Source organism: Vigna umbellata, chromosome 1 (assembly GCF_029865625.1).
Source record: "Vigna umbellata cultivar VRB3 chromosome 1, Vumbellata_1.0, whole genome shotgun sequence".
NCBI classification, from domain to species: domain Eukaryota; kingdom Viridiplantae; phylum Streptophyta; class Magnoliopsida; order Fabales; family Fabaceae; genus Vigna; species Vigna umbellata.
The window spans coordinates 20363220-20435308 of NC_142165.1; the positions used below are offsets into that span (position 1 = coordinate 20363220).

The following is a 72089-nucleotide window of genomic DNA, read 5'->3' on the forward strand; positions in this document are numbered from 1 at the left end:
GATAATTTGGACGTGTTTGTATTGATGTAGAAATAGAAATAGGTGTGAAGAAGAAAAGAGAATCTGTGATTGTGTGCGCCTTTAGTGCAGACAGACAGAGTGTCCAATCACAGACGCATATGTGGCCATTGATTGAAGATATTTCAAGTGTTCGACACATCCAAACAAATCTGAACCGTTGATGTCAATCAGACGGAGAACCCTCCTCAACCCTTCGATCTTGAAGTGACTCACTCATCCACTCATAAGACAAATGGATTGCTCCAGAGACAATGATTGGTTCCGTATTAATTTAACTATTTCTTTTATCTTTTCCTTTATCTTTCATCACTCTCATGCCAAATATTTAAAAATACTTTTCTCATTCAAAATATCTTTACTTTATTTATATTATTTATTTTGTTAATATCATACACTGATTTTTTAAACCCTGTAGATTCGCTCTATTAGATTGGGAGAATTTCCAGGCTGCTCCAAATTTGTGGACTATGCTGCTTCACACGGAAAAGTAACTAATTAAAAAAGTTATTTTAATTTGGTATAATTTAGTTAGATAGAAGTTAACTTAACCATTTCTTAAAAATTGAATACTTTTTCATTTATATATTCTTGCAAGCTAAATAAAAACTTAAACGAGATAATTTAATATGTAACTCCAACTTTCAAATATAAGTTTTACAAATCCAACTCTCTTTGAATTTGAATATGAATTTTACAGAGTAGAAAAGAATGAAAATGAGATAACAAGGAGAGAATAATGAAGAGATTAAGAAAAAAAGAGTGGATCGTGAAGAGAAATGAAGGAGAAAAAATTATTTATTGAGTGATTTGACATACAGATAAAAAAATATTTTAATCAATAAAATTGTAAGATTTTAATTCTACTTTAATTTAAACCAAAATTTAATTAGTTTAAATGAATTTAAAATAAAATATGGGTTATTATTTAAAATAAAAAATAATTGATGAAATTAATTTAAAATAAAATATAATTAATTAAAATTAAATTTAAATAGAATATGAGTAATCAGTTCAAAAAAAATATTTTAATTTATAAAATTGTTTTATTTAATTATTAAATTGTAATATTAGTATTATATTATATTTTATTATTTATATTATATATATATATATATATAATCAACACATAATAATGTAATTATTATAAAAATAAATTAAAGTACTTTGTGATATTGAAAATGATTTTACTTTGTAAGTGTATAATTTCAAAGCCGAAGGACTTTATAGTTTTTGTATTAGAAAAAAGTTACATCTATATTTTTTAAGAAACTGTAAAACAAATTTTATCTCACATTCAAATACATTAATGTAACAATTAACTCACCTTCATCACAGTGAAACTATAAATGTAATTACCTATAAAATAATTTAAGAATAGAATTTGTATATCTAAGATGAAATATGAATATTTTAATATTAAAGTTTTTAATATTAAAGTTAAAAACTTATAAATAGAAAAAATCTGACTATTCAAACTTTAATTTAGAAAATCTATCATCTTTCTAAGTTTTTTTCTATTTTGTTTCCCTGACTTTTCTCATTTTGAACATAGTCCATCATTAGAATCTTTTTTATCAAAATTTTCTTTAGTAAGTTTTTCCTTGTCTTTTTTTTTTAGTTAATTTTGGAGAGTTTTTCACGCATGGAAAAGAGAGGTTTTCATGTGACTCTTCTAGGGATATAAAAAAAATCTGTGTTTGAATTTTGTATTAGAGTTCTCTGGACAAGTTTGAATGAGTCATAATTCTTGAATATCTAACTTGAGCCAAAAAGTTTGAATGAGGTAAAGGAAACTTATTTGTTTCTAATACTAGAAGATTTAAAAATGGAGGTGATGTGGTCACCATATTTGACTATGTGCAGGTTTTTTTTATGTTGTTTGAACTTTGGGTATTCAGTGATTGTTTTGAATATTAGATGAGAGCGTTATCATTGTAGTGTGCTTTAGAATATTTTTTGTATGAGCAGTGGACAATCAAAATATATAAAATGAGTTGAATTGATGAATGTATGGTCATGTGGTACAATTATTGTAACAATTATCTCACCTTCATTATAAATGTAATTATCTAAAAAATAATTTAAGAATAGAATTTGTATATCTAAGATGAAATATGAACATTCTAATATTAAAGTTAAAAACTTATAAATAGAAAAATCTGATTATTCAATTTTTAATTTAGAAAACTATCTTCCTTCTAAACTTTTTTCTATTTTTTTTCTCTAACATTTCTCATTTTGAACATACTCCATCCTTGGGATCACGATGTAATACAAAACAACTCTTTTTAATCAAAATTTTCTTTTGAGTAAGTTTTTCTTTGTCTTTTTTTTAGTTAATTTTGAAGAGTTTTTCATGTAGGGGAAAGGACTGGGTATTCATTTGACTCTTCTAGAGGCATAAAAAAATCTGTTAGTCAAGAACCGTAAGGGTATGTCTGAATATGTTATCAGAGTTTTATGTGTACAACTGTAATTTATTTGAGATTGAGTGGTAGTTTTTAGAGATCTAACTTGACCCAAAAAGTTTAATCAGGTAAAGGAAGCCAATTTACTTCCAATAGTACTAGAAGATTTGAAAATGGAGGTGATGTGGTCACCATATTTGTCTATGTGCATGTTTTTTGATATTGTTTGAATTATGTATTTGGTGAATATTTTGAATGTTAAATGAGAACATTATCATTGTTATATGCTTAAGAGTATTTTGTAGTGACCAGCGGACAATCAAAATATATCAAATGAGTTGAATTGATTTAGTTTGATATTATTTTAGAACAAAATCTATTAGATTAGGCATACAAACTGAAGAGAAAAATCGATCTAAACCAATTTGATCACTTGATCTATCCAATTTATTTTCTAAAATACGAAAAAATTTTGGACAAGTCAATCTCTCGTTAGACGATAATTGTTTTATTTAAAAATTCAAGAGCTTAAAGAATATTGGGAGCCAAAATCTCATTGAGCGAGCCTTTAACTAAGACTTTGTTTGGGTCATTAGGTGAGTCATTCTCTCACTAGATGAAATTCATTTAAGTAAAAACCTAGGAGTTTTTGTCCTAAAGTGAGGAATTCACAACTCTGAGAAGTTGTTTGTAAAATCTTTTAATGGTTAGTTGTTTGATGAACATAATTTTTGTTGGGTGAGTAAAAATTAACTTGTTGTGTTGATGCTTTTATCAGATTTGTGTGTGTGTGCGTGTGCATGTGGGTGTGTGTGTGTGTGTAATGATGTGTGTGTAACGATGTACATGACAAGTAAGCAAAATCCAATAACAATCATTCATCTCATGTGCTACCCTTATTCACATAATCATTTGTATACCATGATCATCGTTAACATTTTCATTAACTAATAATTTCCAAACACAATCACCACGAATCAGCATCACATGCACCTCCATCAGAATTAACCTCATCATGAATAACACCATGAGCCTTCACAATACCATAACTCCATAATGAAAAGAATCAGTCACACTCTTGTACCTTACCTCATAAACCTGTAGCCTCCCTTACAAGTCCCGTGTAGCCTCCCCTACATGTCTACTCGAGTAGTCCCACCATCCTGGCTAAGGAACATGTTTCCACACAAGGATAAGGCAAACACTATCACCCTCATACAAAGAAGGCTCAATACTCGAGCACCCCCTTTTCGCACACAAGGCCAAAGAGATTCGTTATCTCGTATCAGACGATCGATAGTCTCAGACTTTACTAGGTACAACAATTGGACCTATTTCCCACTCTTATACTCATCAACCACACACTCAAGTGCAACTCCAACACTCACTTATTCCAATCATCCGTCAAAGTTCATGATATAATTAAATACAACAATTATTCTCATTCTTTGTCTCACGTTATTCATTTATCATTATCTAAATTCTCATTCAAAACCAATGTACTCAACATTAACTCCTCATGGGTTCCACTCCAACAATAAATTACAAAAATAAATAAATATCATTTAATAACAAATCAAAAATATTAAATCCTTTGTAAAATTTATTTAAACTGTAGATTTGAATTATATAAAGAATTTTTGTAAGAATTGATAAGTAAAAATTTGTGTAGAAGCATATGATTAGATTATGGATGAAAAAGTATGATTGGAGTAATTATTGAGACGGAGAGAAAACTGATGTGGGTCACAGTGTTGTCTGCTTTATTTGTTCTGGTCTTTGAATGCATCTTCTTCACTTAGCATTAAGCAAGGGATACAGAAATATAAAATTGATAAAAGAAAATAGTATGAAAAAGAAGATAGACAGTAAGATGTCGGTGCTGTGAAAGTCACTTGGCACAGACCCATTAAAAACGTTAATGTCACTTCGCAAGTTGCTATTTCCCACTTGTCTTGATTCCTCATGCCATGGCATCACTGCATTATCACCAAGTCAACAATGAAAAGTCTTGTCTGCAATGAGGACAACTCAGCACTCAACAATAACCCTTTCAGCTACAATTCCACCATTAATTAATTTCAATTTCATTCAAATAATTGTTACACTCAATAATACATTTGATATTATCTATTTTCAACAAATATATAATACTGTCTCACTAAAATCGAATAATGTTTTTAATTATAAATAATATAGAAAATATTTAAAATTGAAAAAATATACGTCTCTCTCGTTAATTTATCTTAGATTCATCATAATTATTTTCAACATACTTTTTATTTGTAAATTTTTAATGTTCTTACTTTGTCAACTTTGTGATATTGGATTATTATACTTTTCTTGTTGTTGTTCCACTACTAGCTATTGTCAAATTGAACTCACCACTTAACTTCAACCCCACTGAGAAGACTTTTAAATGTGTGTCTTACACCATTTTATAATTAGTTTCATCGAGCTTTTTTAATTTTGACTTGTCAAAAGACACCCATTTTAATAATATTGTTGGAGAAATTGAATCTTGTTCAAGCATAACAATGATATTACAAAATTTTATTCATGATTTTTTTTAAAACAAATATTATTGATGGATTTTATTATTATAAATTTTGAAATTTTAATTATTAATCAAAATATTTATTGGTAATATATTCCGTAAATTTGTTTATAATATAAATTAGAAGTTTTATTATCCACAAAAATATTTGTCAAATGGATTAGTTAATAATATTTGTTTTGTAAAATTTATTGTTACTTTATTATGTTTATTACTAATAAATATTTTTATTGATAAATTTCATCAATAAAATGGATGTTGAAGTACTCGCTTTGGACTTTGATATGTTAGAAATTTCTTTGATAATATATTTTATTTTAAAATTCATCAAAAAACTTGTTTGAACTTTTTGAAAATGCATTGGTAAATTTTTTGTTATTTAATTTGTTTTAAAATCTATTGATAAATTCATTGTTAATTCTATCGATAAAATGATTATCAAATTTTTTACCAAATTTGATGAAATATTTGTTATAATTAATTAGAAATGAGTGAGAAGGAGAAGAAAGAAAAAGGAGGATGAGAAGGAGGAAGAAGGAAAAAGAAGGAGGATGAGACCGGAGGAAGAAGAAAAGGAGGTGATGATAACGACAATGGTGACAATAACAACGATGATAGCTACAGAGGCAGAGTCGGTGGCAATGCAAGAGGAGGGGGAAAAGGAGAAGGAGAAAGAGGAGGTGGAGGTGGAAGAGGAGACAATGACAACAACAATGACAATTATGGTAGTAGCAATGATGGCAGTTGTAGAAACAAAGTTGGTGGAGATGCAAGAGGAGAAGGAAGAGGAGAAGGAGTCAAAGGCGATAATGATGACAAACGTGACAATGGTGACGATGGAGGAGGAGGAAAAAAGAAGGAGAAAGAAGAAAAAGAAAAAAGGATAAGGAGGAGGAAGATGAAGTTGTGATATTTACCGGTGAATATTTACCGGTGAATATTTACCAATGACCAAATTAAGGATATTTAATTATCCTTCTTTTATTTCCAATTTATGTGATTTTTCTTTGATGGTTAATGAGGATGAGGATATGTCTAATTGTATTCTAGATAATATGGGTGTACTTTCTCAAAAAGTTACTAAAAACTTTTACTATTATAACATGAAATATATGGATAAGGTGAATTTGATTTGGTTGAATGTTGTACTACTACCTCAAACTTTAGTGCTTTGAAAGTTGTTATATGATCGTTTACTAATTGATTTGCATGTTCCAAAAGGGGTGTGATTTTGTACTCTATGTGTTCTTTGTGTGTAAACAATGTTGAATTTTTCTCTCATTTATTCTTTCAATGTTCTATTACTATACAATTGTAAGAATGATTGAAGTTTTTTTTAAAATTTATAGTTTTTCTCTTTGGATTTGATTGATTAGGTTATGTACTTCGCATGTAATTCTTTATTTAAAGTGATTGTCATTACTGCGATTATATGAATGATTTGGAAAATAAGAAACTATAATAAATTTTAAATTCTAATTACTTTTATTTTTTCTATTTTTCAATTTAAGAAGTTGATACATATAATTAAAAATAAATCTAAGAAATTTATAAGTAATATTCTTTCTCAATTTCTTTTATTGAAATTTTTTAATATTCAAATCAGAGATTATATAATAGTTTTATTTATATGGATGAAATATGTCATATGTGGTTTGAGATGAATACTAGTAATGCATTTAGGGTTGTAATTTTGGTTTAACTATTAGTACTTTTTAAATATTTATGTTTTTTTATTAATTTTAAAATGTATGTTTGTGTCTCTTAAATCAAATTATTTTTATTTAAAAAAATATATATTCATTCTGATTCTTATTTACTTGTCTTCTTCTTCATCTGCTTTGTCATCCACCCATTTCTTCTCCATTTGATGCTTTGAGGATATGCAAAGCACATCAAATCCTCACAAATTCATGTCTTGGCTTTCTTATCCACACAGAAAGCCGAATCCAAAATTATTATCCTTCATAGATACTTCTTCACTCATTTTTAGCTGAAAGAATGCATCAGAGTAAAATGATAGAGTTGCTTATTCTGTAGGATGGATGAAGCAAAAGGTGGTCAAAGTGAAGGATTTTGGTGATTTTGTGCGAAAGATTTGGTGGCAGAGAACGATAAATGAAATGACGGTTTGAAATTGACGTGTTTATGTCTTATTTGGGAATAAGAAGATGAAGATTGAATGCAGAGAGACACAGTAAGAATGTGAGATCGGAGAGAGTAAATTTCTACAGTCTTCCAATCGTACGGCCAAATCAGCTCTGCCCTATATTTATCAGTGGGGACCTACCTAACCCTACCTTCTTTCCTCCATAACGGTCATGTCAAATCATTTCTTTTTTTCCATACTTTTTCTCAGTACATTTAAACCTTTTATTAACAACTAAACAATTCAAAATAATATAAAACTGCATTAGAAAATAACATCACATATTTTTCTGCATTTTTATCAAAAGATTTTTCTTTAAACACTCGTATAATGAAACTAAACTTTATTGTTTGTAGGCTTATACTAAAAATTATACCTTTTATTTTAAAAATATGAAAATGGTTTACTTTTTTTATCAGGTTTTTATACAAAAATTACGGACGTTAATAGTATAAAATAAATAATCTCTTATAAAATGGTACGTGACAGAATGTAAATGAGAGTATCTAAGATTTTTTAATATTTAATTAAATATATTTTTTTTATAAGGATAATGTACTTATTTTATAATTTTATGATTAAGAAGTATTATTTTACTCTATCATATCAATTAAATTTTAATTTATTTTTAAAATTTAAATTAAGTCATTTTTCACTTTTTTTTCTTTCTTGATTTTTTTTAATAAATAACATTTTTTCCAATAACAAAGTTCAATTGTACAAATATAGTTTTCACAGTTTAATAACATTCTTTTTTCTTTGCCAATAATAAGTTTTAGTTATATATGTTTGGATGAGCCATGTTTAGAGAAACACGCACACCATAATAAGTTTCACAACTTAATTTAGAATTTTCAAGAAAATAAAATGTTTAAAAAAAATTGAAATAATTTGTTTTATTACCCTAGGACCGTGTACCCCTTCTTAAAAATCTATTTTCTGTTAATCATCATTATCACGTGCCAAAAAGCAAATTGATTACAGACCAAAATCAATTACCAAAAATTAAATCATTAGAAGAGTTTTACTTATTTTTGACAGAATATTAATGATGATGTATATTCCGTTTATAAATTCTAATTTATCAATAAATGTTACTAATATATTTTATATTTAAATTTTTCTTCAAAAGAAAGTTTGTTGGTGGTGATATGATTGTCCGGTACTATCTAAAAAAGGAAATGAAACAAAAAGATAAAGGATGAGAAAGAAAAAACCCTATCATATATTTTATCGACCGATTTGAAACGGTCAATAATTACTAAAAGATATTTATATCCTTCGACAATCTTTATCAACAACTTATTTTCAACAAATATTTATTTATCAATAAATACAATTTATCAATATAAATATATGTTATTGCAGTAAAATGAAAAATTCAATTAAAAAAATTAACAAATAGACATGGAAGAAATGAATTAAAATACTAAGGAATGAATCAGTATCATATAACTTATCCAGGTTGAGACCTAATAGTCATACTAATTTAATTTGGTAGTTATGATCATAAGATTTACATAACCATTCTAACACCGCATAAAACTATATACCTAATCTATTTTATTCAAAACATTTATTATTTTTATAGAAATTTGTGTACATAAAAATAAACAAAATATCTACAAATTAAAACATAAAATCTATCTCTTACAATCAAACATAATATATAAGTTTTAAACTTGATCCAAAACCAAAATTATAAAACATACTAAATAAATCTTTAATTCATCAACCCTTCGGTCCTTCCGAACAACTCTCATAATAGAAGAACTCATAATATCAAATGTTAATTAAAACAACAAGTCAAAATAGTTTTATCCATTTTTTTCAACTAAATATAAAAGTTTTTTATTGACTATATAAATCAATCTAATACCCACCAACAACACAACATGAAGTAATCTTTAACCATACAATATCCTTGCATTAAATATAAATATTGTGATCAAATCACAACCAAACATTAAGATATTCCACCTTAAAGTTCTACAAAAAATTTAACAAGTTATTTCTACACTCTAACAAGCCTTGTTTAATATTAGAAGCTCAAATATACTTATAGAAAATCCTAAAAATTATAAAAAAGATACCACTACTATCCTAAATTAGTAGAAATTTATTTTTACCTAAGAAATATCATACAAATTAGAAAACATCTGCATGCAAAACCATGAAACGAGTAAAGAAAAAAGACAAAGAAAAACTTACTCTAAATATTATCTTAAAATTTAAAGTATAAAAAACCTAAAAATTAATTGAATGGTGTCAAACTAACCAAATAGTTCAACCACTTACTCCTTTGTGACTGTTTGATATCAACATATCAAAATTAATTCCACTTTTCTTTGATAAATTACCTAAGAAACTTATGGTTGAACGAAATTATAAACAATCACTCACATTATTATTTAAGGAAACACGTTTCTCTTTTATTTTATCTTTTTAAGGGTGGTTATATATTTTGACACTCACTAAACAAAAAATGCCAACTTAATAATTCTAAATAATTATATTTTAATTATATTTATTTTATATTTAACTTAAAATTTTAACATACAATTATATTATTAAAGTGGATTGAGAAATAGGTATTTTTTTTTGGAGGGGTGTCGTAATATCATTTTCCATCTTCCTAAATCAGATTACAAACAGATATAGCTAAATAAAAAAACCATGACCAGCCTTCTATAATGTATGATTTCTTATTGTAAAACCCTAGTGGAGTTACTAATAATATCTGTCCTACGATAAGGGCAAAACAAGTTTACCACCATATATTTATTGTATTTTAGACATGGACTGACTTAAAGATTCAATTAAAAAATTCAAAATCTCAAACCCATGTGTTTGTTAAACGAGATTCTTTGTGATTGATAATTTTTTTAAATCAATATAGTCAAAGATATCCAATACTTTTTGAGATTAGTGTACCATATTGCGTATCAAAATATGAGCTAAGCTTTTGACCAATGCACCTTAGCATGCTTTTACAGAATTGTATTTAAAATATTTTTTGGTCCACTGACCATTTAAATTTTTCGACAACATACTGACAAAAATGTGAAACAACAGTTAATTAGCTAGACTTAATAAAATTATGTGTATTTAAATGTTGTTTTGTTTAGACTATAAATATCTTTTATGAGCTGTAAAAAATGTATAGTTGAGTATGAAACATCCATTTGAAGTTGCTGCCTAAGGAGAATTAAGCATGTACAATTTAAACTAATCACCTATTAGTATCTTTAAATATGTATATTGACATAAAATAAAAATAATTCTGAAAATCTATATTATATTTAAGTTTGGAATCATTACCAAATGAAAGAAATGAATATCCAGAACATTTTCTGATAAGCATGTAGCAACTAACATGTAAGAGAGCACTCCAATTTCTTCTCTTCTTCAAGGTTTCAACTTAGAATCATGTCTACATGTTCTGTTTCCTATGGCATATGCTGTGTAGTACAGTTCTTTTCATACTAATAGATTGCCCTTGAACACAATCCTTGTTCTATTATTATCACAATTGTTCATCTATGATACACATTTTGGAGAATATGTTCATCTATTATCAGAAACTATTTTGTACAACTAATATTTTTTTTGCAAGGAATTAAGTTGGCACACAATTTCTTTTTTTTTGGTGTATTCTAAATATGAAGGAAAATGACTGGGCGAATAAAGTATGGTACGTTTGTAATGTTTTAAAAGACTGTATTTAAAAGATGAATTTTAATTTGGAGGGGATGAAAATAGTGGATTTTTTTATTTATTTTTAATATTGTTTTATTTTGGTAATATTTTTACTTATCAAGTACCATTTAAATAATTTAATTCGTTTTTATGAAAGTTATAATCAGCTCAATTTAAAATGAAAACTTATTTTCGTTCCTTCTAAACATTAAGTTGTTTCTAACAAAATTAAAAAAAGTACTTTAATACGAAATTCTATCACTAGGACCCCATGACTCCATTTTAGGTACTATCATTGCTTAGTTTGATACTGCTTCAATATGAGCTTGAGTTTACTTGCCTAAAATTAAAAGCACTTCGATGAATCCTCTCACTTTAACTGACACAATATTAACATTTTTTTTTTGTATCTTATACAAAAGTTCCTTTTATTTTTATTTTTATCTTAGAAGTCCTTATAGAGAAACTCATTTAAAAAGACAAAGTATATTTGCTAATTTCCGACTAACAACATACTGCATAATTTCAGAAAACTCCAGGATAAAGCAGGCTATATAGCAAAGGCAGGAAAGCACAGATAAATACACAACCTATGTATATGCAAGTGGTGAAAGGTGAATGAACATAAGACTATAAAAGAAATCATTAACTAATGCTTCTTAAATATAAGGGAGATTGTTATACATCACTTTTCTTTATATCCAACCTGATGAAAGAGATGTAGAAAATTATAATGCGCAAATATTAGAATCCTAAATAAAAACAGAACGGTTCTTGATTATTTGGAGCACCCCCGGTCTACTACTACAAACTCTTTCCAACTTTAATGCATTGCTATCTAACAAATTTTAAAATTGGAAACAAGTCATGCCTCACGTGGTCCATCATAACCATTAGAATTTGCTGTTAAGCCTGAATCCGTATCAATGTTTACTCAAAGTGCCTCCAAGACAAGTTGGGCATGAAAAGAAATCGGACATCAACCCAAATTTACACCACCACCTGAAAACTCCACCTCCTGAAGATAAAAAAAAAAGTAGGAGACACGTCAATAAGCTATAGCATCATAGTTACGGCCTCATAGTTACGAAAATGACAACCAATCATCAGATCTTTAAATTGACAAAAAACAGGAGACACGTCAACCAATTATAGATGTTTTCTTCTTTTTCTGTGAAAATCAGTTGTAGAATTATTTTTAAAATCAACCTTCACAGTATCTTGTTTACACTACAAAGAAAATTTAAAGAATATGTTTGTGTTTTGGTTAGAATCTAACACCAATGCACTAACTCTTACTATGTTTCTTTTACACATTCTTCTATATTTACTATGACATCAATACCATAGAATGACTTACAAGGATTCTTTTGCCACCTCTGATACCAGTTTCAGTTCAATAAATGAAAAATGAATAGATTTGAATTACCAATGAGCGTGCAATTTCAAGTGTACGGCTACCTAACATAAATCATTGCCTTTTTTTTTCTTTTATGGTTTTGAAAGAAATGTTGCTCAAACCATAAAAATAGGAAGATCAGGAATTTAAATTTGAGACCAAAGTATAGAAAAAATACTAGGTCAAGAGTAATTCCAGCTTATAGAATTGAAAAGTATGAAAGGGACTATAGTTAGGAAAAATCAAGAACCAGAAGCAATAACGGCTGTAAGCAGCAGTGCTACAATATAAACGATAGATTATTGATTTCATAATGGGAAGAATATTAAGAAAAAGGTGTACAAGAAATGTGGATTCATCGAATAAAATCCCCATAGGCCACTTGAATAGCAGGTTGTGAATAATAAACTCTTTGATATGGAATTTGTCACTAAAAGCATCTTCATAATACCGAAATTCATTATTTTTCACATAATTTGAGAAACATTGGACGCCAATTTCACATGAGATGATGACAAGATGAATTTTTATCAAATTAAATTCAGACATCTAAAGCGTGTTGCTGTAACCTGGGAGATAAAACATCAAAGTGTTAAAACAATCTATTTCCCTAACTGAATAGTCAGAAGTGGAGCTAGAACATGCTCAGGATTTTTGTTATAATACGATGGAGCCCGCAAGATAATGTCTAGGTTTTAACTATTGTTTGAAGAGAGCTCAAATATTACAAAGCCTACACAAAACGCGCAAATTTGTAAGTTTTTGAAAGGATTAGTGGAAAAACAGGTCACGGAATACAGTATCACTCGGATATCATGTTGAGAAGAGAAAAACCGAGAAGGAATACAAAACATTTCATGTGTTGGGTACACTGCACATGAGTAATCTTATTTATAATGAAGAAGAGATACAATAATAAGCAACACAATATCTAGTAATGGGAAATATTTGGTATGATATTTCCCTATCAAATCATATCTTATCTACCTATTTTTAATGTAATCAAATCATATCTCAAACATAAGTGATGTATCAAAAACAGAAATCAAACCTGAGCAGGTGGCAAGGATGAGACCCAGTCTGATGTGTGTGTAGGAAGAAGCCCCAATGCATTGAGCTGCACACAGGATAATCACATAAGAATTATTAAAAAAAAATTCATAAAATCAAGGTTGTCAAACTTGAGAGTCTAGATAAACTTGTGAAATCCTAGTAAGTAAACCAAATCAATCTTCAAAAGTGTTAATAAAAGACAGCTTCTATTACTTAAACGCAATTCAATAACATATTCATATCAATATCAAACAATTGAACTCCATAAAAAGCAAACATAAGTAACAAAGTAAAAACATAACTCAACACTTGACCCATATTATATTATATTCAGGCATTTACACTTTTGTTGTAGTTTTACAAATCAGAATAAAATAATAATGAAAACATAAAATTATATATTACAGAGCACAAGCAATTTAATCCAAGTATCAAACAAAATCAACCAAAGGTATACATTTTGAGGCCAAACCACACATAAATCTAGGCTTGAAAACTTTGCTTGTAAAACAGAGTTATCCAAATTTGTAACAATTTTGCCTGAACATGAGATATAAACAGAAGAGCTTACAAGCAATTTAACTTGTTTTTGTGTCAAGGGATCATAAACGCACAACAGTGTAAGAGTTTGACAACAACAATGGAACATACATTTACTTGAAATTTTGAAATACAAGTATCAAGACGACAACTATGAGGCAAAAAATGACTACATATATTACCTTCCAAACACCTAGTGCCAAGCCACCCAAATTAAGGGCTATAAATAACAACTTAGGTCCAAGAAGCTCCACCTTATTGTCTTTGTAGGGCTCAAAAACTGCAAAAACCAATAGAACGCATTAACAATCCCAGACCAAAGAGAAGTTCCCCAGTAGATGTTTCATGAAGTTCTAGCCAATAAAAAAGCTAGTAAACCTAAAGACCGAAAACACATTCACTAATGGGACATCTTGTGTCAATGTAATAAGACCAAAGGAAGTTAAAAGTATTAGCCATTCCAGAAGAACACTCCTTCCATAAGGCTCAAATACCAGAGAACAACTAACAAACAAAGTCTGAAAATAAGGGGAACATGCAGAAGAAAGAACCAATCATTAATACTGAGTTTTCAAAGCTTTTAATTTATTTTTTTCTTTTCAAACTTCTCTTAGGAAGCTTTCAATTAATGCCTAGTTTGGTTTAAGGGATTTAGAGGACAATTAATTTTGAAATTTGTGGAATCCACCCACTATATTATTTTTCACCTATTTCCAGCCATCCCTCTCCTCGTATCTTCTCTATTTCTCTTCAAAAACTACCTTTAATTTCTATTTTATTTTTCACATATTCTCACTCATTCTTTTTATTTCATTCACCCAATTTATCTTCTCTCTACCGAACAGGACCTAAGGGTGCATTGGAGAAACTTATTTGCAACTTATTCGAGTTCTCTTTAAGCCATAAGCACTTATATAATATTTGTAAAACTTTATAAAAATAGCTGACAATGCGTGCTTAATTTAGTTTTAGCTGATTTCAAAAGCTCTTGAGGATAAATTACCAAAACAATTTACAACTTAAGGAAAACAACTTAGTCTTCTCTACTTGTTGATAAAGGAAACAACTAGTACATACTCCATACGTGCTAACATAATAAACACTTATCCAAAAAACACTTAATTAAGCTGTTTACCCAGCCACGCTAACAAAATAATTGATCTATAAACACACACTTACACATCACAGATCAAAGAATTCGACATTAAAAATATAAAGGGAGAATAATACGTCTAAGATCAACCATGTAATCGAACTAATATATACTAAAACGAGACGAGAAGGCGAAAACATACTCTTTCCGACACTCTGCAAGGCACTAATGGGTTGCCAAAGAGCAGAGAAAGTAATCCCAATGCTGAACAAGTGGACTGTGCTACCAGCCATCCACATCATGAACCCCATCATCAGTAAATTCTTCAAAGGGGCTTGCGCTACCTCCCAAGCTTTCTGTTCATAACGAAAACAACAATCATAAAAAACCAATATTAAATAAAATTAAGCAATATTTCCACAATTAACAAATCAATAATCATAACTCCAACAATAGTGAAAACAAAAAAGAAGAAAAACCTGGGCTTTCCAATTGGATTCAGCGTCCTTCTTCTGGCGACTAAGCGTTGAGTCGTCCTGCACGATTGAATTTCAAATTCAACTTAAACAAACAAATAATTCGAAAAGACGAAAGAAATTGAAAGGGTTGAAGCGTGCGTGGGAAGGAACCTGGTCGAGAGAAGCGCGAGAGAAACCGGGAGGATCGGGAATATCGCGAGAAGTGGAATTGTCGGAGAGGTCAACGGCCCACCTTCTTCCTCCCGATCCCATCACTCCCTTTCCCTTCTCCATCGATTCTCTCTGCTTGCGAATACGGCAGCACCGAACGAAACGGCGTCGTTAAGGAGCGGCGTGTCTCTCTCTGGATCGCGTTCAGTGCCGGGTGAGTGAGAGGGCAAAGCTGGTGTGAGGTTTCAGAAGTTTCTCTACGCTCGTTTTGCTTTTCTCAAAACGACGTGGTTTTGCGTAGTAGTCATCAGGTGAAAACAGAAAAAATTGAAAACTGCAGTGTAGCACTTTTTTTCAATACTCACGGTGGTTACTTTTTAAATCGTTAAAATTTAATTTAAAGATAGAGTATAATGTGAAAAAAAGTAGTAATGTGAAAAAATATCTAGTTATAATATAGACATAAGTAGACTGTGGGTTTAGATTCAATTATATATCTAATTTTATAATATTGTATAACATCTTTAAGATAGATTAACAATCATTAGTGGAATAGATTGGATTAACTTTTGTTTTGCAATTATGTCAAATTAAACTAAACTCAATCTCGTACTAGTGTTGGTTAGATTATCATTGTTATATGTTGAACTGCAAATTCAATTAGATTTTATTAAAATCTTAAATAATAACTAATGAAAATGCAAGCATTTTCGTGCGTCTATTTTTACTTTATGATAATAAAAAAGTAAAAAAAATCAATTATTTTAATTAAAATAATTTTTTTTATTAAATTTTAAAAATATAATAAAAAAATAAGGCTTCAATACTATTTTGATCTATATTTTCGTGCCTTTTGTTTATTGTGATTTTTCTTTGTTTTGTGTTTAAGTCTTTATTTTAGTAAATTTTGTTTAACTTGATATTTTTTATGATGATATTTAAATTGTTAATGATATACAGGCCCGACAAACCTATAACTTGATATTTTTTATATATGAGATGTGGGTTGTGACATGACCATTCTTTTCTTCTTCACAAATGCTAGGGTTTCATGAGTCGTTGTTACCATCACTCAAGATTGGTCATCATTGGATTCTCCACCATGTGAAAAGTCAGAAATAAGTAATTGCAACCTCCAAAACACCCATACATTATTTTATCTCACAAAAACTCCATAACCTCAATTTTTTTTTCTTGTTCATTCAATCACAAAGTGTCAACCTACTTACAAACCTCACCCTACATAATACAGATAGCTCTTTCTATTTTTGTCAACTAGTTATCCAATCCATTTTTTTCCTTAGAAAACCCACACACAAAAACCATCACGTCTCAATTCCTCTCCATTATCCATAATCATTTACCTCACACACGCTTCATTCATCAATATGCACTTTCAACATTCATTCCATTTTCTATCTTCACAATAAACCATCGTAGTTTTTCACTATTATAGATTTTATTCTTCTTCATCCATCATTACTTTTCACAATAAACCATTAGAGATTTCATTCTTCTTCTTTATTCATCATCATTTTTCACTTACCCATAGATAATAAAAAATAGAAAACACAGACTTACTCTACCATTATTTCCATCCATTATCAAAGCAATTCATGACAATGAAAACACAAATCAAAAATTCACGAAGCAAAGAGACACTACTTTAATGTGCAATGGCGACAAGTAGTGGTGTGACACAAATGATGTCTTCGATGACAACAATGACGTTTCTAATGGTCATGGATTCATGGAACCCTAAGGTTTGCGAAGAACAAGAAAATGTTACAATACATGCCTCAAATAAAAAATATCATGTCATAAGAATTGTCTAATCTGTATATTGTGTCTTTAACAATTTAAATGTCGAACCAAATTAAATTGACCTAAATAAGGATCTAATTGATAAAAAAAAAAATTATGGACCATATTGAATAAAGTAATAGAAAAGTTTAATCATTCACGAGGTCCTTATATTTGGGGTGAGAATCTCAAATTGGTCCTTTTTTTTCGGCATCTCAAATTGACCTAAATAAGGATTTGATCACAAAAAATTATGGACCATATTGAATAAAGTAATTGAAAGGTTTAATCTTCACGAGGTCCTTATATTTGGGTGAGAATCTCAAATTGGTCCTTTTCTTTTTCGATATCTTAATTAGATCCTTATTTTGTGAAAATTGCAACAATTACACATTTACCGTTAAATTGAGCTTAACGACGTTATTGTTAGATTGACATGGCATTGTCATATTGGTTTTTAAATGACGTGGAGTTCACGTTATTGTTAGATTGACATGACATTGTCATATTGGTTTTTAAATGACGTGGAGTTCATTATATTCTAACATGTCTTTTTTATTTTCTTTTTACAAAAGAATTTGGCAACCATTGTCGCTGCCGTCATCTCCTCCGCGCTGCCGTCATCTCCTCCGCGCCCCACCACCATCTTTGTCAGATCTCCACGACCACCAGCAAGCCACTGCGAGTTCAGCAAATGCCATCGTCTTCCTTTGCAAAATCCTCACCATTTGCAACCATCGTGAATTAAATCACACACACAGAAATCATGAAGAAGAAAAACTCTCGCGCAGTTCATCTCCATTACGCCACTATTTATTCTCCATCTTCATCAACCTGGAGAGGAAAGAAAGAGAAAAACCCAAAAACAGATCCACTTCAAACCCAATTCGTCCAAGTCGCAACCACAACCAACAGCCTTCGGAAGCCCTGGCACCCAAAGAACCCAAATCGTGAACATTTTCATATCGCAGCCCCAAATTAAGTTTCACGATTAGGGTTCCGCGTTCATGGAGACCAGGTGGTCACAGTTTCAACTTTGCGGGATTGGGGTTGGCGTTGAGGTGACGCGATTCATGGCTATCTCGCAATGGTATGATGTTCCTTGCAATTAGGGCTTGCAATTTAGGTTCTTGCTTAAAATCTCTGTGGAAAAATCCCTGCAATGGAAATGAACAATTTTAGTTATTGATGGTGGAGAAGACGAGTGTTGCGGTCCAGCTATGTTGATCTGTGGTGGAGGTGATGAAAGATCCCTATGGTGATTTACAGCAGCTTTGCGACTGGTGGTCCGGCGATGGATTAGGGGAAATGTTAGGGTTTTTGGAGGTGGAAGATGATGATGTGTCAAGGGTGATAACGTGTTTCAGTTCAATCTTTAATAAAAATAAATAAAAGTTCACATCAACATGTCATGTCAACCATACATTAACGCCATTGGACCCAATTTAACGGATGGTCTAATTGTTGCAATTTTTTACAAAATAAAGACCCAATTGAAACACCAAAAGAGAAGATAATCAATTTGAGATTCCCACCCAAAAATGAGACCTGCTGAATGATTAAACCTAATTGAAAATAAGAACAAAAATAATATTTAAAACATTAAATAATGAAGAAATATTTTTTAATAACTTTATTTTTAACTTTATGTTCTTCCATGGAAACATATTAAAATCGGATATCATTGTAAATGTTGTTATTCACATTTGAACGTAAAGGAGTTACAATTTTAAATATAATGCTTAAAATAACAAAATTCAAATTTTATCTTACCCAAGTTCATAATAAGTCCACACAAACAATTTTTTTATCATTTTTATTCAAAAATAAATCTTATCATTGCTTTTAATAGATTTTATTGTTGTTTCAATAGTTATATATTTTTTTCATATATCATTAATTTTCTTTGTAGTTAAAAAATAATAACCAGCAAAGTTTAAGTACAATAATTAATTTTTATTATAATAATGTATTTTATTCTATGGAACCTTTTGATATATAAGATATACAGAATTAATTTCAGCATGATGTATTAAAATTAAAAAAAAAACAAATTTTAATATCACATTTGAAAAATGGTACGAAATCATTCTCCTATATAATATCTCACATAAAATTTAAGTATTTAATTAAAGTCTTACACTTGAATATACCTGGTACTTAATGATTCTCCTAAGCAATCTCTAATTTAAGTAAAAATTGTACTAAATGGTTCTCTTAAATAAGCTTTTCCATGTCTCCTGATCCAGCAGAGTTCTTGAGAAGCACTGCAATTAATTGATCAATGATTCACAATGATCTTTAAGTAAAAAGTTGAACTTAAACATGAATTATCATTATGAGGTAGAATCCATTGCAATTGATTATTCATACCTGTGAATAAGCCATAAAATACTGCTGAGAGTAGGCCAGAAACGTCCCCAATGATAGTATGCTTTTGAGTACTTGGTAATTCCAATTTCAGAAATTGAAACAATATAAAGGGAAACATGCATTTTAACATCAACTATTAAAAAGAGAAACATATACATGTAATTGGTACATCCATTTAAACAAAAACTGTTAATTTTTTTAAGACAAACTGATATCAACTATTTTTTTTCCTATTATCTCAGCCTGGCAACAACTTGAATCTTTTAACATGTTAGCTAAGATGAACAAAGATGGGGGCGTTACTCAATCACTGAATAAAAGAGACTGCATAATGCCGATAAAAAAGTTGCAGTATTGTGCTATTCACTATGCCTATTAACAAAATTAAAGGCTAAAACTCCTCAGATAAACTGAAATTGATTTTCCTTGGGGAATTATGCATTTGTGCACTCTAATGAAGTGGACTAAAGGATTGCAGGGTTGAAGTACTGGATGAAAGAGGCTTTTTCATCTTAAAATGCAACTTTGAACTTACTCAGAGATGCTGATAAGCTCATCTGTTTCCCAAGTTTTTCCAATTGTTGTCATGGCAACTCCAGCGTGCTGATTAAAACAGCTTCTATTTTGGTCATATTTACTGAGTCCTGGCCAAGAAGGGCTCCAAAGAAAAGGGTAAAGAGACCTGACATGGAATTCAGAACCGTTGTACTAGCAACACTAGTATTTGCAAGTGCCATGTCCGAAAAGTATTGCATGATATCAATCAAGTATAGGGAACATAATGAGTGGAACATCTTCAAAAAACTCATGATCATGCATGAATATCAGAAGAATCTTTTCTTTCTACTTATTTACTTTTGGTGGGGTAGATGAATGAGGCAGGGAGAAAATATTAAGAAATAGACTTTAAATCTAACTCAACTTCATGTAACCGGATTATAAAGTGAGATTTGCACTCAGTTACATATTATGGAATCACCTTAACTTTTTAGTAAATGTGAGATCTCCACTAAGAAACATTATCAAGATGTCATATTGGAACATGTATTCACCATTCTCTGTCAAACTTTTGGGAAAATTAAATGAGGCATGTTACCTCGTGTGCAAACCATATTGGAGTGAGGTACAAGCCACACTTGGCAATTTTCCATGAGCTACTTTCATTACTCTGTGCAAGCAAGGGAGTTTCATCTTTCTCTTTCTTGAACAAAGACATCCCTTCTTCGATTTCTTTGATGTCATTGTCGGTGATCAAACTACTTTTTAGATCAGTTTCTGGTCTTTGGAGAATCCCATCTGTTCTAACAGATATATAGTCCTCATGAATTTTTCTGAACAAAATGTTTAGCAAGCTGCAAATCCACGTTTTTAAAACAAAAATGGGAAAATAGATCACCATCACAGATAGCCAAAGTAATTGAGTGCAAAAGGCTGTTTATACTCTTCAAAAATCCTCTGCAGTAAAGTATCGTAATAAGCTTATTATTATAAGTGTATAATAAGTCTTGCTGCATAATCAAACTATTCCAATGTTAATATTGAAGTAAAATCAAGTTTTAAGGAATAGAAGCACAATAGAGGCTACACTACTACAGCATAATCAAACCACTCAGATGTTAATAGTCATAGCTCATTTGTCACAGATTTCTCTTTTTCTTTTCTTTATTATGCTTTGTTGTTCCATTTCTATGAATTCAATCAAAACTCTAGAAGTTGTTCCTTTCCCAAATGCCTTGTCAACTTGTTATTCTAAGAATAAATAATACATGTAATGACAGTTCCTTATACTACATCCAATTACAAACAGAAATGTTTATTAATTCATTATATGAAAGTCAGGCCAATGACCATTTCTCACTTGTGGTAATGCTCAGGCCAATGACTCAAACAGTCAGCTGGTTGTTTGAGTCATTTTAATTGAATCTACATCCATAAGAAAGTTATTTTCTGGAAAGAAACATTACATTAATATTAAAACTCAGATACTACTTACAACTGATATCATGCACTTAAGAATAACAGTAAATTGGCCATAATGTTTAAGCTATTCAAACAAAATACAACCTTTGTTTTGTGTATCAATTTCACAATTATACAAAATAAGATAGATGTGTGAAGGAACAACTTGCAGTTTCAATAGGTTATAGATTCAGATTTTGTTTTCCATTGAGAAACATGAAAGGAAAAGCTGAGTTATTTCTGCACAACTAACCCAATTAAGACAAAAGCTCCAATAAGTCCCAACCCAGCATGGTACCTCCAACCCATTATAGAACTTTGTTATTCATATCTGTGAATAAGCCATAAAATACTGCTATGTTATGGACTTCTGGTTCTTCTCCTGTCTCTGGTAGCCATCTTCTGTCCATAACTCTCAAGTATGTCTACCAAATCAAACAGTCTCACCTCTCTCACCTTCTTCCCCACATCCTCAAACTGTTCTTCGTTCGAAAAGCAATTCAAAAACTTGTTATAATCAAACCTTGGCACCTCCATTCCTTTGTTAATCACCCTCTCCACATACTTGCTAGCTTCCTTCGACTTCCCTGCCTTCACCATACCCCCAACAAAAATAGTATCAAAATTAACAAGCGGATCAGACCCCTTCCTCCTCCTCCTCCCCGAATGACCTAGCAGCAGCATTATGTATGTGTGCATATTCGGTTCGCAATCTCTTCTTACCATTTCCCCAAACACCTGCGTCGCCTCACTCGCCCTTCTCAGCCTCAAAAGCCCCTTTATCAACCATGATACACGCTCAAATCCGGTGCCTCAATCTCCTCAACAACTTTATAAGCCTCTCTAACTCTACGCCTAATCATAAGTCCATACACAACATGCCCCAGAGTGGAGTTATCAACTCGAACACCCCTCTCGCGCATTTCCTCAAAAACTCCATGCGCCCATAAGTTGAAATCCCAAGTTCATCCATCCTCTTGAACCTCATTGTATCAAAGAGCCTCAAAGCCTCACCATACTAATTCACCTTAAAAAAGGTCTCCATCATTTTCTCAACAGCATCCACATCAGGCTCAAACCGCTCATCCTCCATCAAGGTCCAAACTTTGGAAGCCTCAACCAAATCACCCTTATCACAGTACCCTCCAACCAACCACTTGTAAGTCACCCCATCAGGCCTAACCAACTCCCTCAAATTGAAAACTCATTTACAATATAATTATAATTGCAAAAGAACGTTATCAGTATAATAATTATTGCTTAAGTAAGAACTTTGTGCAACGTTCATCAATTGCAACGTTAACTTTACAACGTTTCTTTTTTTTCCAACTTTGTGATGCAAACGGTCAGTTTTGTTTGCAACATTTTATTTTTCCCTGACTCTATAAAGAGAGCTCTTACCTCATTTCAAAATACACACAAAATATTAAGTTTTTTCTTCTATCTTAAACATAAATTCTTTTTAGTTCTCTTTCTTTCTTAGTTCTCTTTCTTTCTTTTGTTATTTTTAACTATATCCTTTTGAGATCTTTGAATACTTTCAAGAAGTTCCGTATTTTAAGAGACTTGCGCAATATATTACGGATAAGTTTTTAAAGACAGTGAAACTACACGCGATACTGTTCGTGGTGATTTTGTCAGTCTTTCTACAACAATCTTAAGGACTCCAGTATTCCTTCAAACTCAAACTAGTTGAAGATCGAAATTACACGAAAAAAGTATGTCGACACACTTTGTGTTCATTTTCTAATGAATTGTTCAATGTGTACGGTTCCTGTAAAAGACATCTGGGATTCGTTGATTTTCAAATACACTGCCGAAGATGTCGTCAGACAAAGATTTGTCATAGGCAACTACTACCGTTGGGAGATGATTGAAGACAAGGACATAAAAACTCAAATCAATGAATATCACAAGATGCTCGAAGATATCAAAGCAAAGAATATTCTTCTACCAGATGAATTTGTTTGAGAACTTCTGATCGAGAAATTGCCGCCATCCTGGACAGCAGTTGAAACACAAACACAAACTGATGTCTCTACGAGAACTCATTACACACATAATTATTGAAGACACCAATAAGAAGGAATCTCCTACTACAAGGGCCAAAGCTTTATCTGTAAAAACAAATATGGTAGAAGTAAAACTTGTGCCCAAAAGGTACGAACACAAACCTAATCACAAAAAGAAAAATAATTTTCTTAAATCTCGTCTCAATGAATCTAAATCCACCTTCAAGAAGAAAGAAAATTTTTTCGTATGTGGAAAGTCGGAAACGTCAATCCTCCTAGGGCCAATATAGCCGAAGGAGATGACATTATTGTTGCGGTCGTTTCACAAGAAAATTTGATGACCAATGTGAGCAAGTGGGTGGTAAACTTTGGGGCTACCAGACATATCTGTGCAAACAAAAGTGTCTTTACCTCTTACATTCGTGTAAAAGATGGAGAAGAACATGTGTATCTCGGTGATTCCAGGATAATTCCTGTCCTAGGAAAAGGAAATATTCTTCTTAAGCTCACATCTGGGAAGATTCTAGCCTTCAGTGACGTTCTACATGTACCCTCTATCTGAGTTAATTTAATCTCTGTATCAATACTGGGAAAAGCGGGGGTTAAAATGTCATTTAAGTCTAACAAGATCATTATGACAAAAAATAGTGTTTTCATGGGGAATGAATATTGTGATCAAGGACTCTTCATACTGAATGTTTTTGAAAATATTAATGAACCAAGTTCTTCTGCTTATATTGTTGACTCGTATGATATATGGTATGCTAGATTAGGACATGTGAATTCCTTGTATTATGCATGATAAATAAAGTAGTAAATATGATATATGTGTAGAATCTAAAATAACAAAGAAAACATGTTTTTTTGTAGACGCCAAACTAAACTGTTAAGGTAAATTCATATTGATCTAAGTGACTTGAAACAAACCATGTTTAGAGGAGGTAAAAATTATTTTGTGACCTTTATAGATGATTATTATAGACGCACCAAAGTTTACTTAATCAAGCATAAAAATAAAGTCGTTGATGTATTTTTAACCTATAAAGCAGAAGAAGAAAATCAATTGAATAAAAAAATTAAGAGAGTAGTTTACATAGAGGTGATGAATATGTGTTATTTAATGACTTTTGTGTTAAAGAAGGATATATCCATGAAGTGACCCCACCATATTCACCTGATTCTAATGGAGTAGCTGAGAGAAAGAATATAACTCTTAAGGAAATTATGAATGTTATACTTGTTAGTTTTGATGCACCTGATAACCTTTGGGGAGAAGCCTTGGTTATTGTATGTCTTTTACAAAATTGAATACCCCATAAGAAAACTGGTAAATATCTAAGAGTTCCATGTTTTACAACTAATATGAACAAATAGGAAAAATCTTTCATGGGGAAAACTTAGGGTTTCACAAAAGTATTTGGCAGCTACTCCATGCTATAATTGCGCTTCCTCTTTGCATCTCCATCTTCAATTTGTGACCCATCTTCATCCTCAATCCAAAAGGGGCAAAATCACCATTGATGGAGATTGAAGCTCAAAGAGGAGAAGGGAGAGCTTCCCAGCACCCAAAACAACCTTCAAGGCCCTCTCCCAATTGCTCTATGTGAAGAATGAAGTATGGGAGCAGAAAAATCTCGAAAACCTCTACGAAAACATGACTAAATACCCATTTTTCGTGTTTATGGACTGATAGACTCACCCAACGAGCATCAATTATTGTCCAGTGAGCTAGTCAACTTGCCTAGCGAGAAAGTCAACTTGCCCAACGAGAAAGTCAACGAGCCCAGTGATAAAGTCAACTCGTCTAGTGAGTGAATAGTGTTGGTCAATGCATGAACAATGTCGATCAGCGTGTAAACAATGCCATGTGAATAATGAACAGTGCCATCAAAATTATTATGTTTGCTCATTGTGTTCGTAGCACTAAACGTGACTTTTGTGGCACCTAGTGCGAATATTCACTTAAAATCCATTTTTTGTTATCTAATCATGCTTTCTTGAGTTCCAAACTGTTTTCCTCCGCCAAAATTGTTTTTTATTTTCTTATTTAACACTCAAAGAGAGATTAGAGGTAAAAAAATCATATACTAACTACAACACAAGAAAACATGAATAAATTTGGAAATAAAACAAGGTTAAAGCTATGAAAGAGTTGATTTATTCACCAAAATATACACACAAAAACACATAAAATCAACTGTTATGAAATAGTAATAAGAGTTTTTCTTCTTTTTTTTCAATCTTAATTGTTTTCCATAATATTTATGTATTTATATTATTGAATCTAACCTAATATCTATTTGTTTATAGTACTTTTTAGTGTTTAAAATTTCAAAGAAAAGAAAAGTTTATAAAAGTATTTGACCTAAACTATAAGATTCCATAATAGTAAATATAATATTTGATGGATGAAAAACAAAATTAGAAGGCCTTAGCCATAGACGTCTAAAATGTGTAGGATGTTTATGTCAATTAGGGCTAAGACATAACTGTATTAAACTATAAATTATGTATAGTATATTATACTATAAAATTTAAACTATTTTAGAAAAATGAATTATATTATTTTGCGGTTTAATTTAAAAAAGCTGAAGTTTTCTATTAGCAATTCAGTTAACTATTTCAAACTATGAAAACATACAACGGTAACCAAAACAAACTATGGCTCCACCTAGCATTGGAAACATACAAAGAAATTGCATGTTCTTGCTTGCTTTATAACACTTAAAACTTAAATAAAATTTAATTGCATAGGTTACATTAACAAATTGATCAAGAAAAACCTTAGTCAAATCTATCCATGTAATTTTTAGTAAAAATAAATATTGAAATGAAAAATAATAATAAATTAGTATGATATATAATTATGGAATGTAGAATATACAAATATAAATTAATACAAATGACTATGTTACATATTTTATTTTATGAAAAAAAATAAATAATCCATACCAATTTGTAAATCGTACTAAATGTGTCTTTTCTTTTTTCTCTTAAAACTGTTTTGTAATAAGTTTTAAAATTTAATTTAAATTTTTAAAGTATTTTTTTTTGTTAAACTAACACTTAAAACTGTTTTTTTAGAAATTCAATTTAGAATATATTTTTTTAAAATTGTTTTTCAATAAGTGTTATTTAATAAGAAAACAAATACTTCATTTATTTGAGTTATGATAAAAATGCGTTTTTCTTGTATGTTTGCGATCTGAAGTGAAGTCGCAGTTTGCTTTGATCATTGTTATATGTTTTTACCGTTTAAAACAGTTAATTGTTAATAGAAAAGTTCAGTTTTTTTAATTGAATTGTAAAACAATATAATTCCGTTATAATTTAGTTTTTATGTATAATATAATATAGATAATACAGTTAATGTACAATATAGTGGTAAAGGCATGTGTTTGTTTTGTTTTTTATTTTTGATAAGCAAATACACGTTTCTGGTTACGGAGGGAGAAGGTTTTGAGGTGGTTTAGTCTGGTGTAAGAAAGTTTGGTTAGTATATGACAAGTGTATTAAATTATCATTCACATATATTATTTCCATTTTTTTTTATCTTCCGCAGGCATTTCTTTACATTCATAATAAACAAGGAGTAAGATTTCTTATGCACATTAAAAAAAAAGCAGTTAAATGTCAGTTTATTTCATCTTCGCAATGCAATAAATTTAGCACATGTAATAAATGATAATGATTCTAAGTAAGGTTTTAAAAATGTTAAAATATTTTTAATGTATAAATTTTGAAGTGAAATTGGAATTCAATTTTTTTTTAAACTTTAATATAATTTGGTTTTCAAACTTTATAAATGAATATATATCATTTTTCTAATACAGTTATGTTAAATTTTTTAAAGTATCAAATGACATTTCAAACTAATGTTGTTTATACCATTTGACACATTCTAGTTTGTTCAAATATTAACACAATTAGATTAAGAAGATTGATTATATTCATCAATTTTTAAAATTTAAAAATAAAAATATATCAAAATTTCATATATAAATTAATGTCTATTTCATTTCGGGTGTGTTTACTTGAGGGAGATGATTTAAGAGAGAAAGTATATAAATTTAAGGAGATTTGAGAGTAAATTATGTATTTGTTTTTTGGAGGGATTAGAAAGTAATTAAAAGTGAATTTGGAAGTAAAGTTTCTAAAAGTTTGGGTATGATTTGATCAATGTGATAAATAAAAAAATGTTTTAATGAATAGAAATTGCAAATTGTCCCTTAGTGATAATAATAATATAAAATAATATTTATTGATATCATATTTATTGATAAAAAATATTTTAATTAGTAAAAAAATCAAAATAATATTTTATTTAAGTAAAGTCAAATTATTTTGTTTAAAATTTAATTTTTTAACAATATAATTTAATCAATGTATTTTTGTTGCATAAAAGGGAAGTTGTTCCATATACTTTTTCGATATAAAGTCAAGTGACTCAAGTGTCACTTTGGATCCAAGTTAACATTATATCCACCTCATCTTGGTTGCATTGGTGGCTACATAAAGTTGAATAGATAAGGTCTTGTAACCAAATACACAAAGCAGGAATCGGTTACTCAACCACATTGGAATCGATTATATGGTACCTTTGCAAAGTTGGAATAGGATACGTGTGGTTTGGAATTGATTCCATTTGCAAGTGGAATCGGTTACACTTGTAGTGGAATCAGTTATTCTACTCTTCAACCTCTATTCATTCACAACATCTCTACAACTTTTATATTGGACCATGTTAAAGACATAAATTTAGAATCAAATGTCTTACCTTGGAATCGATTTCAACAAGTGGTTATATTTTCGTACATACAAAGTTTGAAATTATCAAACTATAGGAGGACAAAGATAAAATTTCGCATTAAATCCCTTCGAATATTTGCATATTATTGGATGATAAAAAAAAGTACATATCTCGTAAATCACTGTGTTTTATTGTTTTCAATTTCCTCAAAACGAACATCATTTTATTCTTTAATCTGTTTGTGCTAATTAGCTTGAACAAAAAATTACTTGGAAGCGACCACAACCTTCAAGTTTAAAGAATAAAAATATATTTAATCTTTTAAATTTTATATGGAAGGATATGTTATTGTAATGTTGGCATATAGGCATTCACACTTCTCCCAAATGCACCATTGTGATGTTAAAATGGTAAAAGAATGTTGAGTAGCAATGGATCCACTTGCATCCAAGAAGGTGATCCTTCCTACCTTTAGTTTAAGGCAACTTGTTAATAATATCTTTATTTATTAAAGTTTCAGAATTAATATGCAGATAAATATATGATTTTATTATGAAAACCTAATAATAATAATTATAGTTATAAGAAACATGTTGAGATAAATGGGTGTAAGAAATATATTCTTAATTATAATAAAAAAATGTGGTAAAATTCGAATGTAATTCACATTCAAAGGAGGACTATTTAGAATAAAAAGCATAAATTAAATGTAAAAATGAGAAAATTGAGTAGAATATATAAATTATATTTACAATCAATTAAAACAAACCTGAGTGAAGAAAAATAATTAATTTTTAAACAAATCTTCTAGTAATAGAATTAATATGACTAATCAATTATATTACAATCAACTGCAAAACACTGGTACAAAGACCCTACTGATAAATTTGATAGCAGAATATGTAAGCTACATTGATTGATGTATATGATCCTTCACATTTTGAAAACAAAATTTATCGCAATTTCCAAATAATGACATCCTTCACAAGAGAATTCTATATTAGAAATGTGTATCTTAATAGTTAAAATAACTAATTAAATCTTATGAAGCAAACCTAAAAATTGAGATAAACATTATTTAATTTATATTTTACCCTTTTGTTAAAGTTGAGTCTAGAAAGTGTTTAAGCAAAAATAGGTATGGACTCATTTAATGTCAGGTTAAGAGGTGTCTGAAACATACTTAAAAGATGTCACATTATTATTCTAGAAAGATATGAGTAGTACCTACATTAACAGTTCGTGAGACAATATATTACAATTTCCCAAAATGAAATATTTATCAATTTTTTACATGCTGAGAGTCTTTGAACACAGCATTCAAACTCAACCCTTGAGAAATCTGTGTTCATAGTAAAGTTACCAAAAGAGAGATGTATCCCTAACATGGAAAAAAATTGATTAACAAGAAACATTCAAAACTATATCAACATAAAATTTTCAAAGGAGCATCTGAAAAATAAAGATGGAAGACAAATACTCGAATTTCTGGTAGTGATCAGAAAAATGGTTGCCTAATACATTTTTTTCTCAGAAAAAAAGGTGCAAAAAATATCCTCAGTATCAGTTAAGCTGTACAAGAATATTCTGCTAGGTAGCTTCTTTGTCTAACCAGCTCGTGAAGGTCATGAACAATCTTGAACACAGCGTCTGGCCTTGCCAGCCTCAATGCATTTTGTGACATTTGTTGTAGCTCGTAGGCCTTAGGACCAAACCAATCGGCAACAATTTTTGCTATCTGTTTAGGAGATTTAGAGAACTTTCCGCATCCATTTTCAACTACATAGGGGACATTGCCAGCTTCCTGAAAATGAAAATCCACCATTTTATCAACCATGAAGAGGATTCACGTAAACTCAAGCTAAAATCCATAGTTTCTACATTTTTCATGGAACATATGCAAGTTCAGACAAGTACACAAAGACGCAGTAACATAATCATAATGTTTACTCCCTCTAAACTAGCTATCAAAAAAGGATTTGTTAACATACATTTGTATATTTTAGGAGTATTTTAACAAGTTATGCCTTGGATTTTTTAATATAAACTCATGGTATAGTTTGCTAAACTACTTCTTTTGAAAAACAAGCGTACCTTAGGCAAATCCTAATAGGGTTGCTAAAGTACATTCACTAGCCGGAATTTCAACAAGTTATGATCTTTCGTTAAATACACTCAGGAAATTGTTTAACTTCTGGTAGCAAACAGTGGGAACACGTTTAACAAATCCCTATATGAAAATGCATGGATAGAACAATTTAAATAAACACTTGTGAGAAAGATTCCTTCCACCTCTTTATTATTGTCAACTAAGCCCCTAGTTAGAGCTAATATATCTAATTAAGTTCTAGAACCCAGTCTCAAATTTACTCCAATAACACAATTGAATCAGCTGGATTTCTAGTACAAAAATCACAAGGTTCAGGAACCATAGCCATAACCAGAATACCTGTCCAGCAATGTAATCATTCAAAATAATAGGGAGGCCTCTGATCTGGGCTTCTGCAATCGTCCCTGGACCCGCCTACAAAAAGAGAAAAACCCATCAACTGCTGCCATAATTAGGTAAGAAAACCTTAAGTCAGGATTGAGGGATCAAACCTTTGTGATGATGCAATCACAAGCTCCCATGCATTCCTCCATTTTGGTAACAAATCCCTTGACCTAAATATGAGTAAATTAAATCAGGGGCGACTAGACAATGCTGAATAAATAATTGCTATGCTCATCAAGAAATTGAATTGCCACCGACCCCAAACAAAAAACTTAATATGGAAGTTTCACACCTGAAGTTTTCTACATTATCTAGTGAAAAGAAAACTAATATTACCCAGGGTCCTATGTATAAGACCCTTTTTAACTAATTCACAATAATTAAGAAAACTGCTTGTCCTCAACCAATGGCTCCCGTGCAATAATATTTCCAGAGTGACCATGGTTCAATTGGGTTGAACCAATGAATGGTAAATCAATATTTTCACTAGTTCAATAACCAGTCTAGTTTTAAAAAACATTGCATATGAACAATCTGATTCTAAGGCTAAATACCTAGCTCATCGTGCAATACACTAGCAAAAGGCAATCACCATGGACAGGTAACAAAGTTAACATTTAAGCCTATGGAGGAAATGCCAACGATGATATAGAGGGTGCAACAAAACTAGAAAGTATATTGGAATTTATATTTGAATAAAAAAAAGATTAACAAGGTTCTGGAAATATTTTAAGGGTAACAATACCTGCACAGGAACCTTCCAATTAATAGAAGTCAGTTTGTTAAGAAGTTTCTTATTCCGTCCACAGATCACTAGGATCTGACCTACAGGGGCCCCAATATTCTCGTCGTATAATGAATCTCCAAGTGCTCGAGCAGTAGCCTCAATGGGACCCATACCTTCCCCTCCCCCCATCAATAATACAGCAGGAAGATCCTCATCCATCCCTAGATCTCTCCTTAGTTCATCCTACAACATAAAGTAGAGAAGGCCAAAAAATTCAATACTACCTAATGCACTAACAGTGATGTAGTGTTCCTTGTGACTTCTATTTTACAGGGTTAATTATCTCAACCTTTGTTGGGTTAGTTATTAGAAGTTTTTACACCTACACCCTTCTATTTTGATAAACTCCACCTAACACATTGCTTTGTTATTTATTATAAGACTTTGTGTGTAGTTTCCATAAAAGTAGGGGAATTAGGTATAAAGTCTCAGAAAGCTAATGGAATTAGAACAGAAGCACAGTAACAAGTAGGTACTCTAATTTTACCAACAAAAAGACTGTCCAAATATTAGCCTTAACCTCATAAATCATTTTTACTAGCCCAAATTTAAAACATCCACACTTCAACAAGCAATTAACTGAAACCTGAGACCATTTGAAAATAAAGTGTATTGAATTGTATGTTTGATGAAAAAGGAATAATATTGAAACCAGATCAGATCCAAGTTTGTATAATTAAAGTATACATAATACATTCTTATATATGCATCAATTAGTTACAAGTATAGCTGTTATGATGTACACTAATTGAAAATTATAATACTTGACTACAGCCTGTAGTAATAGAATCAGAGAACCCACACAGAACACCAAAGCTGATAATTTTAGTTTATCATACTACACATTTGGCTGTCGCTTAAACAAAATCAAGGGAAAAACTTACACTTTACAGGCAATCATTAGAAAAAGTGTGTAGCACTGTTGACATGAAAATGGCTATTATCTACTTTCAATGACTTCAAAACCCAATATAAATTACTATTCCTACTATCCTATCACAGGATTTCAAACAGTTCAGAGGCATTCATTTGATAATAGTATATATAACACATCATCCCGTGTCACAATTACAGAATTGTTAGTAAACTTGCCAATAATTCAAGTAATGGCTATAAGAATGACACCTTTGGCCGGACAGGCTTAACAAAGGAAGGCCGGACAGGTAGACCAAAAATCTTTATTTGGGATTGCTGCAATCCTGCTTTCAATGCCCTTTGCGCAACATCTGTCGTAGGACAATAGCATCTAGTTACGAGCTTATGAAACCTAAAGAAAACAAGAAATAGGACGTCAAAATAAAATTCTAGATAGATAATATTTTTGGAAAAGGAAATAATAAAAAAATAGAACTAACCACGTTGGATGGCATGTGCTTAAATCTGTGATAACTGTAGTAAAAACAATCTTATCTAAAAGACCCTTTGACCTCAAAATTCGAAGTGGAACGTGCTGCATCAATGGATGCACACTGATTATTATATCTGGCTGATATTTCATTAGACCTTTAGCAACCTCACTGTAAAAAGAGAATGGATGGTTTAACTATGACATGCGATGTTATACTGTATTTGAGATGAGATATAAAGGGCATTAATGAATGTGATACTGCATATGCGCAAGGAACCATATTGTGAAACAAAAGATGCAGAAAAGTTAATGAACATTGGGAGCTGTAAGTAACCAGAGGTCAATCTATCCAGATTACAGAATAACATTTACAGAACATGAATACCAAATTAGAACCACCCTGAAATACTACCAAATTACCATACTATCTTTTTCTTGAGAGAATCAAGTAATATAAAATTATGCTTTAACCTAAATAAATATGGAAACAGAAATAAATGAATCAAAACAAGCACAATCTATTCCCACAACTACAAAAATAATGAAACTATTATTGTATAACTTATAAATTTAATGATCAAAAGAAAACTTCCAACTAGAAAGACAGGGAGAATGCTATACCAGTATATGCATGGAGCCTGGACTAGCACATATGCATCATTTTGCATACCTATCAACTATATTCAATGAATGCATCGGTTTTCTTACTCATTGAAGTAATTTGTCAAAAAATAAGAGTAGGAATTGTAGCATGAAGGCAACCAAATCCTCACCGAGCTATGAAAGTTCCAGTTGCTGCAAAATTAGACTGGTGCACAACTCGTGGGGCAGTTCCATAGTAAGTCATCTTCCACAATGGCCCGTGCTTCACCAAAAAGCTATAGCTCCTGGGAAGTTGGTTGAACGGCCAAGGTGTGTGATCAGCCCACAAATCAGTAACGAAAACCTGTACCATGAACCCCAAACTGAGAACACAAAACCTGACAAAAAATATACATACATTCACGCATCCTTTCATGTGATTCCCCTCTAACCTCCCATCACCTTAAACAAGCAACCATTCCTAAAGTCATCATCATTAACTCGCAATTAGAGGGTATTTGGAAGAGCTTCTAGACAACATATTTGAGCTCAGTCAAATGACATAACTCAAACTCTTTTTTCTGTGTGGGAAACCACAGGGATCCTCCAAGGGAGGATGTCTTGCTTAAGTTACGTAGAACCACTGTGAGCAATAAAGCTCTCTTTCAACCAGTATTTGAAGCAATTCAATACGCAGAGCTAAAAACAAGGTCGCTGGTGTGGTTAAGCGCAAACAACCTCCATTTCAAGTTGATATACATGTCTGGTAATCACATAAGCACTTTTTATAACCTCTCATCACCTTAGAAAGGCAAAATATCCAATTTGGTCCTAACGCTATCATCATTAACTTACAATTAAGGGTGTTTGGAAGTGCTTCTAGACAACTTATTCGAGCTTATAAAAATGACATAAAACTCATGTTAAACTCTTTCTTGTGCAAAATCCACATGTATACTTCACACAGCACAATCTTCCTCGAGCCAGGTAGAATCATTACAGGCCACAAAGTTCTCTTCTTTTTCAAGTATTTGAATGAGTTGTATACCCAGCACTCAAATTCTGAACTACTAAATAAGTGGAAACAACCTTAAATCACTCATGAGCTCAGTGATACTCAAACTCTTTCTACGTCATTTCAAGAAGATTATTTTTACTTAAACTAAACAAAAACAGTCATCACAATTTCCCCCCTACTTCTTTTAATAAAGAACATCTCATACTATTCCCATTGCATAAAAAAAGAGTATACCAAACCAAACCTGGTAATCATCTCCAAATTCTTCATAGAAAGCAGCCTTGATAGCTTCAGCGGAAGCTCGATGCCCACCACCAGTGTCACTCATCAAAATCAAAACTTTTTTGGGCCTCTCACCCCCCACGCCATTCCCGCGAAGCCCCTCATTCTCCACCCCGCCACACTCATCCACTCTAACCCCACTTCCATCCCCGTCCCCGTCCCCGTCACAGCCACCACCACCACCACCGTCGCCCTCCGCGACTCGCAGCGAGGCGAACCCAATCGGGATCTTCTCGCAGTGAAACCTAACTGCTCTATTAAACTCGCTCAAAATATTCCGGACCCTAACTCCAGCCGCCCCCACCCTCAGCGAAACGCCGCGTTTGGCTCCCGCCCCGCCATTGAAGCGCAGGAAACTGGATTGCACAGCGGTGTCGGTGCGAAAATGATCGAAGGCGAAGCGATTGACGTGGGATGCCAAATCGAGAAGCACACTGGATTCTTGCCTAACACCGTTGTTCATTCTTGCTTCAAACTGTTACCAATCAGTAGTAATCGTTACCAATTGTTCCTAACGCTAACAACAAAATTGGTTGAGAATTTTGAGAGAGGAAGAAACATTGAGCAAAGAACGTAGACTATAGAGTATTATTGGAGTTTTGTTTGAGTCATTTTTGTTGTATGGTGTGGTGTGGGTTGTGTCATGTGGATTGGGTTGAGGACACTGGGAAGGTGCTTGTCACGTGACGAGCCAATGGAGGAGTGCCACGTCACGTGCGAGTGAAGCAACGGAAGGAACTTGGTAATGCAGGCACGGTTTCAGCGTTGAGCAAAGGTTGGTTTTTGATTGAAGGTTTGGTTTGGGTTAGCGCGGTACGAGGTTTGCTGCGACTTTGTACGAGAATGATTTATAGAGTGCCCTTGGTGGTCGGTTGAAGGGTAAGGTGAGAGTAGTTAGTCCTTCAACAGACGATGACAGCTTCAAAACAAGGAAAGTTTATCCCAAATCCTTTTTGTACTTATGTACATGTGATAAATCAAAACAATTTGGAAACAAATCAAATTATTTCTAATTATTATCTATTTTTAAATCAATTTTGACTTATTTTTTTGTTAAAAAATAAGTATAATTAGTAATGGTTGAAAGATTTTCCAATTAATAAAATTGGGTTGATGTTTTCCACTATGAATAAATAACATCTTCCGTCCAAGCCTATAACACGTGGTTATAAGACTCTTTCTTCAGATAGATTATTGCATTGTTTTGAGAGACATGAGATTGGCATGTGTTTGTAATGCACTACGCATACGCATGAATAGTTGACCCCTCAAGCCATTGCCGTCCAAAACTTTCCACCATGGCTTATGGGTTCACACCTTCTCACTCACCACCCCCAAAATGTGGATATCATGCACTTACTCTTATTCAAAGAAAAAATAAAGAAGAAAATAGAATGGGAGTAAATAAGATAATTTTCTATTATACACTTGTAAAGAATTTATATGTTAGCACATGATTTTTAAAAAACAACATAAATAAAAAAGAATGTAAACAATATATAGTATTTTTAGCTTGTTAACTTGTAGTACGGGTCTATCAATGGCGAGTGATTTTATACAAAACATTGGACTTTCATTTTCGTCCCTTTTGGTTATACATACTTACTAACATATTACATTTTGGATCAACTTTTTTCACAGATATTTTAACGAAAATATGTAAAGTAATTTTTTTAAGAAAACTAAAGTTACCTTCTATCTAAATTGATTTATAAAATATTTCATAGTACAGAATATGGGCTAAGATGAGTTTTTTTTTAAATAATTTATGAAGTTTCTCTCGTATTACTTTTTTTCTAAAAGCATTTTATGCATAGGATATTTTAAATAAAATTCTATTATCGTCCAATTGTAAGCTATTATATATAATAAATTTGTTAAATTTTATAATAACGATGTTAATATTTATATTAATAACGATTTATGATTAATTGACAATGTAAAAAATTACTAATGCAGTAGGTACTATTAATTATAGTATATATATGTAGATGGAAATTTAGTTATTATGAAAAATGAATATATTTAATTAATTTTTAAATTTTGGTTTATTATCGATAAGTTCAGATGTATTACAACATTTTTCATCGATAGTCAATTAAAATAATGTAGTTGTTAAATAAAATAAAACAGAGAAAACGAAAAAAATATTTAAAAAAACTAAGAAAAACAAAATAGTCTTTAAAAAATAACTAAAAGAAGTAATTCATTGTAAAGAAAAGTAAAATATAAATAAAATAATGCCTTCCGTTTCGAGTATGTTCTAAGGTCAATATGACGCAAGTTAATCGATTAAACATTAAATGTTACTTTTATTAGTTTATATTTTGATATTTTTATGCTTTAGTATATTAAAGGTTAGTTAAAAAAAATTAAAATTGAAGAAAAATTATTAACTCTATTATAAAAAATATTGTATATCAATATTGCTAAGGAAAAAGAGATACATTTTTACAAAAGTAAATTAAATTAAAAAGGTGATTATAGAGATTAATTATAAATAGAGGTTGGACTTAAATAAAACAATATTAAATAAAAAATAGTAAATAATGCTTAAATAATAAATAGTAAGTAGTTAGTAGCGTGTTATTAAAGAATATAAATTATTTAGGTTATGTAACTATTTGAGAAACAGAAAAATGAATGAAAGATTAAAGAAAAAATAAAATTTTAAGAGAAAAGTAATAGTTTTACGATTGTAGTTATATGAATAAAATAATAGAAAACAAAAATATATTTACTAAAACATCATAATCCATTTAATTATATGATATATAATTATAGATAGTTAGCACAAATGAAACATTCCCAAAAAATTTAGTTATATTAATACTAAACATTCATTACCAGTATTTGTTTCTTACAATATAATTTTTTTCTCTATTTTACCTCGTTAATTCAATGGTGAGTTTTTTCTCTTAAAACATCATCTTTCTGGTCTAACACACGTCATTATAGTTGAAAATAACACATACAACAAAAAATGTAAGCTAAAATTCTTTTAAAAGCTTCATACACTTGAAAATATATATGAAATCATGCAACACATAATTTCATCTCTCATCCATTTAAATCTATTAGGTACCATTCACAAAATCAAGTGTCTAAATCTCTCATGTCACAAAGCACTCACATCAAATTATCACAAACATTTAACCAAACTGAAAACTTTGCCCTTTTCATACTATCTTAAGTTATTATCACAATAAAATTATATAATATTCTAAGGCTTGTCTACCAAGCAATGCTCTCTGAATTTTAAACAAATCAATTCTGCCCAATGAGAGAATGTCTCACTTAGCGAGTCTATATAATTCAGAACACTCTAAGGACAAATCAATTGATCAAATTGACTCAGATTGCCTTTTTCTCTTCATTTATTATGTCAAAATTGATACATTTAGTTCAAAATAACATCAAATTGAACAAATTAGACTCAATTGATCATAAATTAGACGGTCCAAAATACTCAACATATCTTACACAAGTCAAATTTAATCAAACACATCATACCTGCATAAATCAACATTTAGTGACCCTGTCACTTCTACAATTAAGCTTCTTGGCTCAAGCTAAATCTCTAAATACAAAAATATACGTGAAGCGTTTAACTTGTTTATGCTTTTAGTGTAACGTTTGCATGCAATATATATCTTGAATAATGCAATTCAATTAATGATTTACTTTCACTACCCTGACTCTGTTTCTTTACATTTTAAGTAAACTGCTAGATGCATACTACATTACTATCCTGGTGATAGCAGATCAGTTACTTTGAACTATAGCAGAGAAAAGCAGTTTGTTGATATCTCCAGAATCAGCATCATGTGTCTCATTCCCTGCATTCAACACATTCGCAGAAATTCATTTTTTCCAGAATTCTAGCAGCAATTACCTAAGATCATATTATCTATTTCTGAATTCTTGCAGTGTCATGCATGGTAATTATCTAATGTCACAGTATGATAAACCAGATTTGTATTAGTCGTTCAAAATGCTTGGATAGTCCTTCCCTACAATGTCACCGTGGACATAACTCTGAAACAAACCATCCCTTCATTGATGTACTCTTCACCTAATTAGGCATCGTAAGACTTCCAACCACAGCCACTACCTGGCTATTTTCTAGGCACATAACCAATGGCAGAGGCATAATCTAAATAAATTACGCAAGCAATCATGACAAAGGGTCTACTAGGATACATTTTCCCATTAAGTCCTTACAGAAGAAAAAAGTATGTAAAAAAATTTTATTTCATAAATTAAAAATTAACTTTAGCATATACTAACTTACAGATGATTTTTCACATTAACTTCTCTAAAATATGTTTTTCAACAATTTAATTTTAACTTGTAGAGTGCTAATTTCATTTTTTTTCCTTCTCCATTTTTCTCTCTAATTGGTTATTGACAAATTCATTTGAGAAAGCCCACAATAGTCTCAAATGGGGAAAAAGGACTTGTGGCAAAAGGAGATAAGAGGTACAAGATGGAAAGTTGGCTCTACTGAACTGTGCTCGTACAAGCAGCAATCACTGTCGAAATAAGAAAACTTGGTTCATCCAGTATTCAGTGTTTCCTTTCTAAAGGATTTTCAAAGAAGGCTTTTCAACACTAAATAAGACTAATTTATTATTCTCAATCATAAAAAATACATTATGATACTCTCTATTTATAATAATCTAATTCTCCTAAAAACAGAAATAGGGAAACTAGGAAAGTAAAATAAAATAAAAGATTATATATTTATTTCCTCTTATTAGGAAGATTCTAAAGATATTATCTCAAATTACAACGCTCCCCTTCAAGCTGGATCGTACAAGATTGTATGAACCAAGCTTGGAATAGACAAACCCAATCAGAGATAATGTCAATAAACCAAATTGCACACACAAACAACTATAGCCCAAGAGACTCCTCAACATCATATGAAGAATAATGGACAACCGTGAACTTGCACCATGCACCATGAAACTTCAACTTGGATAGCAATGGACAAAAGCGAACTTGCACCATGAAACTTCAACTTGGACAGCAATGGACAAGAGCGAACTAGCACCATGAAACTGACAACAATGGACAAGAGAGATTTCCATTAATAATGGATGATGACTTGTAGCAACAAACTGGAAGAATGGATGAAGGCCTGTAGTGGTGAATCGCAACAAACTGCAGGGACTAAATTGCCATCAATAGTGGCAAACAGCAACAAAGCTTCAAGAACTTGATTTCCATGAGTAACATATGGGAGACATTCAAAGGCTAACAATAATGAACCTTTAGGGACTTAATTGCCCTAACAACAACGAACCTTTAGGGACTTAACTGCCCTAACAACAACGAACCTTTAGGGACTTAACTGCCCTAACAACAACGAACCTTCAAGGACTTAACTGTCCTGAACAACAACAAACCTTCAAGGACTTAACTTTTCTGCAAACCTGCAGGAACTGAACTTTTCTGCAACGGCTAACAGCAACAATCCTGTAGGGACTTTACCACCCTACAGCGACTGAAACAACAATACACCTGCAGGGTCTACACTACCCTACAGCGGCTGAAACTTTTCTTCCCCTCACGATTGAACACACGTCAATGACGTGAAGGTGAAAGAACGAGTGAGAACCGATCCGTACTTGGGGACAAATCTGAAACCCCTAACATCGAACGAGTCAAATCAGCGAGTGGTCTCATAGAACAACTCTCAGTGAGCTGTTACAACAAGGCATTGGCGGAGCAAAGATCCTTTCACATGGCAGAAAGCAAAACACTTAGAACTTATTATGGCATCAAAAGACTAATGAAGTGAGGCAGTGGCGTACAAAGAGTCCGGGGTCTAATGAGATCCCCCAACCTTGAACACGTCAACCCGGCAAGAAAGTGAATTAAGTGGTGCAGACAAGAAACGGCCGGGTCTATTTTCCTGTGATAGGAGAACACTTGCAAGAGAGAATCACAGAATTGTAACCAGATGGTGGAGACACATCAATGGCTCACAAGTTGAATCAACGGAGCAGCAAGGAAAGGAAGAGCGATCGCTTGGTCCCAAGAAGGAGCGTACATGGATTCCAACTCCTCCAAGTTGGATTGGAGGTGGAACCCCTGAAGATCAAAAGACTGGTCAAAGGTTGCAGAGAGATTGACAGTAGCTCGCAAAGCGGCGCAACTCCTGTCTGTGGCGGCAGCGACTGACTGCAGCGGCGGTTGACTGGCATCAGCGACATCAAAGCAACGGAGAGGACAGCAAAGGGTAGGATGAAAGACCAAACCATAATGCATAAATGAGAGGAGGTCCAGCGATGCGGAAGTGTGCTTTGAGAAGACGAAGATGATGTGAAGACAACGAAGATGGCAGCCATGGCTGCTACGGAGGGTTAGAACAGAGAGATAGAGGTCCGGCGACACGACCGGTAACGGCGTGTTGCGATTCCGACACCAAGAAGGCGGCGCGTGACAAACACGCACCTGAGACTAGCTGAAGAAAGGCGACGCGTGGAGGTGCGTTGAGCGAAGTCTGGTCCTGACTCCGGCGGGGTTGGCCGTCGCTCAAGGCGGTCCAGATCCGCTGGTCAACGGACGAAAGTGAAACGGTGGTCGACGACAGACGATGGTCGACGGCGGAGAGCAGCAGTGCACAGCGGAGAGATCCGGTCGTTGGTCGACGAGACCAGGAAATCAGCGTCGCCAGAGAAGGAGGACCGGTACTACACGAGGGGTTCGGCTTAGGAGAGCGGAAAAGTCGCCGGCGACAGTAACAACGGGAGCCCTAGTGTGGCCGAAGCTTTACATCACTCTTTCAACCAAGGAGAAAGAGGAAGATTTTCTGGCTATGAAGGGGTGCAAGCTTCCTCAGCAACCCAAAAAGAGGGCGAAACTCATCCAAAGAAACTTACTTTTGGTGAGCCCTGGCGCGTGGTTGACTGATATGTGCCAAGAGAGATATGAAGTCAGGGAGAAGAAAAGAAACAAGAACTCTCTATTTGGTAATACTGGAAAAAAGGCCAGAATTCTAAGGTAGAACTTGACTAGGGCAATTGGAGCCCATTAAAAACATATGTTAAAGAAGAGACTTTTAGGGGGCCACCAGTAGACAACAAAGACAACGGAAGCGGATGATATCAAGTTGAAAATAAGACTAATTTATTATTCTCAATCATAAAAAATACATTCTGATACTCTCTATTTGTAATAATCTAATTCTCCTAAAAAGGGGAATGGGAAAACTAGGAATGTAAAATAAAATAAATGATTATATATCTATTTCCTCTAATTAGGAAGATTCTAAAGATATTATCTCAAATTACAACAGGTCTCTACCAGAAGAGCCCTCTCTACACAAATGATCCCACAAGTAACAACTGACCTAAGGCAGATGCAGGAGGGATTGGACAGAAGTATGCCACAAGAGGAAGCCTGATAGACTTCTTTGGTCAAGAAATCTATGTATCACTCAAAACAGTACACACAGAATACTGGACAAAAAGTTTGTTTATTACTTTGATGAACCAGAATACAAATGTACAACATCCAACTCTCAGGGGAGCACTCTCCCTCTGCAGGAACACCCACGTGTCTACACACTAATATCAAAAGCTCCCCTGACATAATACCTTCCTTTCTTCTTATAAAGGCACCCCAACCAACTAACCAACTAACAACTAATTCCTAAACTACTAATTCCTAAATTGTTTCCTTCTGTCCTGCACCCATTATATCCTATCACATTATATCCTATCATTACACCCCACTACAGAACAACCTTGTTCTCAAGGTTGGAACCGTGAAGCTTGATCTCATGGCTCTTCTTCATCAATGTGTTATCATATGAAGGGAACCCACTGGCTACTGCCCTCCAATTGAAGTATGGAGGCTTAGGTGGTGGTCGAGATGAGAGAATTATTGACTCCTTCTATTCCATTAATAAGAACTACTTCTTTTCCAAGATTCCCATGGACCATATGACTGTTCTATACTGCTTTCTGACCTGGTGACCTCTTACATTGTAAAGCATAAGTATCGCAATTCGCTCTGAAACTGTTTGCACTGCTTCCATTCTTGAAGTTTATTTCCTACCATCTTTACCTTCCACCATTGTGAGTAATACAAGATGGCTAGTTAATAAAGATTTTGTAAGAAACCTGGAAATTCCTTTGTGGCCATTGTTAGAAGCTAGATCTGTAGGTGTTATAACATCAGTAATTTCAAGATATGGATCTATAACAGCCCTAGTAGATGCACCCATGGACACCCAGACCACAGCTGGGTCACTCCTTGACACCACTGATTTAACCCCAGGCTTCAACAATTCTTCCCCCTTCTTCATTGTTTTGACATACACACCACAACCTACCACACTATCTCCACTAAAAACAACAACTTTTGCAACTTTCTCAGCAGTCAATCCCGTTTTTCCCTCTTTCATTTCTTTCATGACAGATTTCTCACTTCCTTTTGAGCCCCTTCCATGATTTATGCGTTCCTGCAGCATGTCTTTCTTTTCTTGGACGATTTCTTTTTTTTTTTCTTGCACACTGGCTTTTTTTTTTTTTCTGTTATGGGTCTTCCTTGTTTGCTGGCCCCTTTCTCCAAAGTATTTACCCTTTCTTCCATCACCTCCTTAACCTCGTCCTTCCTTCCCCTTCTTTCCCCATTCACCGACCCTTGACTGCCCTCCAAATTCTTGTCTAAATTCTTGGAGTTTTTCATAAAATATTTGAACATCTCCTTCAGTTCTTGATGACCCTCTTTTAGTTCTTCTAACGCCCTTTCTACTGTGTTGATTCTTCCTTCCATTCTTTTCCCTTTTCTGGATCTGGCAGGTCAAACCGATTTGTAGACTTCTTTGGTCAAGAAATCTATCTATCACTAAAACAGTACACAGAGAGAATACTAGAGAAAAAGTCTATCTATTACTCAGATGAACCAGAATACAAATGTACAACATCCAACTCTCAAGGGAGCACTCTCCCTCCACAGGAACACCCTCCTATCTATACACTAATATCAGAAACTCCCCTGACACAAGACCTCCCTGTCTTCTTATAAAGGCCCCCCAACCAACTAACCAACTAACAACTAATTCCTAAATTGTTTCCTTCTATCCTGCACCCATTATATCCTATCACATTATATCCTATCAAAGCCCCTTTTGAATGTGGGGTTTTTCTGATTCCTAACATCAAACTTGAGGTGTAGGTGGCATTTTATCAAGGAAACTCGTTAATTAAATGAAACAAATTCTTGGGAAAAACCAAAGTTCCATGTTGACTAGAAATAGTACAAAAATATAATATTTAAGTTGGAGCAATCCTCACCTTTTAAGCCAATTTTCTAGGATTGAGTTAAGCCAAAACTCACTTTCTAATATAATATTAGAGCCTATTCTAGTCAAATTTATTGAACCTATCATACTACCTGCATATAACCATATTATAGTAAGTGTAAAATTTACCTTATAAGCTAGTTTTGTAAGGGATGAGCTAAGACAATTTCACTTAACTTCCAGAGAAATTAGTAGGAGCTGCATCATTTGTGGGAATGTGACTTTTTCACGTTGAGGCATTAAAACGAGTGCAACAAAATGAGTCAGTAGAAGTGAGATGACAACAGCAATAACTGTCTTAACATCTCAACTATGATAATATTTGTACAGATGGTACAAATAGGAGCTTTTGGCAATATAAAAAGGTCACTCATATATATAATTACATAACTAGCTCCATGACTCCGGTGTATAGATCAGGAAAGGAATGGCATTGTATTGAGGTTTGCGGGATCTCGAACTGGACTCTTAAGAAGATATAACTTCTGTGCTTGTTCATTATTATTAGATATATAAATAATAAAAACCCTTCACCTAATAGGTTAAGCTTTTGGGAGAATTAGTTCTTGACACATTACCCGTTTTTCTAAATATTAAAGTTGAATTTTTGGCACGACAGACAGTGAGTTTGAGCATTATCCATGCTTCAAGTCTAAAGGGCTCATGCATGTGACAAAATTTTAGGTATAAAACCAATCATAAACTTCAGTTAATAGGTAACAGCTTAAGTTTCTGCAAGAACTAGCTCATGACAATTGTGTTCATTGAGAATAATATTCCATATTCTTCTTCAATCCCACACTCTACCTCTAGCGCTATATGCAGTTGCCCCACTACAACAAGCCCAAGCTGTCCCTTCCAAGGCTCAAAAACAACTGTCTCACAACCTTGAGCCTGAAGTGGTAGTTGGAGACTCAACAATACACTCTAACCCAAGCTCATTTTCCCCTTTTTTAGTCATTGCACTCCTCACATTTGATGTCTATTCAACTCCATTCCCCTTTCCTCGCCACATCAATCCCCGCTTCTAAGATAGTGGAACTGATCCAGACCACAACATAGTATCCTCTTTCAATAGTTCAAAGACTAAAAGATATTGAGTAAAATATATATTTAATTCAAACCAATACATTGGCATCGGGTAAATTTTGTCACTACAAGAACAATGACACAAATATCCATTAAATAAGGTTAAATTTAATGTATGGAAAACTCTCAAGATAATAAATCCCTCCAACTCCGAACCTGCTTTGGATCTTACTTGAGCTGTCCATTCTTGAATTACCTGCAAAATCAGTTAAAATTGTGTAAAATACCATAGCAAATGCACTTAGTTTCGGTTTGACTGACCGGGTGAAAAGTGATGACATACAAAATTTGGGAAGAAAATACTGTACACCGGGATGGTATGACAGAAATGCAAGAAAACGTAAACAGAATGAGAATGTATAGTTTTCCTCTATCCTCCCTTTTCTACGTTCACACGTTCCACCAACTCAACCAAAAATAAACTTGGTTATGTAGGCAAAGCAACATGAAATCTACCCAATTTTGCTTGGGTAAAATTAAAAGCAAAGCCCCTAATTTGATTTATCTTGGTTGCTTGCTGGCAAACGGTGTAAACACTAGAAACACCATTTGGAAAATAGGCAACCATTGATAATAGCAAAGATATACCTCACAAATTACCATCATGCCCCATTTTGATACCTTCAAATGGAAGATACTACATTTTCTGTTTTGAACTATATATTTTTATTCCCTTATGAAATCAAGAGCTAGCACAGATACTCTATCCTTTGAACTAAAACTCCTTGAGAGTCTAAATGAACCATTATGCACTTCTCAGTAATTCATGAGAAAAATGCACATCCAATATAGGAAATTTCATTACTTGTTTAAAGACACTGAGGTGTTAACTTTAAAAAAGTAAAAAGGAAATGATACACAGTCACTCACATTTTCATTAATTTGTCTGTGTTGAATATAGTGAAAAACTAGGTATAGGGTTAATTTTCGTTGTGTAGAAAATATACATAAGGTAATGTATTTATAACAAAGAGAATGTGGGCTAAGCCCAAATACAAATAAATACATACAAATAACATATTTAACATAGGGACATGTTTCCCTAATTAACATAAAACGAAATATATCTAACACTCTCCCTCAAGCTGGTGTATATAAATCATATATGCCAAGCTTGTTACAAATATAATCAATTCTCAGTCCTCGACTTAGTGAAAATGTAAGTTAATTGATCATTTGAGTTTACAAACTTGGTCTTTAAGTCTCTAGATACAATCTTCTCTCAAATGAAATGGCAGTTGTTAGATATATTATATCTTTTATCTTTTAGTTAGTTTGTTATTATTTCTCATTTGTATTTTGAGCTTAGACCATATTTCTTCTATTATAAATAGAGAACCCTGTGTGTGTATTTTACACAAGGGAGATTAATCCAAATATAGTTTTTCACTATATTCAACATGGTATCAGAGTAGGTTCTCTGATATTCTTCCGGGGTCTCTCCTCTCTGCCGGCGGCCGGCCGTCATGGCCGCCGGCAGCCCCTAAAATTTTAGCCGGCAACCCCTAAAATTTTAGCCGGCAACCCCTAAAATTTCAGTGGACAGTCCATTCTCTTCTTCTTAAATCTGTGCCACAGTCAGCACCAGTGCAGCCAGTCGCCTCTGTCGTCGACCATCGCCAGCAACTGTCCGCCGCCAACCTCTGTCCGCGGTCGGCCACCGTCGCCGCCGCTGTCATTGCCGTCGCCACCGCCGGCCACCGTCGCCGCCGTTGTCATCGCCGTCGCCACCGCCGGCCACCGTCACAGTTTCGATGGGTGACCTGCGGATCTGGACCGTCTCTTCGAGCGACGGCCAACCACGCCAGTTTCGAGAGCCACTTCTCAGTCACGCGCCGCCGAACGTCGTTTGCTCCGGCGAAGTCAAGGGTTAGGTGCGCCTTGAGAAGCGCAACCCAACCCTAGTGGTCCCGTTCTCCGAAGCCTCCGCACCAGTTGTCACGCGCCGCTTCTTCTCGGCCAGTCTCGGCCGCGTGTTCTGCACCCGTCGCCTTCCCGGTGTCGGAGTTTCACCGCATCACTGCAGATCGTCTCGCCGGAGCTTCTTGAGTGTGTTTTGGTTCCTGTTTCTCCGTTTTGTTGGCTTGGGCTCATACCTAGGGTTTTCTCCCTCACGTTTTTGGATCCCTAAGTCCCTTTGATGTCCTCGCCGTTTGCCGGTGTCCGCACCGTTTGTCGCTGTCCGCGCCGTTTGTCGCTGTCCGCGCAGTTTGCCGCTGTCCGCGCCGTTTGCCGCTGTCCGCGCCGTTTGCCGCTGTCCGCGCCGTTTGCCGCTGTCCGCGCCGTTTGCCGTTGTATGCTCCCAACCACTGTAGGCCCCATCACCTCATTAGTTAGTGATGACAGTCCCTGTAGTTTTGTCGCTTCCAACCACTACAGGTCCCATCAAACAGTGATGGCAATTTAGTCCCTACAGTTTTATAGTAGTCAACCGCCATGCAGTCGTTACCGCCTCTGACGCAACTGCGTCAGTTCTTCTTGGGCTAGAGTTTGGCCCGATCTTCTTGTGATACACTGTTAAGTATCACCACTTGGGAGTTGTCCAGCAAAGAATTTTGGACCTCCAACATGTCTTTGGATCTTTGATGCCTTTGTTTCAGCATTGTAGCTTAATATTTTGTTTTGTTGGTTCAACAACTGTGATCTTTCACATTTCCACCTTCACACTAAGGGGGAGTACGTTTCCAAGACACTGCAAGTCACATAAATATGGGTGTAGTCCCTGCAGTTTTGTAGATTTCAGCTACTACTGTTGATCCCGTCACCCATCCATCATTGATGAGGATTTAGTGTAGTCCCTGCAGTTTTGTAGCTCTTAGCTTTCAGCTATTACTGTTGATCCCGTCACTCATCCATCATTGATTGGGAATCAGTCCTTGCAGCTTGTCATTGTCCACCACTGCTCTCCTTCATCCACTTTTTAAGTTGAAGTTTCACAAGCTGTTGTTAGTCCATCTATGTTTTCCTCTCTTGAAGACAAATCATCTAGTTCAACACTGAGTTCATCTATTCCAAGCTTAGTTCATACAATTTGTATGCTCCAGTTTGAGGGGGAGTGTTAGATATATTATATCTTTTATCTTTTAGTTAGTTTGTTATTATTTCTCATTTGTATTTTGGGCTTAGTCCATATTTCTTCTATTATAAATAGAGAACCCTGTGTGTGTATTTTACACAAGGGAGATTAATCCAAATATAGTTTTTCACTATATTCAACAACAGTCATTCTCAATGTGTTTGGTCCTTTCGTGAAAGACAAGATTAGAACTGATATGAAGAGCAACCTGATTGTCATATATAAGTGTCATTTGAGGGACATCTCCCAATTGTAACTCTCTAAGCAATTGCTTATGCCAAACAAGTTCACAAGTAACCGAGGTCATAGCTCTATATTCTGTTTCTGCACTAGATCTTGCCATAACACTTTGTTTCTTGCTCTTCCAAGATATCAAGTCACCAAGATCAATATCAATCACTTTTTTGAGTAAGATGATCAAGATACCCCTAACTATCAAGCCAAAGTTTAATGTTCAATGTTCAATGTTCAATGTTCAATGTCCAAGTCACATAATTAGTATCATCTAACTTATCAATTGACAAGTGCACATTGACATAGTTAGTAAAAACTGACATGTTAGACATACTGGTGGCAAAAGGGAAATCGGAAGAAGAGGCAAAGGAAGACGCCATGGAGGAAGAAAGAGAAAAAACCTAAACACCAAAGAGGTCTAATCAAATCAACGAGGCCGGATATGAAGAGGCAATCTCGGCACAGGTGGTGGCTGTAAAGCGGGGTCACGACACACAACCATGCTCAGTGGCAAAACAGACAAAGGCGGAACTTTGAACAGCACATGAGGGCGCGTGGCTGCTCCGATGACAACAATTCTTGCAGTGTGGAGGTCACCTGGTCGAGATGATCAAAACCATCTAGTTGTCGGTCTGAACTGATACTCCAACAATACCGACGGCAACTAGCGGCGACGGTTGCAATGGCAGAGGCGACGAAAAAAAATGCCAATAAACCCTAAGCTCTAGATATCATGTTGAATATAGTAAAAAACTAGATATAAGACTCATCTCCCTTATGTAGAAAATACACATAGGGTAATATATTTATAATAAAGAGAATGTTGGCTAAGCCAAAATACAAATGAATATATAAAAATAATATAATTAACATAAGGACACGTATCCCTAATTAACATAAGTCGCAATATATTTAACCGTTTGCACAAAGAAGTTGACAGACTAACTTCAAAAATCAATTAAAAAAGATACACGCCAATTTCCTCACTCTCTCACGCATAATTTCATTGGTTTATTCATTTAAATTGAGGGACCAACTTAAAAAACCAATTAAAACAAAAAGACAAACACATTCACAATACCTGTTTGAAGTTAGTGAATGCAGCATCATCTTCACCAGTGGAGAAGATGCCCATGGATGGTTGCATTCGCTGCACCAAATTCCTGTTCTCCACCAGAATTCTCTGAGCCTGATCAATCAAATCCTGCACAAGTGAACAACCAACATCAAATTCAAAACACAGGTGTTGTTCATCTTTATAAGCATACATAGGTACAACAATGGTTTCAACAAAAAAGTATGCAGCCGCAATTTTAGCCACATGTCAAGATTTTTGGAGTCACCGCAACTGCAACATCGTTCTTAATCTAAAACTTTAGGTATCAATACCAATCAAATATACCTTGCAGCAATTCAAATCCATAGAACCCAACAGAAGGCATAACAATGAAGAATAATTTAACAATAAAGTACCTGCTTAGCAGCCAGAAGCTCATGGCACTGCCCCTTCAAGGTTGCTATATCATCCTGAAGCTTCTTGATTCTAGAAACCAGCTTCATGGGGTTAGCCTGCAAAACCCAATTCAGTTTTAAGCATAAAGGTACCAACTTGGAGGTGCCCATGATTGGATTTAGCAAGGAATCGAAGAAATGTGAATGAGGGTACACAGAAAACTGTGAAAACAGAGATGGGTCGTTGTGCTTACATTGTCAGGGTAAACCTGCAGAAACTCCTTTTCGAGGCGATGGTGAACTGTAGAGAGATCGTGATTGGCCTTTGTGAAAAGGTTCAAAAGCCCATCTGTTGCTTGGTGGTATTGATGCTCCATTTTGGCTTCACGCTGCAGTGCTGAATTGAGATTCAAATGGTCATCGTTCTTTTGGAAATACGCACTGTTTCAATCTATACTATAGGACCCAAAACAAATTCAAATATCTAGACACGATAATGTAAGAAAAAATAAAATATATTTTTCTTTTGTTTTTGATTTATTTTGATCTTTTATTTATATTTAAAAAAACAAATTTAATTTTTTTATCTTTTAAATTTTATTCAATTTCATTTTTCCATTAGTAAAACTAAAGTTGCAAACATTTTTAACGTGTTATAAATAAAAAGATTATTACAAAACAATACTTACACATTTAAACATGTTTATATGTATGTAACTAACGAAGCAATAGGTTTTAACCCTCACATAATTAAAAAAATTATTTATAAAGAAAGGTTAAATTTCGTGTGTGTATTCTCAGAATTTAGAAAATTCCTCGTTGAGCTGATTTCACCCAGTGTTGCCGTTCATCCGCTGAGCGCGACTGCATGTTTATATTTTTTTTTCATGCACGTTTCTTCTGTTTTATTTCTATATAAAACATTGGTTTTGCCCTTTATTAAAACAATCAAGTTGTATCATTCTTCTGTTATATGAAATACATTTTTCACTTATCTCTCCTTGCCTTCTTCTTCTTCCAAAATCATATTTATTCCTCACCTTAGAGTATGTTGTCTAAGATTGCATGAAGTCACATGGGTTTAAAATGATATCATTGCTCTTCAATTGAAGAGCTCTCATGCATTTTTACTCTGATTCCTTTCTTTTGTATTAATTTCTTATTGTTGGTTTGGAAGAGAAAAACAAGAGAATACACACATATAAAGAAACAATGTTTTTGTGTATATGGTTTTACATTTACAACTGAGAAAGAGTTGTCTAACCCAGTTCTTTGACTTTCAAATTTGTCCTTTCCATTGTTAACTTGCTTTATTGGAAAATGAAATATGGTTTCTATGTATTTATTCTTCCCATGTGACAAGAGATTATTAATAAAATTTATTGCTGATTTATTATCAACAAACACTTAGATGAGTCTTTTAATTTCAATTTCATTGTTGTCAGGATGGAATCAAGCCACACAGTTTGGCATGCAGCAGAAGAGTTAGCTATATATTTTGCCTCACTTATAAATAATACCACAACTTGTTGCTTTTTGCTCTATCAAAAGATTGGTGCTCCCATAAACTTGAACAAGAATCCTATTTGTAAAATTGAAGCAAAAGAGGTATATGGCACCAATTCTCAAAACAACTGAGGCCATGACGTCCTTTCAGAATACGAACAATCTGAAAGTTCCTTCTATTGGGTGTAAAGTCAAGACTTTATGGTAAAGAACCAATACCATAGACCGGTTTAGAATCTAAAAAGCCTGACATAATCTTTTTGTATGGGGAATGTCAAGACCCTGACATCTGTTATGAGAACATAAACTTGTTCGCAAATTGAAAAGTCTGATATAATCTCTTTGCATTGAGGAATGTCAGGATCCTGTGACATCGATTATGAGAATAATCAAGGCCATAGGTCCTGATCAATATGTATTAATGTGAAAATTTTAAATTTGTGCAGATGTGGTCCACCTTTTATGTTTTGGTTGTTTGTTAAATGATGCCAAAAGGGGTCATATGATCTTGATTTTTTCATAACGAGACCTATAAATTTACAAAAATTACAAAAATGATACTATGCATTTTTATGCTTTGTTTTCATCAAAATTAAAGCCTATCAGACACGTTAAAAGTTCATTTTTATACTAGTGATTGCAACAAATGAAAAAGCTCAATACGAAACACTCTGTTTCCTTTTGATGTAGAAAATAGTTGTGACCGATCCAATTACTGCATAGATTTTACTCTATCGATTTGTGAGAATAATTGCCTTCTTGCTTTTGTTGTTTGGTCCAATCCAATAATGCTTATGATTGTTGTCTCTTGACAGTAATCTACTGAATTATGCAGAAGAAGTAAATAATAACAAAGAGGGAGAGAAACAAGTGTAGTTATTTCTCATTAACCAAAAAATGAAAGTACAATGCAATGTATATAACAACAGTAGAAGAAGCATTTAACTGTAACAACAAACAGTTAAAACCGTTAGGAGTTTTGTTTTACAGTCTCAACACACCCCTCTAAAACTAAACTCTTTATAGATTTAACTCCAAGATAATTTCTCAGCTTTTCAAATCTGTTTTTCCTTAGAGATTTAGTGATGTCTGTGATTTGTTCTCCTGTGGGACAATACACAAGTTCCAGTCTTCCTTTGCCAACTTGTTCTCTTAGATAATGGAACTTGGTCTCTATATGTTTGCTCCTGCCATGTGAAACGGGATTCCTAGATAAGTTGATGGTTGATCTGTTATCTATCAATAGTTGTATTGACTTGCAACATTCAATCTTCAACTCGTCTAGAATTGTCTCTAACCAAGCACACTGGCATGCAGTCTCAGCTGAAGCTATATACTCGGCTTCACAAGATGAGAGTGCTACAACGTCCTGCTTCTTTGAACACCAGGAAACTGATGCTCTCATATATCTAAACAAGTAGCCATATGTGCTCTTTCTATCCATCTGATCTCCACACCAATCCGAATCACTCCAAGCTCTTAACACCCCTTTTATACTGTCAGTCTTCTTGGGAAAGTAGAGACCAAAATTTGTTGTTCCTTTTAGATAACACAATATGTGTTTAGCAGTAGAAAGATGAGACTGTGTGGGATTGCTCATGAATCTACTTACCAGCCCAACACCATAACTGATATCAGGTCTACTATTACAAACATACCTGAGTGATCCTACAATTTGTTTTAACAGTGTAACATCAACCTTCCTGTCATCTTCTTGGATAGACAATTTAGTATTTGTCATCACTAGTATATTCACGTTGTTGCAGCCTTCCATGCCAAATATCTTCAAGACTTCATTAATATATCTTCTTTGATGCACAAACATACCATTAGAGGTTCGCAAAAGTTCTAACCCAAGAAAATAACCCAGACTCCTGAGATCAGTCATTTCGAAATCTTCTTTCATTTTCATCTTAAATTCTTCAATTGCTACTGTTGAGCTTCCTGTTACAAGTAAATCGTCAACATACAAACAGACCAATAAGACACCCTGTTGTTCAACTTGTTTCACATAGACTCCAAACTCAACCGTGCACTTTTGGAATCCAAGTTTAATGAGCCAGGAGTTGATATGGGTATTCCAGGCTCGAGGTGCCTATTTGAGCCCGTACAAGGTTTTGTTCAGCTTATATACTTTCCGTTCCTCACCTTTCTTCTCAAATTCAGGTGGCTGCTTCACTCGTTTAGGTGCAGACTTCTTGAACTTCATTCTTGCCTGTTTTCCCATAGCACATCCTTCACAAATCTTCTTAGGAGTGTTTATCAAAGGCACACCTTTTATCAACTCTTTGCTGTTTAATAAGCTCAAACTTTTGAAATTCAAATGTCCAAATCTATAATGCCATACCCAGCTTTCCTCTTCAAAATTCAACGAAGATAAGCATTGTATTGTTGTTGCGTTCAGATTCACCTTGAAGGTCCTATTTTTGGCTAGCGGAGCCTTGATCACAAGTTGTTGGTTCTTATCAAACACTTCTATGATATTTCGATGCATTGACATGGTGTAGCCTTTCTCCAGGAGTTGTCCAAGGCTTAACAGATTACTCTTCATCATTAGGACATACAACATGTCGTCCATGTATACAACTCCACCGTTCTTGCACGTGATCAGTACTATACCAACTCCTTCTGTTGTCACTGTGCTGTCATCTGCGAATCTCACACTGCTCTTCTTTCTTGGATCAAGATTTACTAGCCACTCTCTTCTTTCGGTCATGTGGTTAGAACATCCAGTATCTAAGTACCAACACGAATCATCCTCAGCATGATTGTGTTCGCTTGACAGCATCACACTTTCAACTTCTGTAACATTCGCTGCATGACTCACCTCCTTTGAGTGTGATGTGTGGTCGGTGCAACTACTACACACATCTGCATGTCGTGCTGCTCTCGATTACAACACGTGTTCTGCAATACAGTCACACCTATTCAACGCATCTGTTCGGTCTTAAGACGACACCCGATCGTCAACTCTCGTTCGTTCTTTAGATGACAACCCATTGTCTTCATCCGTTCGGTTTTTAGACAACAACCGATCGTCTTCATCCGTTCGGTCTTTAAACAACAACCCATCGTCTTCATCGATGCCCAATCAATTAGAAGAAAACCATTCGGTTGTGCTCATCAGAAGAACATGATCAGATTCAGAATCGCCTGTTTCTTGTGCAAGATTTGCTGCTTCACCATTCTTGTTTCTCTTTGCATCTTCATTGTGCCAACATTTCGAAGAATAGTGACCATATTTACTGCACGTGAAACATGGAATGTTTCTTTTATCATAGCCTTTTCTGCTTCTACCCCTAGAATGTCTACCCCCTCGACTGGTTCCATTCTTCTGCTCACCTCCATTGTCTTCACTGTTTTGATCAGATGATTTTGTGCTTCTACTGCCATTGCGTCCACCACGTGATCTCCCTCTTCCTCTCCCATGACCTTTGAAAGTTTGGTTATTTCTAGCTTGCAACGCCTGATTTGTACTTGGCGTCACACTATTTTTAGCATTCTTTCTTTCGATCAACCTTTGTTCATGTGCTTCAAGGGAATTCTGTAACTCTTCTACTTTCATTACCTCAAGATCCTTGCATTCTTCTATAGCAACCACAATGTGATCGTATTGTGGTGTCAAGGTTCGAAGTATTTTCTCGACAATCTTTTTGTCCTTCACAACCTTATCACATGCTCTCATAGCATTAACCACAACTTGAATTCTGCCAATATACTCCACCATCGTTTCTTGCTCCCCCATGCAGAGAAGCTCATATTGCCGCTGTAGAGACTGCAAACGAATCTTTTTCACTTTGCCAAAGTTTCAATAACCATCCTGCAGAATATCCCAGACTTCTTTGGCCATGGTAGCTTTCGATACCTTCTGAAAGATTGTGACAGAAATACATTGATGCAGTAACATCCTTGCCTTGCAATCAAGTCGTCTGTTTTCTTTGTACAACTTCTTCACTTCTTCTGTGTTACCTTTCAAAGGTTATTGGAGTCCTTTCTTCACCACCTCGTCTACTTCTTGAAACCCAAGGATAGCTTCCATTTTTATGCACCAATCAACATAATCTTTGTCATCAAATATTGGGAGATTGCTATGAATTAATCTGGCGATGACACCTCCTTTTCTTCTTGAATCGAGTTCTTTGACGTCACTGAATTTCACCAGCTTTCGCAACCTTCAGCTCTGGATATCACTGTTGTCTCTTGACAGTAATCTACTGATTTATGCAGTAAAGAATAACAGAGAGAAAAATGAAAGTACAATGCAATGTATATAACAATAGTAGAAGAAGCATTTAACTGTAACAACAAACAGTTAAAACCGTTAGGAGTTTTGTTTTATCGTCTCAACAATGATGAGAACCAGATACACATATGAATTTGTTAAAGTGGTATAATATGAAAAAACCATATATGGATTAATGGATAATATGAAGTTCACCGGCGGGAAATTTTCCATCTGTCCTCTTTGACCTCTCCGAAAAGTGTTTGTTATTTCTTCCATAGCTGCAGGAAGCCAATTTGGATGGATATGCAACTATCTGTTGTCTAAAAAGTGATGTTATTGCATTAATGGATGTCCAATGGAATATTGCCTCAACTTATTCATTTAATTCTTTGCCAAACAATATTTTATCCACATTTTTTTTTTATCTTGCATAATCGATAGAATAAGTCCGACTTGCAACGTAAAAGTCGCAATGCCATAAACAACGGAACTGTGTCTACTAAACATTCAAATTTACAACGAAATTCTTAGGTGAAATTCAAATATTCAAATTTACAAGGAAATTCAAACATTGTTTCATCAAATAATGTATTTCGTGAATGATCATCACATTATTAACTTTTAAAAAAAATTATTGAAACTGCCACCTATATTTAGTGCTTTGATATTAAGAAAAGCTAATACGGAAAGATCCACTTTTTCATATAAAACATACAACATATACTTTCACTTAAATGCTACAAAGACCAACACCCTTATATATATAACAGTTTTGCATAACCCATAACAAACGAAAACAAAGAATAAAGTTGAAAAGCATCACTGTAACTTAAAGAGAAAACAAAATACAGCAACTATTAATAATAACCAAATTTAAATATTAAGTTCATCACTGCTGACATTGCTTGTAAGAATTACACCACCATGTTCTCTTCTCCTAAGCTTCATGACTCCTTTCCTTTTTGATGAATGAAAAATACCTACGATATAATAATGAAAGAATTTTATAAGAATAACTAAATTAATAGGAAAGGCTTCATTATCATTATCATATAAGTTAGCAACTTAAAATTTTTAATACACCATAAAACATCTAAAATTCATATTTCTTCTTTCCATTATTCTAATATATTTTCACTTTTAAAACCATTGTTTTTCATCGACCCAATTTTGATAAGAAAATAAATTGAACTAAAATAAAGAAAATTGATTTACTCACTCACTCTAGTTTAACCACTTAAAAGATAATAGAATTTACCAAAAAAAAACCCTTAAAAGTTAAGATACCGCTATGACATATGTGAGTTGAGAAAACTAATATATGGTTTTCATTCTAAACTCAATTCACTTTTATTAATATATGTTTACAAATAAGTTAGATATAAATATTACTATAATTTAAAAATAAATAAAGAATAATCAATAATTAAAAAATAATTGAAGAACTTAAGTATAGTTTAGTAATGGTGAAGAACAAACTATTATTAAAGATAAATTCAAATAAAATTTGTATAAATTTTTTTTACTGACCTGTATTATTGTGCAATTTCTTTGAATTTAATGAAAGGGATTCATGTTGACGACCACCACGACCTGAACTTTTTGTTTAAGAAAATAACACAACAAACTCCCAAAAAGCCTGTGACAAATCCGGATTCCATTCCGATATAAAACCATGGCAAAAATTCAGATTGATTTTCGTCTTTGTCTAAAAGCTGTGTGTTATTATCATCCTGAAAGCAGATTTTGGTAAGTGGGGGTCCACAAAGATCATGATTGCCCATGTAACTAAGTGCACTGAATCCCTGAAGTTGTGTGCCTGATGGTATTTTGCCTGTTAAATCATTGAATGACAGGTTCAAGTAACTCAAAAAGGACAATGTGGATAAGCTCTGAGGAATTTCTCCCCCAAGTTGGTTTGTTGAAAAATCGAGGGATTCCAAGTTTTTCATATTTCCAATCTCATTTGGTATTTCTCCTGCTAACTTATTGTTGGATAAATTCAAGGAATGCAATCCAATGAGACTAAACATCTGTGGAGGTATTGTTCCGGACAAATTGTTACTTGACATATCAATTAAGGTCATAAAATGTAGGTTTTTTTCATATTCTAATATTTGACCTTTAGTAACCAATTCTAGACTGTCATCGTTGAAGTAGTAACGACCAGGACTTGATGAAGGAAACTTAAAAGAAAGCTTGTTACGTGAAACATTGTTGAAAAGTAGGGTTTTGATATTACCAAAGCAACTGGGTATATCACCGGAGATTGTGTTTTGTGCAATATCCAACACAATGAGAGAAGACATTTCACATATTTGTGGTGAGATTTTACCACTAAAATGATTGGACCTTAATTGGAAAGCCAATACACCTTCAGATATCCAATATGGTATGTTTCCTGCTAATTGGTTATTGCGAACATTAAAGACCAACAGAGAGCGACAATTTTGCAATGAGAGAGGAATCTGACCATGTAGTTTATTCTCATGCAAATGGAGTGAGGTGAGATTAGATAAGAAGCCCAGTGATGGAGGTATCTTTCCTGATAGATTATTGCTTCCCAAGTGAACAGCAACCAAAGATTTCCAATTCTTCCAACAATTCGTAAGTCCTCCAGATAGATTATTCAATGATATGTCCAAATACAACAAATTGTTTTTCCCATTCGACACATTATGACCACATAAGAGGGGAGACAATTCTCCTGATAATGAATTATTTGATAATGAGACAAAAACCACATTTGGTGATAATTGAGGCAAGCAACCTTTCAAACCATTTGATGATATGTCAATGACTGTAGAGTTCAACAACACATTTGACATGTCTCCGTCTATCAAATTGCCTTCTAAGTCGAGTTCAATCACTGATGATACCCAATTCCAAAATTTGTCTGGAGCCTCAAATGATGAATCCCATATAGTTAATCTTTCAAGTGATCGCTGTGTATAGAACCACGCAGGAAGGTTGGGATTTGAAAACCCAAGTACTAATTCCTCAAGTTGAAAAGGTGGAATCCAATCCGAGTCAAAATCAAAGGTTAACCCGACATATGAGTATATGCCCAGTTCCTTTAACTTTGACAATTTGGCAAAATTTCTTTCAGTCACAACTCCTGTCAATGGATTTGAGCCAACAACCAAGGTAATCAAGGTTGATAGATTTCCCAAATTTGTGGGAATAGATCCTGAAAATTTGTTTACTCCAAGAATAAGAGTTTCTAAATGTTTGAAATGACCTAACCAATCTGGAATGGGTCCATCAAAGTTATTGTCTTCCATGTTCAGGAATTCTAGTTCTCGAAGATTTAACAAGTCCTTAGGTAGATGTCCTATTAGAGAACTTGAGCTAAGGTCTAACTCATAAATACCACAACTAAGATTGAATAACCACTTAGGCAACTCTGAGTTAAATTCATTTGCAGAAAGACTAAGAAATTCGAGTTTAGTAAAATTAGCATACTGGAGAGACAAGCTCAAGTCTTTAAGTTGACAAGCACGCATACTGAGGAATGAAAGTGATGGAAGCATAGTCACTAATTGAAGCCAATTAGTTTCCATGCTAAGATCATTATCACGGAGGTCAAGATATTCCAGTGAGGAAATGTAGGGAAGCCATTGAAGGCTATTGATAACAAGATTCCAGTTAAGTGATAAATCAAGATGACGAAGGGTTGAAGAGTTGACACACAAACGAGGAGAAGTAGGTATAGATAGATTATGACAATTATGGTTATGCCGATAATCAAAGTGTAATGCTAAGAAGTCATTGTTTCTCAAATTCAAGTATTCTAAAAATTCCAACTCCACTAACAACAAGGAGAGACGAATGGAACCTGTAAGGCAATGTGATTTATCTTCTTCGTCCCTGTAAATTGGAAGAGTTGTAGAACATAGGAGAGAGATTCCAATGACTCTATTAGTGATGTTGCTACATATGACTCCTTTCCAATGACAACAATCTAGTTGAGTTGTCCATGAGGAAAGGACACCTGAGGGGTCTGTAACTCCTTGCTTGAAGTTTAAGAGACCATGCATGTCCTGTTGGTTGCAATGAATATTGAAGCTGCAAAAGGCAGTGTTGAAGATGATTCCGCATAGCAACCATACAGATATGATTGCATTTTGAGAGGGAGATGTATTCATGATTGGAAGAGAAATGAAGGGCTGATGGCATCTAATGGAGAGAAACTCTATTTATAATAATTGGGGCGGTTTACCCAGTAATTATCAGATTAAGAGTTATTATATATCTTTCATAATTTTAATAAGATGTCTTAAAAATAAAAGCATAATGAAAATATTCATTTTTAAAATAAATAATAATTATTTTTAATCCGAAATAATTATACTTTCAGAGGGTAAGATTATTATTATAAAAGATGCTTTTTTGTTTTAAATCTTTAATGTAATGCCATATTTACAACTTTAATATTAAACTGAAATAATTTGTTACGATTTAGTTATTTGCATTTAACGATGTTGGAGTTTGCCATCTGATAATATAATGAAATATTGTGTTATACAAGAAAATATAGAATTTTGTGTTAAAGATCGTGACTAGAGAAACCGATCGTGACATTGCTTGACCAAATGTGAGCCCTATCCTACGGCATCCATTTTGGAAACACATATTCAAATCAAAGATTAATTATGCATCGATCGTGTTCACTCCTTACTTAAAATATTACTAAATATTTTAATATTTAATAGTTTCATTTAGGTATATATATTTTTAAACAAAATATTTAATTTATAGAAACACGTGCAACGGTTTGAAATGAAACAGAAATTTTTTATGTTCTTATTAAGAGATAAGATTTAAACTTTTTATATTTTTTTTTTTGTTTTCGTGGTTAAAAAACATTATAAGTTGTAATTTTTGTAATTTCCTTATTTTGACTAATAACACCTACACAGAGGGTTAATAAATAATTTTTAAAATTAAAAAGATAAGGAATTAAAAATGAAGTAACCAAAATAAAGTAACTTAAAATATATTTAACTATAAATATAATTTTATGTAACTTAAGTTTTAGTAATTGAATATTTTAATATATAATTTATATTGTGGTGAAAATTTGTAAAAATTAATTCTAATATATAAGTCATATTTCAAACTTATAATAAATAAATTTTATTGTTATAAAAACTTATTTAAAATTTTTATAATGACAAATGATTTAAGAACTTATTAAGCTCCTAAATACACATAAAATATCTCAAAACACAAAAAAGAAAATTAAATAATACTCTTAATCTTATTATGAGAACACTACTGCAGAATTGACCTTTAACGTCACCTAATAGACCTCGGTCCACCAAAACCCCAACGTAAATAATTGACCGGTGACATAAATGTAAATAATTGATTATGGAGACGTCCGTTCTGGAGGGGGATGGACGTCTACAATATTATAGACGTCCGGCCCCCTCCAGAACGGACGTTCAAGAGACTAACGGGGGAGTTGAAGAGTTGATTGCTTTAGCCTTTTGAACGTCCGTTCTGGATGGGGCTGGACGTCTATAATATTGTAGACGTCCGGCCCCCTCCAGAATGGACGTTCAAAAGGCTGAAGCAATCAACTCTTCAACTCCCCCGTCAGCCTATTGAACGTCCGTTAGAGGGGGCTGGACATCTACAATATTATAGACGTCCGACCCCCTCCAAAACGCACGTTCAATAGGTTGACGGGGGAGCTGAAGAGTTGATTGCTTCAGCCTTTTGAACGTCCGTTCTGGAGGGGGCCGGACATCTACAATATTATAGACGTCCAGCCCCATCCAGAACGGACGTTCAAAAGGCTAAAGCAATCAACTCTTCAACTCCCCCGTTAGTCTCTTGAACGTCCGTTCTGGAGGGGGCTGGACGTCTATAATATTGTAGACGTCCGGCCCCCACTAGAACGGACATTCAAGAGACTGACGGGGGGAGTTGAAGAGTTGATTGCTTCAGCTTGTAGACGTCTGGCCCCCTTCAGAACGGACGTTTAAGAGACTGACGGGGGGAGTTGTAGAGTTGATTGCTTCAGCCTTTTGAACGTTCGTTTTGGAGGGGGCCGAACGTCTATAATATTATATACGTACGGCCCCCTCCAGAACGGACGTTCAAAAGGCTGACGGGTTCAACTACCTTGTCAGCCTCTTGAACGTCCGTTCTGGAGGGGCCAACGTCTATAATATTGTATATGTCCGGCCCCTCCAGAACGGACGTTCAAAAGGCTGACGGGGGGAGTTGAAGAGTTGATTGCTTCAGCCTTTTGAACGTCCATTCTGGAGGGGTCCTACGTTTTAGGTCGTGCACTCCTCCATTTCCCTCCATTTTCATTTCGAATATGATCTTCAAGTTAGTTTCTTCGTTAATAATTTTTTGATAGGGTTTTGTGTATTCATGTTTTTGACGTGTTATTATAATTTTCATTGAGTGACCCTTAGACGTCTGGCAGTGCACAAACAGACGTCCAAACCCCGTAACCCTAAATAACCCGTTCAGCCATATAGACGTCCGTTCCGACACAACAGACGTCTGGTTAACGTCACCCACAAAGACGTCGGATGCATGTCGGACGTCAAAAGGTTAAAATAACAGACGTCTAAAGCCTTTTTAGAAATATTATTGCTTTCACCGTGCCGATAATCATGAATACAACATAAAATATCACTAATGTAAATATACAATTTTACCATCTAGAGAAACTATAATTATTAAAAGAATGTAGCTTATGTTGATATGGTGACAATTTTTAAAATAATTTCAAAAATATATAACGATTAAAATAAAAGCGTATCATATATTAATATAGGCTGTGGTTTGTATAAGGTTTCCTGTGGTTTTCTTTCTCTTCTCTTCTTCGTTGGTGCTCTTCTCTCGTTTTGTTGAAATTTTCAGACTAGCATTACTATATTCTTATGCAAATTTCATAAATGATAATATATTTTTATTATTTGAATTATTAGGTTTTATCAGTATTATTTATTTTATGGATATTTTGTTTAGTGTAACTTTAGTTTGTACTTTACTTTTCCGTTTCTTGAATAGGTTTTGGCTTTAAAAATTTTGTTAATGATAATATGTTTTTATTATAGGGATCATTTATTTTTTTAATAGGTATATTTAGTGTAATTATATTGTATGACCGGATGATCGCACCATTAAAGAGGGGCAGTTGGTTATGATAGCTTGAAGCCTCAAATTTAGACAAGATAGGACGAAGACTGTCTGGTTGGGTAGGGTTGGAGGCTGAGCAAAACGATGATCGAGATAGATTTATTTTATAGAATCATCGAGGAGTTTTTCGTCTGTTTGTGATCGAGATGGATTCATTTTATAGAATCACTGAGGAGCTTCGTCGAGTGGTTTGTGTGCAGGGTCCTGTCACTTGCACTAAAGAGAAAATAACAATTCGAATTCGAAGGATCAGAAAAATGTAGCCAATCAAATTAATATTAAATTAATTTAGGTTATCAAGCAGGATGGCCGAGCAGGTGAGTCCATTCAGTCTTTGGTCCTCGGTTGAACTTTTGGAGGCCAAAAATGAGGAATTCGTATTAGGATATGTCACGGATGAGTTGTATGTGCTTACTATCTTGTGACGTGCAAAATATATAAGAACATTGATTATGATAATATAAATAGGCACCGCTCGGGATACACTGAACGGGGGTAGAGGTGCCCAGTTAATGCTTGCACAAGAGCCAAGCCATTGAAACCTGGCAAGGTTGAATGTAGGTGGTCCAACTGACCGAGCGGGAAGGGACTAAAGCTTCTTGTGCAAGATATTTTTACTTACAAAAATATGAGTTAAACAAAATGAAGTAAACGCTTCAATATATTATAATTTACAAATTCTAATGAAAAGTCATTGGAACCTGATAAGGTTAAATGTAGGACTGGACCTTCCTGTGTAGGATATTTTTACTCACAAAAGTATGAATTAAACAAAATAAACTAAATGTTTCAATATATTATAATTTATAAAATATAATGAAAAACCATTGAAACCTGATAAGGTGGTAGAACATAGGACGAAACCTTCCTGTGCGAAATATTTTTACTCACAAAAATATGAGTTAAACAAAGTAAAATGGGTCGAGATTGGACCATGATTAGGTTTCACTGATCTAGGTCTATCTCAAAAACTAAGAATGGAGGTCAAAGATAAGAGGTAGGAGATTGCATTCATGGTGAATTTAAGATTTTGCTCTGAACTCGTCCGAATTAATTACTGACTTAAACATAAGAGTACTTTTGGCAAGTACCCTTGAGATAGGTGTTGGGATAAACTTAAATTTTAGGGTTTTATTAATAATTTTGTTTAAATATTATTTTATTAGTTTCTGGGTATAGTAATATTTAGTTTGATTTGATAGAGATAAAATAGGGATAAGTAGTTATGATTTTCAGTTTATCTAGGTATAATATTATTTTATGATAGATTAAGAAAATTTTTTTTTAAGATAGTTGATATATTTTATTTTTATTCCTCGTAATATTGTAAGTGTTATGGCTATTTAAAACCCTTCAATTATAATGAATAATAAGACTCAATTTCAAGAAAATATTTTAGTATATGTATCGTGAGATTTTCCCAACAACAGGTATCCGATCGGTTTGAAGCATTGACAAAGGAAAACTTAAACCAAGGATGAACATAGTTACCCATACGACTAAGGAGTATAAGTGTGAAGGTGTGTTCAATGAATTTACTCAACCTTATACCAGAAACAACCACCTTATAGTTTGTTATTATAATTTGTTGTTACACAGTAAATATTAGTTTTTCATTTGAAATTCAATGTCTTTTAATTTAAAAAATTTGTATATTTTTTTACTAATGAAAAAAAATGTATTATTTAAAAAAGGTTTTTATATCAATTTCAAAATCGATATAAAAATTGCTATTTTTTATATCAATTAAACCTACAAAACCAGTATTGAAAGTATTGCTTTCTCTCCTCCATTTTTCTTCATCTCGCTCTTATTACTCTCGTTTGACATGCATAAACACCCACTGATACAGATTTAACTCATCCATTTATTATTCTTCTTCCGCCACAATTCTTGATTCCCCTCTATTTACATCCCTCAATTTGATTCTTTTCTTTATTATTTAAATAAAAACTAATGTAGTTCCCTCCATGATTGATGGTAAAGACGTTTCCAAAGTGACAAATACCATTTGTTGTTTCTGCTATATGTTACATTCATGAACAAGTCAAGTATCCTAAATCAAATACAACTCACCAATCTTACTCCCTTAACAAAGACACAACATATTAACATATAAATGTTATAATTAAAAAATAGTTCATTAAAATTATTTTATTTAAAAATATTAATACAACAAATAATTAGTTCTATGAAAGCATAATCAAGCATAAAAAAAGGATGATAATAGGTAAAAGAAAAATATTATAGATGAAAAAAAGGTTAGAAGTAGAATATATTTAATGTAAGAGAACTAAAATAGAAAAATAAAGTTAAATATAGCCAATTACTTTTTCCTCAATATTTATAGGTAACATAAAAATTGAATTATTTTGTCTTACACTAATAAAATATATTATTCATATATTTTGTTAATATTTTTTTTTACACTAAGAAATAGATTATTCACACTCTTAGAAAATAGTATTTGTTTTTGCAAAGAGTTTTATTTTCATTTTCATCTGATTTTAAAAAGTATAAGACCGATATCATTTTTCTTTTCTGGTATCTTTTTTATTATATATGTTGGATTTAATTGCTGTGATAAGAGATAATATCATAAATTTTTCGTTCAGAAATTTCCGTCCGTTGAATTAATTAATTGTTTGTCCGGATGAATGAAAACAAAAATAAAGAAAATGAAATTAGTTTAATTACGTGGTAAAAAGAAGAGGGAAATATTTTTCAGAAAGGGAGGTTAGTGGAGGATGTAAACATAACAAAATAATAGTCAGATTAGTGCACATCACGGTGGAAAAAACAGAAGGAACAAACTCCAATTTAGATATGATTTTTTTATTTTTTTTTCGAAAGGAAAGTTTGTGGAGGACGTAAATAAATATATTGAAATTATAGTCATATCAATATTTACATGGTAGAAAAAGAGAGAGTAAAAGAATGGTTTAGAGTGCTCCATCCGATTCACATTTCAAATGAAGAGAAGTCGGTTGTTAAGTATATTTTTAAGGCTTAAGTAGTTTTTTTTTTTATCTCTCTTTGCGAATTTTAGATATATGATATTTAATAAAAGAATTATATTATGTTCTTTAAATAAAAGTTGTATTTGGTTTTACTTACTACTTTTACTTGTATTCATTAAATGATAAAGTGTCTATATAAGACCTAATTTATTTAGGTTAAATGACGTACCTTTAAATTAAATGAAGAATGGAAATATCTTTAATAAATATATAAATTTAGATAATTTGTATACTTTCTCCAAGATTCAACACACCTCACGGTCATATTTACGAGTGAGAGTAGATCAAGATACTTGTTCAGAATATCGATCTTAGTTGAAGTTTTGGAGATTATATGAAAATGTTTGGAAATCCTGAAGTTGCTTTTCTTATAAGACAAGCAATTGATATCCCCCTCTTCTCTGCACCACAGACATATACAATTTGCGTGGTTGGAAGTCTACTGCCACATTTATCATAGCCACCAATTCATGCTATATATTGCTATTAATTCCTCCACTCCGTTGCTCCTTTCACTGATCACTTTCCTATCCTTCGACTTCGACGGCGACGGGACAAAGAATTGTGATTAGTGACGGTACTGATTGGGAAACAAAGTAACAAATTGTTAGAATATTTAGTACAAACCTTCTTCATCCTTCCCATCCCATCTTTCGGAGAAGCTTAAAGCTTAGATGAAATGAAGAAGACCTGAATGGAAGAAGAAAATAAATGCGCCGTTTTACGGAAGAGAGAAGAAATATTTAACACTTACCGGCGTTTTCTTCAAAAATTTATTTCAAAAAATAAAAAATCCAAATTTATCTTAAATTTTAATAAAATCTTCAGTAGAGCCTTTTGAAATCATCAAAAATAAATCATTTTTATTTTACATTATTTTTGTAGTGATTGATTCACATACCAATTCTAGTTTCATCGAATCGGAATAATAGCGAGATTTATCAATAAAAAGACTACGTTTGTTCCCTATAAATGCTAACTTTGTTTTTAGGAAAATTTGTATTTAATTAGATACGTTTAATTACATATTACAAAATGAATATTAAATATTACTAAACTATAAATTAGTATAAACAGAATACATATATATTTTTGTGTTATTTTCTAATTAAAATAATCATTTACAGTTGTTCAAAACCATTCTTATAAAATTATTATTTGAAGTTGTTTTATTAATGTGGATATCATAGTGACTTGATTTCCTTTCCCAATAAAATAAAGAAGCATTGCGTGAAGAAACATTATGTTGTTTACCGGATTTCAACCCAGGGATTTCGCTTTTTCTTTTTCTTACTAGATATTGAAATTTTGTTAAGTTTTTCTTATTGAATTTCAAAATTTGAAAGATTCTAAAACTAGATATCAAAATTTAGGAAATTCCAAAATTATATTTTAAAATTAAACTATATACATGCTTCAACCAAAATAAACGATGATGAATTCTGTTAAGATGAAATTGATTGAAGAAGAAAAACGTGGTTGAGTCTGTTTGGTGAAAATAACTTGGGAAAAGTAAATATAGCAATAAATCAGTAAATATAAGTGGGTAAATAGTAATTACAACATACCTAATTAATTTAATAATTTATATATATAATATATAGGTTTAAGTGAAATTTGGGGATGTAGGAAAAAAAGTGGGTAGGAAGAAGCCCCCTTCTTAATTTGTTATATGTGAGTGTAATATTTATGTACAATAGGCTTAAGTAAGGGAGAGGAGCCCATTAAGTTCCATTTAAATATATTTGTTTTTATAGATAAAGCAAAAGCTTCATTTTAATAAAAAAAGTTAGGTTCGCATTAATTGTTTCATCAAATATTATATATATTTCATCAAATATCATATTATTAACTTTTAAAAAATATTTATTGAATCTGCCACCTATATTTAGTGCCTTTGATACTAAGAAAAGCTAATATGGAAAGATCCAGTTTTGCCATATAAAATACAACATATACTTCCACTTAAGTTGAAAACCATCACTGTAGCTCAGAGAAAACAAAATACACCAACTATTAATAACAACCAAATTTAAATATTAAGTTCATCACTGCTGACATTGCTTGTAAGAACTTCACCACCATGTTCTCTTCCCCTTGGTCACTCCTCCCCTTTCTTATGAGTGAAAAATACCTAAGATATAACACTGAAAGAATTTTATAAGAATAATTAAATTATTAGGAAAGGCTTCATTATCACTTATTTTAATATATGTTCTCAAATAAGTTCGATAGATATATATTACTATAATTTAAAAATATATAAAGAATAATCAATAGTTAAAAAATAAATGAAGAACTAAAGTATATTTTAGTAATGGTGAAGAACAAACTATTATTAAAAATAAATTCAAATAAAATTCGTATAAAAAAAATTATACTAACCAGTATTGTCATGCAACTTGTTCGATCTTAACGAAAGGAATTCATGTTGACGGCCACCGTGCATGAAGTCGATATCTCAAGTCATAAAGAAACTTGAAAAGCACATGCCTGAACTTTTTGTTTAAGAAAATAGCACAACAAACTCCCACAAAGCCTGTCACAAATCCAGATTCCATTCCGATGTAAAACCATACAAAAAATTTAGATTGATTTTCGTCTTCGTCTACAAGCTTTGTGTGTTTATGTTTATCATCCTGAAAGCAGATTTTGGTAAGTGGGGATCCACAAAGATCATGATTGCCCATGTAACTAAGTGTACTGAATCCCTGAAGTTGTGTGCCTGATGGTATTTTGCCTGTCAAATTATTGAATGACAGGTTCAAGTAACCCAAAAAGGACAATTTGGATAAGCTCTGAGGAATTTCTCCTCCAAGTTTGTTTGTTGAAAAATCGAGGGACTCCAAGTTTTTCATGTTTCCGATCTCATTTGGTATTTCTCCTGATAATTTGTTATTGGATAAATTCAAGGAAACCAATCCAATGAGACTAAACATTTGTGGAGGTATTGTTCCGGACAAATTGTTACTTGACATATCAATCAAGGTCATAAAGTGTAGGTTTCTATCATAGTCTAATGCTTGACCTTTAGTAACCAATTCAAGACTGTCATCGTTTCTGTAGAAACGACCAGGATATAATGTAGGAAACTTAAAAGAAAGCTTGTTACGTGAAACATTGTTGAAAAGTAGGGTTTTGATATTACCAAGACAACTGGGTATATGACCGGAGATTGTGTTTTGTGCAATATCCAACACAATGAGGGAAGACATGTGACATATTTGTGGTGAGATTTTACCAGTAAAATGATTGGATCTTAATTGAAGAGCCAATACACCATGAGATATCCAAAGTGGTATGTTTCCTGATAATTGGTTATTGCGAACATTGAAAACCAAGAGAGAGCGACAATTTTGTAATGAGAGAGGAACTTGTCCATGTAGATTATTCTCATGCAAATGGAGTGAGGCGAGATTAGATAAGAAGCCTAGTGATGAAGGTATCTTTCCTGATAGATTATTGCTTCCCAAGTGAATAGCAACCAAAGATTTCCAATTCTTCCAACAATTCGTAAGCCCTCCAGATATATTATTCAATGATATGTCCAAGTACATCAAATTATTTTTCCCATTCGACACATTATGACCACATAAGAGGGCAGACAATTCTCCTGATAATAAATTATTTGATAATGAGACAATAACCACGTTTGCTGATAATTGAGGCAAGCAACCTTTCAAATGATTTGATGATATATCAATGATTGTAGAGTTCAACAACACATTTGACATGTCTCCGTCTATCAAATTGTCTTCTAATTCGAGTTCAATCACTGATGATACCAAATTCCAAAATTTGTCTGGAGCCTCAAATGATGAATCCCATATAGTTAATCTTTCAAGATATTGTTGTGTATAAAACCACGCAGGAAGGTTGGGATTTGAAAACCCGAGTACTAATTCCTCAAGTTGAAATGGTGGAATCCAATCTGAGTCAAAATCAAAGATTAATCCGACATATGAGTATATGCCCAGTTCCTTTAATTTTGACAATTTGGCAAAATTTCTTTCAGACACAACTCCTGTCAATGGATTTGAGCCAACAATCAAGGTAATCAAGGTTGATAGATTTCCCAAATTTGTGGGAATAGATCCTGAAAAGTTGTTTACTCCAAGAATAAGAGTTTCTAAACGTTCGAAATCACCTAACCAATCTGGAATGGGTCCATCAAAGTTATTGTCTTCCATGTTCAGGAAATCTAGTTCTCGAAGATTTAACAAGTCCTTGGGTAGATGTCCTATTAGAGAACTTGAGCTAAGGTCTAAAGTATAGATAGTGGAACTAAGATTGAATAACCACTTAGGCAACTCCGAGTTAAATTCATTTGCAGAAAGACTAAGAAATTCGAGTTTAGTAAAATTAGCATACTGAAGAGACAAACTCAAGTCTTTAAGTTGACAAGCACGCATATTGAGGAATGAAAGTGATGGAAGCATAGTCACTAATTGAAGCCAATTACTTTCCATGCTAAGATCATTATCACGAAGGTTAAGATATTCCAGTGAGGAAATGTTGGGAAGCCACTGAAGGCTATTGATAACAAGATTCCAGTTAAGTGATAAATCAAGATGACGAAGGGTTGAAGAGTTGACACACAAACGAGGAGAAATAGTTGTAGATAGATTATGACAATTATGATTATGCAGATAATCAAATTGTAATGCTAAGAAGTCATTGTTTCTCAAATTCAAGTATTCTAAAAATTCCAACTCCACTAACAACAAAGAGAGGTTAATGGAACCTGTAGGACAATTTGATTTATCTTCTTTGTCCCTGTAAATTGGAGGAATTGTAGAACATGGGAGAGAGATTCCAGTGACTCTACTAGTGATGTTGCTACACATCACTCCTTTCCAATCACAACAATCTAGTTTAGTGGACCATGAAGAAAGGACACCTGGTGGATCTGCCACTCCTTGCTTGAAGTTTAAGAGAGCATGCATGTCTTGTTGGTTGCAACGAATATTGAAGTTGCAAAAGGCAGCGTTGAACATGATTCCGCATAGAAACCATACAAAAATGATTGCATTTTGAGAGAGAAGTTTACTCATGATTTTCAAAAGAAACGAAGAGGACGATGGATGATGAATATAATGGAGAGAAACTCTATTTATAGTATATGTCTTGTTGGTTGCAACGAATATTGAAGCTGCAAAAGGCAGTGTTGAAGATGATTCCGCATAGCAACCATACAAATATGATTGCATTTTGAGAGGGAGATGTATTCATGATTGCAAGAGAAATGAAGGGCTGATGGCTTCAACATAATGGAGATAAGCTCTATTTATAATAATTGGGGCTGTTTACCCATTAATAATCATATTAAGAGTAATTATATATCTTCATAATTTTAATAAGATGTCTTTTAAAAATAAAAGTATAAGGAGAATATTCATTTTTAAAATAAATAATAATTATTTTTAATCCCAAATAATTATACTTTGAGAGGTTAAGATTACTATAAAAGATGTTTTTTTTTAAATCTTTAATGTAATGTCATATTTACAACTTTAATATTAAACTGAAATAATTTGTTACGATTTAGGGGAAGTATTTAACGATGTTGGAATTTGTCATCTGATAATATAATGAAATATTGTGTTAAACAAGAAATATAGAAATTTGTAGTCATTAGCATTGCAACGATTTGACTAGAGAAACCGATGGTAACATTGCTTGACAAACTGTGTCCCCTATCCCACGGAAACAAATTTGGAAAGACGTATTCAAATCAAAGATTAATTATGAATAGATCGTATTCACTCCTTACTTAAAATATTACTAAATATTTTAAACGAGACAGAAATTTTTTATGTTCTATTTTTTATTTTTATTTTGTTTTCGTAGTTAAAAACATCATAAGTTGTCAATTTTGTAATTTATAATTCTCACTAATAACATCTACACAGAGGGATAATAAATAATTTTTAAAATTAAAGAGATAAGGAATTAAAATATATTTAAGTATAAATATATTTTTATGTAACTTAAGTTTTAATAAATATTTTAATATAATTCATATTATCGTGAAAAATT

The 72089-nt window shown here is 33.0% G+C and overlaps 6 protein-coding genes and 2 pseudogenes across 7 annotated transcripts; all 8 read right to left on the bottom strand.

The window, feature by feature from the left end:
- Positions 1 to 11465: 11465 nt before the first annotated feature.
- Positions 11466 to 15862, bottom strand: LOC148204873 (uncharacterized). Its single transcript, XM_088099860.1, has 6 exons — positions 15549 to 15862; positions 15399 to 15455; positions 15122 to 15275; positions 14009 to 14106; positions 13285 to 13350; positions 11466 to 11852 (listed from the first exon to the last, which is right to left on the bottom strand). The coding sequence occupies exons 1-6, from the start codon at positions 15669 to 15671 to the stop codon at positions 11814 to 11816; spliced, it is 537 nt and encodes a 178-aa protein (XP_087955986.1). The 5' UTR covers positions 15672 to 15862; the 3' UTR covers positions 11466 to 11813.
- A 3571-nt stretch (positions 15863 to 19433) lies between these two features.
- On the bottom strand, positions 19434 to 21992 carry LOC148204874 (putative vacuolar membrane protein YML018C; annotated as a pseudogene).
- On the bottom strand, positions 21690 to 24328 carry LOC124835436 (putative pentatricopeptide repeat-containing protein At1g26500 pseudogene; annotated as a pseudogene).
- Positions 24329 to 29821: 5493 nt separating this feature from the next.
- On the bottom strand, positions 29822 to 35790 carry LOC124835426 (putative monogalactosyldiacylglycerol synthase, chloroplastic). The gene is made up of 8 exons (XM_047310351.2): positions 34919 to 35790; positions 33848 to 34020; positions 33082 to 33243; positions 32852 to 32993; positions 31685 to 31909; positions 31047 to 31109; positions 30895 to 30969; positions 29822 to 30249 (listed from the first exon to the last, which is right to left on the bottom strand). The coding sequence occupies exons 1-8, from the start codon at positions 35417 to 35419 to the stop codon at positions 30013 to 30015; spliced, it is 1578 nt and encodes a 525-aa protein (XP_047166307.2). The 5' UTR covers positions 35420 to 35790; the 3' UTR covers positions 29822 to 30012.
- A 2659-nt stretch (positions 35791 to 38449) lies between these two features.
- LOC148204875 (uncharacterized) lies at positions 38450 to 50584 on the bottom strand. The gene is made up of 5 exons (XM_088099861.1): positions 50384 to 50584; positions 50151 to 50246; positions 49759 to 49881; positions 45524 to 45563; positions 38450 to 38795 (listed from the first exon to the last, which is right to left on the bottom strand). The coding sequence occupies exons 1-5, from the start codon at positions 50504 to 50506 to the stop codon at positions 38722 to 38724; spliced, it is 456 nt and encodes a 151-aa protein (XP_087955987.1). The 5' UTR covers positions 50507 to 50584; the 3' UTR covers positions 38450 to 38721.
- Positions 50585 to 54726: 4142 nt separating this feature from the next.
- LOC148204876 (uncharacterized) lies at positions 54727 to 55362 on the bottom strand. The gene has a single exon (XM_088093657.1). It carries the CDS (start codon positions 55360 to 55362, stop codon positions 54727 to 54729), a length of 636 nt encoding a protein of 211 aa, XP_087949783.1.
- A 1165-nt stretch (positions 55363 to 56527) lies between these two features.
- Positions 56528 to 60021, bottom strand: LOC124826763 (receptor-like protein EIX2). The gene is made up of 2 exons (XM_047299691.2): positions 57391 to 60021; positions 56528 to 56840 (listed from the first exon to the last, which is right to left on the bottom strand). The coding sequence occupies exon 1, from the start codon at positions 60006 to 60008 to the stop codon at positions 57432 to 57434; it is 2577 nt and encodes an 858-aa protein (XP_047155647.2). The 5' UTR covers positions 60009 to 60021; the 3' UTR covers positions 56528 to 56840; positions 57391 to 57431.
- A 7961-nt stretch (positions 60022 to 67982) lies between these two features.
- On the bottom strand, positions 67983 to 71157 carry LOC124844090 (receptor-like protein EIX2). 2 transcript variants are annotated; one of them, XM_047321054.2, is made up of 2 exons: positions 68436 to 71157; positions 67983 to 68184 (listed from the first exon to the last, which is right to left on the bottom strand). In XM_047321054.2, the coding sequence occupies exon 1, from the start codon at positions 71102 to 71104 to the stop codon at positions 68477 to 68479; it is 2628 nt and encodes an 875-aa protein (XP_047177010.2). In that variant the 5' UTR covers positions 71105 to 71157; the 3' UTR covers positions 67983 to 68184; positions 68436 to 68476. The 2 variants fall into 2 exon arrangements, with proteins under 2 accessions (XP_047177010.2, XP_047176935.2); XM_047320979.2 differs by having other exon boundaries at positions 67983 to 68197.
- Between the last annotated feature and the right edge of the window lie 932 nt (positions 71158 to 72089).

What these genes read in the sequence shown, in the direction of transcription:
- LOC124835426 (XM_047310351.2), bottom strand. Translation starts at nt 35,419, where the DNA reads ATGAACAACGGTGTTAGGCAAGAATCCAGTGTGCTTCTCGATTTGGCA. An exon ending in AATTTGGAGATGATTACCAG is followed by an intron (nt 34,021 to 34,918) that starts GTTTGGTTTGGT and finishes TTCATGGTACAG; the next exon opens with GTTTTCGTTACTGATTTGTG. An exon ending in ACTGGAACTTTCATAGCTCG is followed by an intron (nt 33,244 to 33,847) that starts GTGAGGATTTGG and finishes CTCTTTTTACAG; the next exon opens with TGAGGTTGCTAAAGGTCTAA.
- LOC148204873 (XM_088099860.1), bottom strand. Translation starts at nt 15,671, where the DNA reads ATGGAGAAGGGAAAGGGAGTGATGGGATCGGGAGGAAGAAGGTGGGCC. An exon ending in AATCCAATTGGAAAGCCCAG is followed by an intron (nt 15,276 to 15,398) that starts GTTTTTCTTCTT and finishes CGTTATGAACAG; the next exon opens with AAAGCTTGGGAGGTAGCGCA. An exon ending in CTTGCAGAGTGTCGGAAAGA is followed by an intron (nt 14,107 to 15,121) that starts GTATGTTTTCGC and finishes TGGTTTTTGCAG; the next exon opens with TTTTTGAGCCCTACAAAGAC.
- LOC124844090 (XM_047321054.2), bottom strand. Translation starts at nt 71,104, where the DNA reads ATGAGTAAACTTCTCTCTCAAAATGCAATCATTTTTGTATGGTTTCTA.
- LOC124826763 (XM_047299691.2), bottom strand. Translation starts at nt 60,008, where the DNA reads ATGAATACATCTCCCTCTCAAAATGCAATCATATCTGTATGGTTGCTA.
- LOC148204876 (XM_088093657.1), bottom strand. Translation starts at nt 55,362, where the DNA reads ATGGTGGAGTATATTGGCAGAATTCAAGTTGTGGTTAATGCTATGAGA.
- LOC148204875 (XM_088099861.1), bottom strand. Translation starts at nt 50,506, where the DNA reads ATGGAGCATCAATACCACCAAGCAACAGATGGGCTTTTGAACCTTTTC. An exon ending in AGCTTCTGGCTGCTAAGCAG is followed by an intron (nt 49,882 to 50,150) that starts GTACTTTATTGT and finishes TCACTTGTGCAG; the next exon opens with GATTTGATTGATCAGGCTCA. An exon ending in TCAAGTAAGATCCAAAGCAG is followed by an intron (nt 38,796 to 45,523) that starts GTTCGGAGTTGG and finishes TGTTGAATGCAG; the next exon opens with GGAATGAGACACATGATGCT.